Source organism: Dermacentor albipictus, chromosome 3, assembly GCF_038994185.2.
Source record: "Dermacentor albipictus isolate Rhodes 1998 colony chromosome 3, USDA_Dalb.pri_finalv2, whole genome shotgun sequence".
NCBI lineage: Eukaryota > Metazoa > Arthropoda > Arachnida > Ixodida > Ixodidae > Dermacentor > Dermacentor albipictus.
The window spans coordinates 62,783,755-62,844,702 of record NC_091823.1 but is presented as its reverse complement, the minus strand read 5'-3'; the positions used below and the strand labels follow the sequence as shown (position 1 = coordinate 62,844,702).

Sequence of the window (60,948 nt, the reverse complement as noted above, 5' to 3'; positions counted from 1 at the left end):
TACGATGAGCTCGGCGCTGACGATGTCAGTTACGTCTTGCGTACTTCTATCCGTCGTATTCGTCGTTGTGCTGGGCGCCTTTTTCGTCAATGTAGTCTTCACGTCGTCGTTCGTCGATAACGGGGGATGGGAAGCAGTTCGAGCATTGGCAACCTCACCCCCGGCGGTCGCTGCGGCTAGTTTCCCCGTCGAGGGCTAAACGATCTGCCCCTAGTGACGTCGGCAAAACTGCGACGAGTCGGCGAATTGTAGCGTGCCGGAGATGGAGAAGGAAAACGTGGTCGGGTCATCGTCGTATTTTATGGCTGACTGTTCACAGTAGAGTCGTTGTAAGCTCGTCGACCGTCGTACGGAGAATAAGCATAGTTGGCAGGAAAGCTTGGGTGTTGAGCGGCCCGATAGTTGTCTATAGACATGTCTCTATAGATATGTCTCTATATACATGTACAGCTTCACCACAATGGTAGCACACTGGTCGACGGTCGACGGTGCGCCACAAATCGGTTTTCCGACGCTGATAGTTCGGCGGTAACTCTCCATGGAGCCAAGGAGTGGCGTGCGCATGTCGAAGATATGGCGTTGTTTGTGCTGGCATGATCGGCGGGGTCGGTAAAGTCGACGAGGGTGACGATGTCGGCTCTGTTTGTGGCGTAGGTGGTGTTGTAGTTATGGGTGTCAACGGCGTTGAACTTGCGTTGAGTGGACGACGAACAACATCCGCATAAGTGAAGCGCCGCGGAACGTTCCCACAGTCTGGCGCTGAAAAATCTTGCCGGACTTCCTCCCGGACTACATCAGCAACAAAAGATAACGCTGGCGTCGGTTCCGTAGGCGCAACCACAAAGCCGAGCTGCCGAAGCTCTTCTCGCACCACCTCTCGGACAACTTCACGCAGAGACATGTCGTTACTCGCAGCCAGTACGGAAGTGTTCGCCGCCGAGATGCTCATGTCATGCTGGCGGTATCGTTGCTGCAGGGCCCGTTCAATGGCTGTAGCCTTTTTTGTGAACTGTGCCACTGTTGTTGGTGGATTTCTCACAAGGCCGGCAAACAGTTGCTCCTTCACTCCTCGCAAGAGATATCGCAGCTTTCTTTCCTCTGGCATGTCTGGGTCTGCCTTACGGAAAAGACGGGCCATGTCCTCCGAGAACATAGTGACACTCTCATTGGGCTTTTGAACGCTGATTTCAAGGAGACGCTGCGCGTTTTTCGTCCTGTCGATGCTTGAAAAGGTATCCAGCAGCTGTGCGCGGAAGTCGTCCCACGTGGCAAAGCTCCTCTCCCGGTTTACGTACCACGTACGAGCATTGTCCTTCAAATAGAAATAGACACTCGAGAGTTTGTCCGCCGAGCTGGTCTTATGGTTATACTGGGCGACGCGCTCGAACTGGTCTAGCCAATCTTGGACGTCTTCAAAGGCATCACCATGAAATCTCTCCGGGACCATAGGATTCTGTAGTGTTAGTTGCGGTGGAGCTGCGGTGGCCATGTTATTTGTAGGAGGCAAACGATTATTCGAAGTTCCATGCAGGGGACTGGACTCGGGCGCTAAGCCTAGCAGGCGACGACTGAACCGGTGGACCGGTGTTTCGATGCGCGATGGTGACTCCGGGCTCGATCGTCGGCTCCGCGAAGGGGTGCCAAGCATGAAGAATACCCAGCACCTCCACCAGTGTAACGACGTGGGATCGACAAGTATGCGTAGCAGCACCGCCAAGAAACGCACTTTATCAGTCGTCCAAGGGAAAAACAACGTCTTCTTCGTTTTTCCCGCTTCACCTAAAAACCCGCGCCACTTCAGCGTCGTCCCCACTGGCGCATACCCGCTGCATTATGGCTCTGCCAAATATAGTTGTGTCAATATATATATATATATATATATATATATATATATATATATATATATATATATATATATGTGTGTGTGTGTGTGTGTGTGTGTGTGTGTGTGTGTGTGTGTGTGTGTGTGTGTGTGTGTGTGTGTGTGTGTGTGTGTCATCTTTCACCCAATAACATTCAGTTGTGAGCCTGCGCGCGGCCTCTCCGTTTATACTGCTGTTGCCCGTGTGTTTATAGCACAGTAAGCCCCGTATTACAACATTAACTTCCACCAACTAGCCCGACTTGCCGCTTTACCACAGCATTAAATATTCCTCACGAGGCTCTCGAAAATAAAATAAATTGACGTGTTTTACACCAAGCAGTCGATTACCTGACTGGATATATTTATTGATTTATTTGCTACAACAGTAATAGTCATATTGTCGTCCAGTACGGAGTTGCAGTGGCTCACAGATCAAGCGCAAAACATCGACGTCGGTCAACAGATCTCAGGAACATCTTATATTTCGTTTATAATGCGCACATATTAATTCCTTTCCATAAAGAATCGTCGTATATGCAGAAAGCATAGATCCTGACACATTGGCAGGCTACCCTCGCTGTGTGTAGCAAGCAGTCACACGCACCGAACGTGGCACACATTTGCTCATCTACGGCCAGTGAGGGCGATCTGATACGCGCAGACAGATATGGTTCGTTTGCCAATGTTTACCACTTGACTTGCTGTGGACTTCGCAGAAAGCTTAGATGTTTTGCTCCCGCCAGCGACAGTGGGCGGTAAACAACTTTCCGGAGCGCTAATGCTTTGGTGCTTGCATCGGGTAAGTGCAGTGGATGAAGTCAATGTCCGTAAAGATTTTTGCAGGTTTGTTCAATTAATTTGTGTAAGTCAAATGAAAGACGGTGATTTGCACGTGACGTACCCAGGAAAATCTAGACGCGAAAAAGAGCGAAAACTGGGTGAGCGCAGCAATTATTTCGCGGTAGTAATTGCGTAAAATCAGCGCTCTTAGGAGAGCACCAACGTATTTTGCTAATGAGGTGGCGATAGTCTTGCGCGAGATCGTTAGTCGTGTGATGACCTAGAACATGTAAGATTGCTAAATTTCTTATTGTTAAGTTGTTATCGCATTTATGATGTCCTAGCGGCTAACCATAATCTATACCTTCATCTGAAAGCTCTTCTGAAAGCCCTGAAATTCGAAAAAGAAGCCCAGAGGATAACAGCGATTTGCAAAGCAGCATCACAAACATATATCAGATAAAGTGATAAAAAGGCAAAAAAAAAGTGAGGACTTCGTTGAGTGAATTCGCCCGTTGGCTTTGGCAACCCGGTTTGGTTGTTCGCAATAAAATGTTCTGTCGCTGCTGAAACGATGGCGCTGGCGCGCCCGAAGGCCTTTCCCACCGTTGCCTTCTATTTCATCGCAGATACGAGGGTGTAGCCTTTCTGCCCAGCAACCGCCCCCATAGCTGTTAACCCTTCACCGGCCATGGCGTCGCACGGACACAAGAACGGAAACATCGTGCGCAGCTGGAGCAAGCGACCGCTGACCACCCAAGAAAACACGTCGGGTCGTACTGAACCCGACGCCTCCTTCGAAATAATCAGGTCGACACCAACGCCAAAGGAATCGGAGTATCGCTTGGATTTAAGCCATCGGAAAGGACTGAACACTTCGCAAAACGACGCTGGAGGAGGAGTGGTCTGCGAATCGTCGCGTCTGCGTTCTAAAGGTGAGGATTCTAAAGGCCAGTGAGTGATTCGACTTTATAGTGCAGACTGCTGGTCGCAAAGTGCGCTAATATACGCAAGGACAAAACAAGAATCTAGCACCTTGTTGATTCCGTCTGCAGTTCGTCCTTAGATATACAGATTCGTTAACTTCGTTAAGGCGCCGTTTACGCTATCACCGGTCGTGATGCATCGCCATACCGCTGTCCAGATGACTCCGAGTCGGGGCTGTTAGCACAGTGCCATGCATGCCGTTTATAAACTGTTCGAGTAATGGACGCTATATCTGACCGCCTCTCTGGCTCGACCGCTTACAGGTGCATTTAACCTTGGCGCATTTACACCTGCGAATGCAGACATTTGTATTGTATTGCGTATGTGTAGCAACCCTCCAGTATGCTGCTGTTATCACGTTATTTTTTATTGTTTGGCTGTCAGAATTGGCGCAAGCGCCATAGAAAAGCATATAAACGTGTGAGTGATGATCACGTCACCACGGCTATCGCTTGTCCTGAAATATTGTCAGACATCGCAACCTGCTCGTATGCTTGCTCCCCTGCCTGGCCGTCGACACAGGCGGAGCTCTTGGCAATCCGAGACGCAGTATCCATCCTCTGTCCGCTGCTTCCGCCGTCTAGGAGACACATTGATATCTTCACCGATTCCTCAGCTGCCATCCGTTGTCTGCGGCGTGTTCTGAATTCCGGCGTTTTGGCACAGGAGATTCAGGACACAGTGGAGAAATTGTCCGTTACAGTACGTGTACAATGGATACGTCGCAATGCGCATCCCACACAAGCCTTAGTGGATGCAGCGAGCCACAACAAACCTTCGCGTCCACTTCAACTGGCCCCCATCTCTCCGGAGACAAAGCTCCTCGCAGAAAAAGAACACCTTCGGCGCGCCACGCGAGCACTTCTCCCACCGTGTGGCACCGACCTCCCTGGCGGCCTAGCGCACTGGGAAGAGGTCTTGTTACGAAGGTTACGCCTCCGTGTCGCCCTCACCCCTGCGATAACCTGGTCGTGGTCGGCACAGTACCGTGCCTCCATGAGCGATTCCTGCCCCTTCTGTCCCGCTCCTGTCTGCGAGGTGGACACTGGGCACCTCCTCTGGACTTGCCCTTCTCTACATGCCCTCCGCCAGAAACACCTGCTTCGCTGTGGACCACCCCCAGGTCGGCCACCAGACGTAGAAAGTTGGATCTTGGGGCCCCACCACCGGACATTGCTGGACTTCCTCCACGAATCCGGAGTGTATTTACATGTTTAAACATTTCTTTATGCCACAAGGCACGCTGTCGCAATAAAAAAAATATATAAACGTTATATGGCACTTAGAGGTGAAACTGGCGGCGATCGAAGGCACAGGCGTTTTTTTTTTCCTTCCTTTTTGCTGGAATCGCTATACTGCTAGACCTGCGTTTTAACCTAATGAAAAACCACCAAATGCCTATAAATACGTTCATCATGCGGGAGAGGCCATGTAATTTCGCTACGGACCAAGAAGGCATGCATACGCAAGCTAGGCGCTTGGGAAATTGCGTTAGTGGGCATGAAAAGCGATGAAAGAGCATGAAAAGAACATGAAGCCTAGATCACCAAGTTAAGACCACGGACGCTCCAAGTACAGGCTATAAAAAATGCGCACACAGGAAAATACGCGAAGTTGGCGTGAATAACTACTAATTTTATTCCCGCGTCACAGGCCATCGCCAGCTTACTGCGACGTTCACCGGTCCTAACTATAGTCTGAAAGTTGAACAGTGAATCAGCCTGGCAGGCGCAAGGAATCAAACCAGAAAATCTTGAACGATTATTTACATCAAAGTGTCTTAATATCTGCGTCCAAGTGCACCGCCCTGTTAAAATTATAAAATTATAATATAATATTGTCACGCATCCTTTTTTTTTAAGTTTCAAAGTTTCAAAGCTTATTTGTCAATACATTGTCAAATGTATTAACACAATGTAGCGTCTGGAGGATGTTGACTGCAAAAAGAACAAAAGTCCACCGCTGTCGTAGAGTGTGGCAGTGACGTGCAGTGCCGTCATTCTGGAGTTGCTCACAAAAACTGGTAGTGAAACATCTCGTGCCCTCTGTATACTTGCGGCAGAGTGAAAACTTCGTTTTACTGATACGTTTTTTTCTAGGTATCGTCATATGCAATCGTGCCCATACATTTGTAAAAAGAGCAGAGAAAGCCAATCAACACAGGCTCAAAAAAGAAAAGGAACGGGAAAGAAAAACGAGAGCACTGATTGTGCCGATGTGCTGTCTTTTTTTCTTAGTTGATTTTTGTTAGCATTGACCTTTTTTTTCACACTGTATCTAGTGCAGTTTAAGTATTCCACAGGTTCCAAATTTTCATTTAGTTCAGTACATCTCTCTTAAGAACGCTAGAGAGAGAGAAATAAGCTATTATGCCCAGAGGAGCCAAGACCCGAGTCCAGGCCTCCTGGGAGGCGCATGCCTCCTGGCTCAGCACGTTTTCGACGTGCTGCAGCAGAAGCGGCCACCATAGTTTTTCAAGTTTTCGTTGGGGGATTCTTATAGCTAGTATAGTTTTCATGTAGGTCAAATCCCTCTTTTAGTCTACTACGGCCCGCCTTGCAGCCAATCTGGGACGTAAAATACCCCTGTCAGTTAACATGAATTCGCTTTTGGACTGTTCGTGCTGCGCGAAATTTTGAATCTTAAACCCGTGTAAAGTACCTGTAAATACATGGGCAGTTCATGTGCCATGTGAGCGACGGAAAATGGCAATTATCGCGAAACCGTCACAATTATTCTGCCTTCTTTTCCTAATTATTATTATTATTATTATTATTTACCGAGCTCATTTTGAGCAGTATTGTGCAAATACATCCCTCAGTACAGACCAAAACGCTATAAAATATCCCCACTGGTTCTCTTCTGAAATCACAAATGCCCTAAAGCACAAAGATCGCACGCACCGAAAGTATAGAGATCCTGTTGTGCCTAATGTGTGGATAGAAGAATTTCGCTTTTTTCGAACTCTCCGCAAACACCTCTATAAGCGGATTACGTCTCATGTATTGCATTCTTGGAAAGGGCCGCCTCGCTACGATCGACAGAATTTTGGAAGTATATCCGCGAGCGCTCTGGTAAACGTGGAGGGCTCTCACCTGCTCGACTCTAGCGGCGTAGCAGTCCAAACAGTCGCTGCATGTTTCGCTGCCCATTTCTCATCGTTATATAAAGCTTCAGTATTCAGCGCTCGTGTCAGTCAGCCGCACATGACGGTTCTTACATCTAGTTCTGTGTTGTTTGATGAAAAGCTCACCAGCGAATGCTTTAAGTGCTTGAAGCCTTCCCTACCCTGCGGCCCTGATGGCATGCCTTCCGCAATTCTAGAAGCTTACAGCAGTATAATTGCCCCCGTATTGAGATCTATATTTAATAACCCTTTGAATATCCCCGCTTTCTCTCACATGTGGAAAAGGGCTCGTGTTTTTTTTTTTCTGTATTTAAGTCTGGCTGTGAAACCAATGCCCCGAATTATCGGCCGATTTCTCTTGTCTGTGCCACGTCTATGGTTTTTGAGCTTGCTCTTCGAAACAGATTGTATTTAGCTGTGAAGGACTCACAGATTACGGATCAGCCTGGATTTCTCACCGGCTGCTCCATTCTCATAAATTTCGCATGTTTCATGACACGGATGTGCAAATGTACAAATGTGCGTTGGGACTTGCGCCTGGAGTTAGCACCACCAAGCTCTTAGCACTAGGCCTGCACAATACGCTCGAAGAACTCGTGGAGGCGCAACAAGTGTACCAACTTGAACGCCTATCCAAGACCCGCCCGGGCAGACACGTACTTGAAAATCTCGGCATCACATACCACTCGCAACATGGCGTCAAAGTAGACATTCCAAGACCCATACGCGAGCAACTATACGTACCCCCATTGCCTCGCAACATGCACCCCCAACACCACACGGGGAGGCGTAAAGCCAGGGCAAAACACATGAACAAAAGTTACTCTAACGACAAGGAGGCGGTCTTCACCGACGCAGCCCGCTATCGAGACAGGAAGAGTTTTGTGGCGGCAGTTACTAACCACCGAGGCAACCACCTCACGAGCGTCACCGTGAACACGGTACATGCCGAAGCGGCAGAGGAAGCGGCCATAGCGCTGGCCCTCACACAAACCAAAGCTACATACGTGATCTGCGACTCGCAACCGGCAATTCGCAATTTTGCAAATGGGCACATCTCGCAAGAGGCGTTTGAGATACTCTAGCGACATCCCATACACCAGGGAGAGGCCGACGTTGATAACCGAAGGCATTTGCTATGGGTCCCGGCACACACTGGAATGAGCACCCCCAACGAAGCGGCTCACGGTGTTGGTCGAGGCCTGACTCACCGAGCAGCATCGGAGGAAGAGCCCCCGCGGGGTACTGCAAACGTCTGGGCATGGGAGGATCGTATGGCCAGTTTTCACGACATCACGGCACACTACCAATTACAAAGACGCATATACCCATTCCCTCACGCTAGGTTAGACAGGACGCAAGCAATGCACTTCAGACAATTACAAACAGACTCTTACAGAAACCCCAGACTCATGCACGCCATGTATCCAGACATGTACACTACAAACACATGCACATCGTGTGGCGAGGTTGCCACACTAAATCACATGTTATGGGAGTGTCGGGACCTAACAAACAAGTCGGGCAGTGCCGACCCCTCCGTCTCTACCACCGCCAGCCTCCGGTCACGCTGGATGACCGCACTGCTCAGCTCTGACCTGACAGCACAACTCTGGGCCGTCCAGCGAGCCGAGGAAGCCGCTTCGAGACAAGGTCTCGGAACCGCGTCCGCGGCGGGTGCCCAGACCCACCAAAAAGACGCCGGACTCAAATCTTGTTGATTTGAAATAAGTTTACGCTCTCTCTCTCTCATGACACAGATCTCCGCGCCGGAACTTCAGAGGGGGCAAGTTCACATCATTTATTGTGACCTCGGCAAAGCTTGTGTTGAAGTCAGCCACTCAATGCTTCTGATAAAGCTTACGCACTTTGGTGTGGACTCGTCAATCTCTCGCACAAATGTCTTCTTGATCGATCATGTTAAGGTAACGTCAATGACCAAGCATCTTTTTACGTGGCAACTAACGACGTCCTTCAAGGTTCAGTATTAGGACAGCTTCTTTTTTCACTCTTATTAATGACGTTCGTTCCACTATTCGGAATACTTCGTTCTTTCTATATGCTGATGACACCAAGATTTTTAAGGAAATTCATATACTGTTGATGGAAGTCGCATCCTGCAGTCTAACCTGTTTCCTTTTTCTGAGTGGCGCAAAGATAACCTCACCCTGAATGCTTCTGATACCAAAATCATGACTTTCACACGCAGAACACCAAGCATTTTTTTCTTATTCTGTATATTCTGTACCATTGTGCAAGGTCTGTGAGATCAATGGTCTCGGTGTACTTTTTGATACATTCTTACGCTTTACTGCTCACACTAAACCCTTTGCCTTGCTGGGCATGCGCTCCCTTGCCTCTGTTTGTAGACTATCGAGGGAATCCACATTCTACTACACCGTTGCGCAACTTGTACAGAACAATCTGTCCTCTTCACGTCGAATACGCGTCGGTCGTCTGAAACGGCATGCCTGGATCCAACAGTGTCATTAAAGATCGCGTCCAGAAAAAAGTTTATAAGTACTTACAATCACCGCTTTGCAAACACGGAAAGAGGACCTTGTTCTAGCACTGCTGAATTATTGTCATTACCCTTATATTCGCTGTCGACGTAACCGTGCTGTCCTGACTTTTCTTTTCGAACCTTTTCTGTTTCTTTGTGCTGCCAGATGTCGTCGTCGCGTCCGGCGTTGGTCGCGAGCGGGCCGTGCTCGCGCTGCTGGCGTTGGGCAACTTCTGCGTCGGCGCCAGCGTCTCCCTGCAGGCGCCTTTCTTCCCGCACGAGGTGAGTGGAGCGGCCGACATCGCCCATTTCTCTATAGGTACGAAAAAAAGAAGTCATACGCTCTCCCCCTTGAGGCACCACGGTCAACGCGCATTTGTGCGCGCGGCTTGCCTTGGCCAGTTCTTTACAGTGGAGTCAACAAGCAATGCACCGGAAAGTTGTCTACGAGTAAACTGAACCCCTGCACACACACACACACTTTATACATATACACACACACACACAGAGAGAGAGAGAGAGAGAGAGAGAGAGAGAGAGAGAGAGAGCTTATACTAATCCAGGCAAGGAAGGCCCACTAAGCTTCAACAAAGTCGCTCCCTCACGAGGATAGGAATTGGCCTACCTGGCGCAGTATTCGGCCACTACCTCCCTCATGATTCCTACATTTCACCCATGACCCTCAGTCTCCAGCAGCTGCGGAGCACCTGACCAAGGCGCCGGTCATACCTATAACGCAGCACAGGGAATCACTGGCCGCGGACAGGCCGCCAATAGAAACTGGCCCTGTCAACCTTGAACGCCAGAACTCTGTCGAAGGAGGCTAGCTTAGCAAGACTCTTTGAGGAACTATCACACATTGTTTGGGTATTATCGGCCTTAGTGAGATTAGGAGAACCGGTGAGGCTTATGCATTGCTGAATAACAGACATGTCCTCTGCTATAGAGGTCTCCTAGATAAGAAGCAATACGGAGTAGGACTCCTGATCTACAAGGACATAGCGAGCAACATTGACGAATTCTGCTTCGTGTCTCTATTCTCCCTTTTTACGCAAATTAGTTTCCTTTGCCAAGTGACAAGGAGTAGCCGGTGCCACCATAAAGGCGCCAACCTCTCCTAATATACATTTCAATAAAAAAACAATTCTGCAGCATTTATGAGAGGGTAGCAGTAGTCGTAATCAAACTTAATAAGAGGTGCAGCTTAAAGGCACTGCAAGCCTACGCTCCAACATCCAGTCACGTTGATGTAGATAAGTTTTTTGAATATGGTTGAACTAGCGATGAGAAAAGAGCAAGCTCAGTATACTTTAGTCATGGGTGAATTCAATGCAAAAGTAGGGGAAAAGCAGGCTGGTGAGCAAGCAATTGGCAACTACGGCGTCGATTCTAGGAACGCTAGAGGAGAGATGCGGGTAGAATTCGTAGAAAGGAATAAGTTGGAAATAATCAACACCTTCTTCAGGAAGCGTTGGAACAAAACTTAGACTTGGAAAAACCATAATGCCGAAACAAGGAATGAAATAATTTCATAGTTTCTGCCTATCCCAGCATAGAGCAGGATGTAGGAGTGTTAGGTAGGGTAAAGTGCAGTGATCATAGGTTAATAAGGGCTAAGATTCACCTCTATTTGGAGAGAGAGAGTAAAATTGATCAAGAAGAAACAGGCCAACCTGGATGCAGTAAGGGTAAAAGCATACAAATTCCGGCTGGTACTAAACAAATATGCAGTCTTAGAACAGAGATATGTGTTGATGAAGATGGTGGTGAAGATGAGAGGCTGTGTGGCGTAGCGTCAATCGGGACAAGGGACAAGCGCTCACAGCCAACTGAAATTTTTTGTCTGATGCAATATTCTATATATATAAAAAACAAAAGAAAAAGCAAAAAAAGTTCCAACGATTACGATAGCCCCTAACGCGAAATTTGAGCGCTGCTTTATACGTTTTTTTTTTCGTTTCGCCATATAGTGAGGCAAAGAATTTTAGACCGCAATCACCGCACCGACTAGTAGTGGATCAGTGCCCTCAGCGCCATCGCAGAGAGGTGCAGTAGTATGGGAACGCTAGCATGATGAGCGGCCTGGGAGCCAGCTGTGGTAGATGACTACGACGATGAAAGCGCGAGCAGTGCCACGAGCGCGCTGGCGTGGTTAATGCTAATTGTATGCTAATTGTAGGAAATTTATGCTCCATAATAATTTGGAATAATACACCCATTACACCAGCGTCACCGCGTTAAAGAATAAAGCTGACTTGGACAACTTAGCTCTTCGCCGTAAAATTTCTCGCCTAACACTTTTCCATAAGCTTTATCACCATCCATCACTTCACGATGATTTCATTCAGTCACCAACAGTTATTTTTCCACGCCGTGACCATCCATACAAAGTCAAACGCATTAACTGCCAGTCATCCCATTATGCATCTTCGTTCTTACCACGCACAATAACTGAATGGAACGCCTTACCATCAGTCATTGCCACGGAACCAGACTTGACTAAGTTTCAACATTTAATTCGCTCACGACTTGTCGACTAATCGTATTTGTATTCTTTTTTGGGACTTTTACAGTGTTTTTCGATATTTGTTGGTGTTTTTAGTGCAGTTGCCTTATGTTCTCCTAATATGTACTAATGTTTTCTCTGTAATAATTGTGACCTAATTATCTTGTATGTTAACTATGTTTCACTGTATTATTACTTCTGTTAACCTCTCTTGTTTTTAGTATGTACAAACTACAACCAGTGCTTGTGATTGACCCCCCCCCCCCCCATGTAATACCCTCGTAATGAGGGCCTTTGGGGGTATTTTGAATAAATAAATAAATAAATAAATTTCTTGGGCAATCCCCCATCGTAGATAGGAGCCACACGTGTGACAGGCTACAACAACATAAGCCGACGCTCAACCCAGGAACGGGTGCCTAAAAGCGGCGCTCTAATACAAAGATGCCTTCACCGCTCACTATTGGCGCTGGTGTTGTCTAAGAATGCCAACTTCCTTCGTGACAAAGCCAGGGATGGCTTACCTATGCATTGGCATACTTCACATGCCATGCTAGCTAATTCAAGAATGATGCCCGTGCGATCGTCCATGTGTGTAAAGATGACTTTTTTCTCGAAAAATGGGGTACATCCGCATGTGCTGCAATGCAGGACCAGACAGGCAGGTATTTGAACGACCACCTGCGGGAACATGCGAACAATGTTAGGCATGGAAGCCTTCATTGGCATGGAAGGCAAGGCATAGAAGCCTTCATTTTCAGGAGTTTTTTTTTTTTTTTTAGCCCCTCATTGTATCGCATGTGGATTCGCCCAGTTTTTCGAGAAGACAAATGTAATCTTTACACACATGGACGATCGAACGCGCATCATTGTTGAATGAGAAAGTAAGTCGTCCCTGCCCTTATCACGAACGGAGTTCGCATTGTTAGACAACACCATCGCGAACAGAGAGCGGTGACGGCTTCTTTATTTTATGTCGTTTATACTTTGCCGTTTTTTTCTATACAAAACCTTGTATCAGACATTGAAATTTCAATTGGCAGTAAGCGCTTGTATTCGTTTTTCTGTGTCCGTTGTCCCACTTCGCGCTGCAGTACACAGCCTCAGGTTCACTGCAGTGTCCAGTGTATTGCTACGCACGACCACGTTCCTGAATTCACCACCCCGTTTGACAGCATGGTTAGGTGTGCTGCGTTTCGTTAGTAATAACGAGAGAACCGGTCTTCGGTTCTCGTAATGCCTGCCGCCAATATTTAACCTGTGCATGTGCTCTAAACTTTTCGTTGAATTATTTTTATGAAAGAACGCAACGTGTCTGACTGCGCAATACGCCTATATTTAGTTACTCTGCAATTTTGCTTTCTTTGCAATGGCGCTCTTTGGCCATCATTGGCCCTTGCGCCAGAAAACCCCATATATCGTCACCATCATTACTCCGCAATTATTTGTTTTGAAAACATATATGCACTTGACATGAAAGGGAAAGCGAGGAGCAGACCGGCAACTGCCGCCGGAAGTCATAACGCCTGCCTACTCTTCAGAAAGGAAGAGTCAGAAACATAGAAATGGAAAATAAGAAGGGGAGGAAAGAAGAAAGAGCAAGATGACAAATCTCAATTATGGAGACTCAATAGAAAATGCATAAAGCTCCATCTTACCACATTTACTCTTTTTCAATCGAGTCAGCAGAGCCTCATATTCAAGTTATATAATTTTGACACAATTATCGACGATCCATCATAATTCGTGTATGAAGGGGGTATTGGGTAATTCGTGTATTGAAATGAAGCGTACGAAAGCAAAGTTGAGCTATAGTTAGAATCAATGTTGCAGCGCACCTTGTAGGGTCGCGGGACGCTGCAGGAATAAAAAGCGCACTAACAGCATTTACTGCGGACGTCCACTGTGACCACGGCCCTGGTATCTTTTTGCCAGGCAGCTTTTGGCTGTTCAGGCGGTCAATCTCGGCACGCGACATTTACATCTCGGAGCGCTAATCTTGGCCCGTTCGCACATGTACTTGGGCGGAGAAACTAGCGCTTTACAACAGCGCTAAATCCATGGTTGTGAGATGTTGCAGGTATGCCCATTGGTATTACATGTCACATTTAGGCGAAGTTTATGTCCCTGATGCTGTCGCAATGCGTATATCGTGTGCAACTATCAACAGAAACGTGAATTCCACGATTAACGCAATTCGTAATGCAAGCAATAGCATAGCGCCCTGCTTGGCGTATACTCATGGTTGCTTAGATCCGTGCTGCTTATTATCTCATGCACTGCGGCGGATAAGTGCAGAGATCACTGAAAAATCAGCGCCATGCAGTTGGCGAGTCCTTATCACTTCCCAGACACACTGAGCCAGGACGCGAGACTAAGGTGTTGCGCAACAAATATACAGAATACGGAGGCTTTTGATGTGCATGAGAACCGGGTGAAATGAACACTGCGACGAAGCTATACGAGGGAACGGGGAGGTAAACAGAATAAAAATCGCAAGAAGGGGAAAGGAGCACAGCAACACGAGTGATCTAATAAGTATGAAAGTTTAGACAGCGATCTGGACGTCGTCACATTCCTTGCGTTCTTCAGCGTTTTGAGTAAGGTATACCATGTAGATACTGGACTAATCCGGAGCAGTTCTGCAGTAATAGAATACTGCATATCGCGTAATATCCGTAGCGTTTGCTATCCGCATGCAGCCATTCTCCTCATCTCGCTTTACTTGCAGGCGGAGAGGAAAGGATCGAACTCCACCCAGTACGGGTTCGTGTTCAGCGTGTTCGAGCTCACCATATTTTTCATGGGTCCTGTCTTCGCTAAAATTGTAAGTATTGCCGCGCGGTGGTATGTGTGCATGGTGGTAGACAATCTAGGTACGACGTGCACAAATGCATGGCAGTAGAAGTGTGTGACACTTTGTGTTCGTGAAACAATGTGTAACTATAGCCGGTGTTGCACACTCGCGTGTCAACATCTATTTTTTATTGTTGATAGAAAGCTTGAGAGAAGCGAACTGTATTTGGGGCGTTAGTGTGAAAAAAGCAACAAGCCGGTGGCTGTCCATGGTCGACCAGCAAGGTCGTCTAGTCAAATGGTGCTAGTTACGTGCGGCCACTGTTACTATAGAAACGCGAGAGCGCATTCTGGCTGATATGGTTGTTGTCGTGACGTCTACCGAAATGCCTACAGGAACGAACCCTCCAAGAGCCAACCACGGTTTCTATTCTCGACTGGTAATTTTTGAGCCCACCACTTTTAATTCGCGTTGATGGAATGGCAGAGCCAGCTTGCCTGAATGTGAAAAAAATGGTTCGCACACTTCCCGTCAGCGTTGTTCTTACGTCGCGTGCTTCTCGGCTGCACTGATAGGATTCAGGTCGCAACAGTTAGGCGTCACGCTAGACGTTATCACGTAAAAGTGAAAGTATCTCGGTAGATTGCGTACTGCGAATACGTTCCCCTAGATTACACGAGTGTGCGCCCTGCTTGAAGCATCGCACCCCTTCGGCAACTGCGAAATATCGGTGTAGTACGCGTAACAATGTGATAAATGAGAAACCTCTAGAACCGTTATACAAAAGTCTGCAATTGTACTGCCTTCCCTACACGCACGCCTATATGGGCGCAAGAAAAAAAAAAAGGCCGCGGGCATCTTCGTGTTATGCCGTGCGCTAAAGTATAAACCCCATGCAAGCGATCTTGCGCGCGACAGCGACAAGCGATGCGATGAAGATGGCTGTCGCGTTCGCATGTCGCCTACAAGTCGTACCCCATGCGAGCGACGATCTTGAGCGACGTCTCCCCGGTGTTGCCGGTATGAGGGCAGCAATATACGTGCCTAAACTAGCGTGAAGCGTGCTTTATTAACTTAAGTTGATGTATTTTACTCTCGAAAGCATCGTAAGATATTTCGGAACGTTCTTATCCTTGCACGTATAAAAGCTCAATCGTTTGCTCGTTGAGTGCGACAACTGGTAGTATTTGGGTGATGTACAGCCAGTTCCGGCTTCGCGCTATTGCCTAGTCGCTCATAGCACTTCCGGTCGACGAGCGATGAATTCTAGAGAACCGAGCAATCTGCTCAAGCGACGGCCCGTTTTGTCGCTCGAAACCGTCGTTCGTCGCCGTCGTGCACAAAATCGTTCTCATGGGGTTTAGCCTTAACACATTAGACGACATCAGGACGTTGAACGACGAACTCGACAGTGGTGACGTCGGTAAAGGCGTAATTATTGGAAAGATATAGTTGATCATGAGTGGCCTAGAACTCTACATGACGCCTGAATCGGAACAGGACACTTAGTGGAGACGAGGTGCGTAATGGCTATATGTAAATTTGTAAGCCCAGTTACTTTGTCCATCCAGCGGTACACGTACTTAAGGAATTGTTACTACGATAGCTAACTCAGAAAACGCAGCATTATCAGCGCAAAGTGTGACGAGAAAAACTTTGGTCATGGAGGTATAAGTGATATAGGGTTTCCTACACCAGGACTTCGCCTGGAAATCTAGGCAAGCCACTGCTCCCTTTCTTGCATTGTCACGGAGAGGCGTCACCAAAGTTTTAGGGAAACGGTGTCATTTAAACGTCACGTAGAAGTTGTCACTCTTGTTTCGTTTACTTAATCACTGCAGACGAATGGGGAAAATAAATCTAACGCTATTCAACGCTAACATTCGCGTTTTTTTTTCGCAGGTACCCATCGTGAAGCCGAGATTTATGTTGATCGCCGGTCTATTCTACGTGGGAGTAGCGTCCGTGCTTTTTGGGTAAGTTATTTTTTTTTTCAGTTTCCTTTTAACCACCCACAGTGTCTCTGTCGCTATGGCCTTCTGCTCCTGACCACTAGGTATGAGGCCCCTTGTGACGGCCACATTCTGATGAGTGCGCAGTGCAGAAGGTGCGTGGGGCCAAAGTTAATCTATACTCTTCTGTCACGTCCCGATGGTTTGAAGCTTCTAAAGTCGTTAGCTAAACAGGCTATTTTACGTTGAATGTGGTTTACGGCGTAAAAAACAATCAAGTACGGTATGTGACCGCCGCCTTCACCCTTCAACCAATTCCGCTGCTTCTCTATTCGTTTCGATTTGGTGAAATGCACATATAATGCAACTGCTTACATTACTTCGTTATATTTCTGGTTGGTAATGCAAACATATTTTTTGATAGCGAAGCTTTCTTTGCCTTTTCCCCGGGGTTTAACTTTCGTCGTTTCCTCGCAGGATACATTTGTGGATATAATATACGAGGCTGATATGTGCTCGGAGTGCAAGTACCAGCAAACGGGATTATATAATCATTATAACCATATATGATCATCATATGATTGTAAACCATGGATAACCGCAGAATGCCTTAAAATAATAAGAAGTAAACAGTCCTTTATAACCACTTTATCCAAACCAGGTCACCGGATGATCTTGTACAATTTAAAACATGCCGGAACCAAGATACGTCGTTTCTTCGTCATGCGAAACTAAAATTATATGGAAAAACTGTTAAGTCATGATTTATTAAAATGAGCGATCTTGTGTGGCAGAACATCAACCGAGTTTTAAATCGAGATACAACTGCTAATGGTGTGCTTGAACTTTTAGTGGACAATGAATCTGAATGGGAAAAGGCTGGCAGACAATTCCAATAATTATTTTGCGTCTCTGTTTGATGAAAATGACGATCCCATCAATGTGAAATGTCTTGACTTACGGGTTCTTTCCAGTGCATTCGTGTCACCAACCGATGCGAATGAAATCAAAAATTGCCTCTTGGCTTTACGCAACAGTAAGTCGCTTGACATTGATGACCTTAAAATTTTACCAATTAAACGTGTAGCTTATGTAATTAGTCCAGTGCTAGAATATATTTTTAATTGTTGCAACGGACATGCAGTATTCCCCTAAAGAATGCAGATTGCTAAAGTCATGGTTGTTCATAAGGAAGGAGACAAAAATAATCTCTCAAATTAACGCCCATCTCCATTCTACCTGTTTTTTCCAAGTGTTTTCGAAAGATACTATTTAGGCGAATGTCAGGTTTTTGTGAAAAACATAACATGCTAACTCCCAACCAACATGGTTTTCGCCATCATATTTCGACGGAAACCACACATCTGACCAAAAAAAAGCTCATCGTAGAGTCCTTCGAGCAGAAATTTCTCACTCTTGGCATATTCATTGACTTTTCAAAAGCGTTTCATCGCATCAATCACAATGTTAGCTAAGCTCGAGCACTACGGTTTTCCCAGGAAGTTCCTTCAAATAATTCAGTCTTAAGTTCTAGGCAGCAGCAGGTAAAAATAAACTACGATGCCTCAGATTTCAGGCACATCTCCTCAGGCGTTCCGCAAGGTAGTATTTTGGAACCAATACTAATCCTCCTGTATGTCCCAACATTGTCATTTACGCACAGGACGCGTCCTTATTCGTCAGAGCCGCACATTTGTTAGAACTTGAGCAGCAAGCATCACATTGTGTACACTCAGTTCTAGAATGGTCTAGATACAATTTTCTTAATAGACATTGAAAAAACGAAAGTGCTACTTTTCAGGCCTCGCAATAAGCTGCCTCACGTGCCACCCCTTTCTTTATGGAGGGGTTCGTCCCTCATCTAAACAGTTCCAGCAGCCAAAAGTCTAGGTGTCATCTTCAATGAAGATTTGTTATGGAATGATCCCGTCGAAATGGTGGTGAACAAACTTTCAAACGTTGTTGGTACTTTGTGTCGACTGAAATACTTCATGCCAAAGCGTATTGAGCAAGTGTTGTATAATGCACTGTTCTCTTGTGTTGGTAATTATTACTTTCTGGTTTGGGGTACCACATCTTTTATCAATACCAACCGCTTGCATCTCCTTGAAAAGAAAGCCATTCGAAATGTTGTGAATGCGTCACGACTAGAACACACTGAACCGATCTTTAAGACACTTGGTATAACCCCCCTTCCCAGATTGTACGAAACTTTACTCATCCGACAGTATAAAGCGAGTGTTATGAAAAAAAACTGTTTTATGTTGCAGCTGTCCGCATTAAAGTGCAAATAGCCTAAGCACTCAACACTAACTCGTTTGAAATGGTTTGTACCTAAGACCCATACTAATTGTGGTTGTCAGATGTTGTGCTACACTCTCCCGCATTTATTAAACGGAGATTCTCAATCGATGCACGTATAGCTAAACAATGCCAACTTTGTTATCTTGTGTTTGTTATTAGAAAATGTTTTCTTGCTGTTTCATTGTACACTCCCGTGCACCACTGCCAAGCCTCTATGGTGCGTCGGCCTCGTCAAGCCTTCTCATTGGCTTTTTGCAGGCGCCCCCAAAATCCTAATGTTGTTAAATAAACATGCTGTATTGTATTGTGTGCTGATTGACAAAGTAGTGCGAGTAGGCGCTTCTCTCTACTGCTGAAAAAAACAAATGCTACGTAAAATTTGAACGCACAGATCAGCTCATAAGCACCTCTAAAGCACATCAACCCCTTAATGAAAGAGCCCGTTATATACAGCGGCTTCTTTGATTTACTTGACCTTTCTTTAATAATTTAGCCATTCTGCATATGCCACTGGGTTTGTGTACATTCCGGGCTAATCTTTCAGAATGGGTATGCGTCACTTTGACTAAACAGGCATATAAGCCTTCATTTTATTACGTGTTTGTGCCGATGTGACACAATAAATACAGAAGTTGCGACATCTGTGGTGCATAAACATGTAGCATGAGAGCGAGGCGGATAGAGAAATTGAAGAGAGGAAAGACAGGGAGATTAACCAGACGCATGTCCGGTTTACTACCCTGCAATGGTGGAAGGGGGTATATGAATGAAAAGAAAGAGATGCGATCGCACGTTGCATATGATCAAAGTAAACAGTTCTGCGGGTCGCCATTAAACGTATAGCCTTTGTTTAGCCGCTTCGCTTCACTTAAGCTTCACTTCACATGGACTCCACCATGTGCGTTGGATCTGCATAATTCTTTTTTATTTTTTCGCCATTTCAATTTCTACCGCAAGGTTCCTGAACAAGTCTCCACCGGGCGCCACTTTTCTCACTCTGGCTATCGCCACCAGAGTCGCCGAGGGCGTCGGCACCGCCGGATTCCAGACGGCCGTGTTCTCCATAGTTGCCGCCGAGTTCCCCAATTCACTGGCAACATCTTACGTAAGCGCTGAGTGAAGCACACTAAGACGCAAATGTCTGCGCTATCGCTAGCTGTCTGACGCATGGTGAGATATAACGGGGGAAAGCAGCTTTCTTGTATCGCGTTTTTCATTCGTTCGTGCATGCACCTATGCACCTATGCAACATTCTCATTACGCAGTCAATCCGCGTGTGCGTGCGTCTTGCCGTTTATTTTTGCTGACCCTTCCACCCGCCGGAGGTATGTGGACTTTCCGTGTGAACGTACGGACGCGTTCAAAATTGCGTTAACCGATTTGGATGAGGACGTTTGCGCGTATCCCCCTGTGTCGTGCCTTTCTTCTGTCATATTTCTACGTTTACTATTTCCGTCCCCAACTTTGGGGTAGCAAATCAAACGTTATGTTCCGGTTCCTTTCCTGCATTTTCCATTTCTTCTGCCTCCCTCCCTCTCCGCTTTCATGTACTTACTTTCTCTCTCGCAAAAGAGGAAAAGTCATTTTAACCAATACCAGTGGAACCTTTTATAACAGTTTGCCTTTTACACCAGGAGGCGCAATTACGAAATATTGAAACGAAGTTCTGGCTAGGTCACAGGTCCGGGCAGGACGCCTGGGTCTGAACATAAATTCGATGCTCTCATCGCTACCGCGCAATTGCAGTTTGCAGCGTATAATTTTAAAACGTCAGGCAGCTCGCTGAGCAACCGAGCTGGTGCACCACTCTCGAGCGCCTTAAGAAGTTGTGGCCTCAGATTTCGAAATGCGCTCGTTGATCTCTGAGCGCGTCCTTCGGCCACGGCAGAAGTCCCTGGGGTGGGCTTTACGCGGATTACGCGTATTTGGCCGGGGAGCTTGTGTTTCGGCGCAGATAAAGATAAGCCGCAGGCGTACATTCCCGGAGACGAGAGACCTGGAACTGATTGTGCGAAAAGTCAGAATACGCCAGCAACGTTAACTTGAACGCAATGCACGATGCAGCGAGAGCGCGGTCTTTTTCTGCGCTGGAAAATTAATGTTGCATTCTGAGTTCAACATTAATCTTGTCTCTTTCAATGATTGCAGCTGGCTGCCCATATTTCCTTACGCGAGACTTTGGCTACGCGTAGGCGAACGTGGGCCGAGTAACAGCAAGACTTTATCAATAACGTGACCAAACTTTTATTTTGCTTTCGATACTGCCACTCTTAGTTGAGAACATAGCAGGTGAGAATTACAAAGGGATCATTGTGTTTTAAAGAAAAAGAATCGCCATTTTGACCTACAATGGGGGCGATGTTTGTCAAAGCTAGGAACTATCCAGCGCAGTTATAAGGGAAAATTAGACTCAAATGCGAGCTAAACCAGACCCTTCGGCACCGTCTAAGGTTTTTCCGAGCAATGTGTATTCTTGGGGTAGGTTTGATGGTATTTCACTTGGAGATAGGCGAGAAGTAACCTGCCCCCGTCAACAGCTTTACTTGTAGGTGAAAACAAACGCACAAACTACACGACATATACAAAATAGGTCAGGAGTAAGGATAAAATGATGATTAAAAGCGAAACGATAAAAGAAAGCTATTTGAAAGGCTGTATTGGTACACAAGCTGTAGAAAGCGCCTTAGCAAGTTGTCTATGCAAGTACACAAGTTAGTAGTTCGAGGCTATATACATCTGTATAAACACCCCAGTGCAGGGTAGCAAACCGGAGACTCATATCTGGTTAACCTCCCTGCCTTTCCTTTTCATTCTCTCTCTCTCTCTCTCAACAAATAATCCTGGTCCCTTTAGTGATGACTAGTAACATCTCTGCGGAGCAGTGCAACACGCAATGAGAACTTTGACGGCACATATCTGATGCCGCGAACTGTTTCACTGCTGTAAGGATACTCATAATGCTAAGACAATTTCACGTGACCTCATCCTTTCGTTCTTTCAATAATTTATCATTCGGAAACTCGTGGCGACATGTTTATCAGTCCTCTATCTGTTCGCCTAGCAGTGCAAGAGGGGCATTATGGGTAACTATAGCTTTAATGAGAAGTTTGGTCATGTTAAACGTGCAGTCACAGTCGATGGAACAATTACTATGTATATTCTTTAATGAAGCTGGGGAAGTCTCACTTTCTTTGTTATCTTCGCATTGAATGGATATCGCAATACCAAGCTCCTCGGGCAGCGAAAACAGCAACTCCGAAGTGAGCCGTCCGCCTCTCGGCTTGTATATTCAAAGGCCAAGCTGACAGTTTTGCGATGCAAATTATGGCACCATGTAACGACAACGTGCCAAAGCCGCCCAAAGCTATACTAACAGTGTCCTATATCCGCGCAAACCCCGACACCATACAAAAGCCATCGTGCCATGTCCAGTGAAGAGAGCGAGAGAGGGAAAAACGAAGGAAAGGCAGGGTGGTTGACCAGATGCAAGTCCGATTCGCTACCCTATTCAGGGGAGCGAGGGTTGCAGGTGCAACGCTCGCTCCCCTGCGTAGAAGGAAAGTAAACGTAAGAAGTAAAAAGAAACGTACGAAGTAAAAGAAGGAAAGTAAATAAATCATTGATGGTGTCGCATCGTTCGGAGGTGCACATCGATCGAATAGCTGATCAGAGGTCTGTCAACTTTATGAACTGCGTTATAATTCACGTATCGTTTTCTGCGTTTGGGAGCCATGTGGCGACGTTCAAAGTATGCACTTGTGTCTCCGCTACTGGTCCTGAATGCAGGTGTTCTAGCTTGATGCAGACTAGACGGCACTGGTCGTCATACAGCGAGGAATACGCAGAGGAAATGTTTGATAATCTCCCCTCACACCTTTGCCGAGATCCGGAAAAGTAAATCACGTCTTTCTCTACAGATTCACTTCACTATATGGTTACATGCTTTTAGTTCTTGTCTTTACGAGCTCGTTGCTTTCGGAAACGCACGGCGGCTGCAGTGGGACTTATCGCCCTCGTTGAGATAGGCTTTTTTTGCTTTTTACGGCACCGTTGTTTTCAGGGCCCGTTCTTCACTCATTTCGCGAGTCCAGCCTGCTCCCTTCCAACAATCAGTTTCAAAGGCGTCGCGTAAATTCGGGCAACTCTCGAGTCGCCGGAGGCCATTGTGCGCCCATCCCAAGGCGTACAGTGGCGGCAAAGGCGCGCAGTCGCACCCGCAGCGGCCGCCAGCCTGCTGCTGGAAGAATAGCCCGAAATCTGGGACTCCGCTGCCGGCGGCGACTCGCTGACAGCTTGAATATTCAATTTTCCCATCGTCTCGCAGTCAGGGCGCAACCGGGTCAGCGTCGTGAATGAAAAAAAAAGCTCCCACCTTCTCTTCGGCCTGAAGAGATCTATCTGCACGTCGCTCTTCACGCACGATATATCCTTTCTCTTTACCGGCGTTATTCGGCTCGACAAGCGCGGGCATGACAAAAGGTAGCACCTGCACCACCCTTTCTCTCCGTCGCCCCGCCTCCTCCGCATTCTGTTATCCCACGTCTCTGCTTGTTTGTCATTGTGCGTTCTTTGCACATTCTTTGCTTTCGAGTGAGTCGCTTGTTGTGTTCAGAGGGATATAGAAACGTGCGTCTCCAGAAACTGCAACCTTTATTCGGCTTGCAGCGTCTCTCAGCTTTATACCATCCGTTTCCCGGTGTCGCTTTCCTAAACAGTAAGTCGTTGACTGTCGACGGCAAGAAAGCGTAGTTGACAGGATTTTTCCCGGGTGTCCTTTCTTTCTTCTGTCCATTCAGACACCGGGAAAACGTCGAAATTCTTGAGGTGCGCATTGTCACCTGACAAGAGCGCAATGTGTGGGTGCCTGCTACATGACTACGTGCATTGTCGTTTTCGCAGCTGCACACGTGACTCTTTCTCATGTGTGTCCCGAAATCCAATGCTATGCGTGTTGCTCCTCGTACACGCTCTAGTTTTCGGGTTTATCTTCCTTTGCGCTTTCTGTCCCCACATCATCAGCGTTCGTCGGCCTATTGTATACAGATATAAGGCTGACGACCGCAAATGGTGTCGTCTACTGTTATTACAATGTGGACGCGTCGTAACAATAACAAAAAATGGCTGTGGCTTAGGTAAGGTTAAGCCCAGGATGCGAAGCATACTAGCCTTTATTTTAGTTGTTGAACCACTGTTTAGCCTGGTGAACTGCTGTTGCTTGGCTATATTTGGTTCGGCTAGACGAAGAAACAACTCATGCATTACTTCTTCGCCTTCAAGAGTGGAACGCGACAGCGTTCCCGTCGACCCGCCAAGGGGTGTAAGACAATGGGCTACAGGGCAGCGACTACGCGCCCCGCATTGGACGCGGTGAGCGTCGAGCAAAGCAGCGTTCGGCGCGGCAACGAAATGTGCGCCTGAGCAAGAGACGCACGCCTTAGAAACAGCGCGTTTCTAAGGCAACACCGCATTCACTAGAGGCGCTTTTGTACCGCTTTGAAGCGTTGTACTCGAGAGCAAGCGTAAAGTCGTTCTTCTTTAAATTGCATACATCTACCCTTCCGGTCAAAACATGGATAGCCGACAAAGGAATATCTGTACCATGGACGACCAACTGTGCACTATGTAACAAGCCGGAGACCATTGAGCACGCTTTCATTGAGTGCTGGGATGCAATTTTTTATTGGGATGTCTTGCAAAGAACTCTTAAAAAGGAACTGCCGATAACAGCACAGGGTATACGTTTCCTGCCGGTAGATAGCCATCGGGGCTTTCCGTATGACATGATAATGCTCCTGGGCCTCCATAGTCTTTGGAAGACACGGATGGCGGTAACGCACGCCGATGTGAATGCGCGCCCAGCGCGAGAAAATTTTGTTGAAAGCATTATTTTCATACGTGAGATATATCGTGTACAGGCAGATCCGCCTGACTGGTTGGGTAATCTTGATGAATTAGTGAATTTCAAGAAATTTTAGCTTGTCACGTTGGTCCAAGTAGTCCAACGTGTTTTTATGTATGTCATTTTGTGAATAAAGAAAAAAAAAACTCGTGGCTCAGTGGTAGCGTCTCCGTCCCACACTCCGGAGACCCTGGTTCGATTCCCACCCAGCCCGTCTTGCAAGAGTTGAGCCAAAGCCACTTCTCCTCTGTCGTGACGTCACGGTGTCACGTGATTTCATGGTCACTGCCGCGCCTGAGGAGCTGGGTTGAGCCCTCGTAATATGCTTCGCATAAAAAGCGCAATCCGTGGGCTGCTGGTATTCGACTGCCTATTCGCAATGGAGTTCGCACAATAAGTACCACATTTCGAGAGTAATACTGTGCTCTTCATGGTGCATGGTTTATAACACGAACAAATTTAGCTCACCAAGTTCAGTGTTTACGATGTTGTTGCATTGCTATCTTTTGTTTTTGTTTTTTTCACACTGCTGAAGAAGAAAAGAGAGAGAACGTTACTCACTGGTGCTATTTGTGTATTTGTTGCGACAGTCAATCCAGCAAACAGTATTTGGCGTCGGTCTTGTTGTTGGTCCCATGGTCGGTGGTTGCCTCTATCAGGTTAGTATTTATTTATTTATTTCACTGTCACAGTCTCACGCGAGAAATAAACAAATGTTGATGCGGTCCTCTTCCTGCTACCCCAGATTGGAGGCTTCATGGTTCCCTTCGTGAGCATAGGTGTCCTTATGCTCATCTGCTGCGCGCTTGTCTACTTCCTCCTGCCGGCCACTGGTGAGCGTTTGTCCGTCTCGGCAACCTATAAGCGTGGAAATGTACCCACACACATGGGTACAACAAAGCGATAAATGGCGATCTTCGATGGACGCAATTATCTCTTTTTTTTACATACGCGGCGCTCAATCGAAAAGTGATCAATGATCGCCTTTTCAATGTTCATTGCTAAGCACGCAGCAGAGGTAAACTGTATGTGCCGAATAAAGTTCGAATAACTAAAGCACGCGTACGTATACACACGCACCTGCACACTCCGTGCGCACACGTGGCTTTGCGAAGGTTAGAAGTTCCTGTGAAGCACGCGGCACGGGTGTATCTTCATTGTGCATGCGCAGACAAGCTGACCCCAGGGTGTTGTTAACCTTCTGGAAAAAACAATCGGCTACAAGACGTTAAAAATGCCACATTTGTTTCTTTTTGTTCTCGCTAAACGTGAAATACAAACAGCAGACGTTATTCGTACGCTATGTGTGTACTACTACAACACACTTCGGCGTCAGATTCTTTTCAAACAGAAAGGTCGCGATGAAGCATTCGCTAGCAATGTCCATGCATCTTTGTTTTCATATATCGTTCGTCAAACCTGTTTGTTGCTTTCTAATTATTTAGATACTTGCAAAATATTTCGTGCGTGGTAAAACATTACGACAGCTTTCGAATGTATAGGTGTGAATTCGTATAAGCTATAAAACTTGAATGTCAAGACCTTCGACCAACGTTGTCAATACAATGGGGAACTGAGTAGTGACTATGGCCTTCATTCATAGTGTAGGAGCGGACGCTAGGCGATTGCTTGCTCTCAGTATAGAAATTTTTCTCACCCGGTGGAGTAGGAGAATAATGGTATTTTGGTACTGTTATCTTTCACATCCTTTACTGAGGTTAGTTTTTATTAATTTCACCCGACAGGATTAAAAGCACGAGTGATTTGCCAAAATTTACATTATGCTATGAATACTCTTAGTCCTGAAAAGAAAAACGTGTAATGTACTTCTGCTGCTTACAAATTGTGGGTCCCTACAACTCGGAAGTCTTCGTGTCTATGAACAGCACTATCTCAGTATCGATGTACTGCTGACCAAATATTCAGCCTGCTCGAACGATCACCGACTTTCTGTATATATGCCAGCGTCTTATAGGATTGGAACAGCCTAGTATAATGTGGCTCTCCAATCTGCACAAGCGTTGTGAGCGTGAGCACAACCTTGACCCTTCCTCAAGTTCGCTCCATCGTAACGCTCTGGAAAGCAGAAAATGCGGCGCTCGCGTGAGCTAGCTCAGGATTTGGCCGGCTGTACATATGCGATTTCGTGCTTCAGACAAGTCGCCAGCGCGCAGGGTAAGAGTAGATTAAAAGCGGTCAGTGCCTTGAATGTGCATAGTTCATCAACTTATCGGCCATATATCCTATGCAATACAGAGGGGCCCAACGAGATGGGCCAGAAGACGGGAGACATGCTCAAGTTCTGGTGCAACACCAGCGTTCTCCTAGACGCGTACTGCGTATTCTGCACGTTCGTGATCATCGGTTACAACGCGGCCGTCCTTGAGCCTCATCTCAGACCGGTACGTTTCCTCTTCAAAGTATTTTTTCGGGGTAACCTTCATAATCAAATAAGTTTTTCATTCTGGTAAGATACAGAAAGAAGGACTGAGAAAAAAATACTGTTTTAGAACAGCTTGACTGGTTCACAGCCCCGTAGAGATCTCGAAGCGGCGACAGCACTGAATCAAAAAAAGAAAAACAGCACGTTGAAAGATAGCGTAATACAATAAGGTGTATTAGAATTACACACTGGAAAGTAAGAAACATAGAAGTAATACCAAGTTTCAAAAAATATTTGAATCAGTACATTACAATCTGTGTATTAATAATGAAAAAATATTTTTTTAGATTGAAACCTGAATACTAGATAAATGCAACTGGAACACAGGATCTCTGAATCACAGCACTGCATATAGCAAGAAAAACACGATACAGAACAACTAGACACAAGAAAGCTAAGTATACAACTAATCAAACAACCAGATACAAGACTACCAACCTGTCAATGAACCACACTACAGAATAAAAGTATACTATCAGGTATTTGAGGCCTCCAAAGTATACGTCACTGGGGATATCCTCATATGAAAGGTTAAAGAAGTGAAAATTGTTAAGGTCGTAGCAGTTTACACGCGAGGGTAGAGTGTAAGATAGGCGTCCTTTCCAGAGTTTAGACGGGATGTGTCAATTTCCCAAATTTCTCCATGATGCGTAGGATAGCGCGAGCCCGTATGCCTTAGACTACGCCACACATTGGAAAGAAAACTTGTTTTCAAATAAAATAATGCCACTGTCCGCCCTTTCGCGCCTGCGATGAATACGGGTGAAATTTTGTGCTATGCGATCATTACAGTTCAATTTGGAACCGTACATGGTTGGCATGGTGTTCGTGCTCAATGGCACTGTTTACGCCTGCACTGCCTGGATTTGGGGAAAGGTGGCCGACAAAACGGTGAGCTTTCTTTTTGTTCTCTATTATCCGATTATAGTCATCACAACTGGAGGAACCGGTTGCAGGCATTACGTATTTTAAGATCCTTTAATATAGCAATTATTATCGCTAGAAACGTCCATTTTGTAAGTACCCCACCGATCCATGTAGGACAACGTGTCATATCGTTGCGGTTTGCTGACGAGCAGCGAAATAGTTATTTCTGTCTATATTTTTCGCTTGGCGAAGTATTTCCTTTGAACTACTAGTCTGGGGTAACAGACTTTGTAGAGGTCAAAATTTTGATTTTGCCGCAGTTAATAAGCAATAACGAAACTTTACATCTGAGCGCTGTAGGGTATACTACCGAAGACAATGGCGAGAGAATGGTTACATTTCCAAATCAATGCTTTAAAACATGCAGTTATGATCCACAGTTAAACGAGCGGTTATGAGCCCGGTTGACAGAGAACCATGCGTATCCTTGAACCTTTCATTCGCGGTGTCTAAGCGGCGCCTCTGCGTCTTGTGACCTGCTCGAGTCATACGTTTCAAGAACGTAAATTAGTGTAGTAGTTTTAGTAGTTTGTGCAGATTGCTTAGTGCAAGAGTGAAGGGAGGAGTAAAAGGTTGAACGAGGTGTGATCCATGTATGAGACCCCCCAAGTGCTATAGAGGAAGGCTTGTTTCGCTCCAGGCCTAATGTTTGACTTGCTGAGATTTAGATGCCCCTTGAATATATCTGCGTTCTATTTCGAGACATTATGCGAACTTAATCGTGTTAAGTTGTTGCTTATAAAACAATGAGACCATGAGAAAATAAGCAAATGAAGGGAGGGCTATCCCAATCATCGAAAATAAACTCCAGTGACTAAGGAATGTAGGGAAAGAAGGAAACAAAAAAGAGGCACAGCCGAAAAAAAGAATAGCTGTGGAATTGAACATCAATTAACTCAGGCGTAGCCTGCTATACAATATGCATAACCAGAACGCGCTGTATCAGCGACACGCGAATGTCCAGTCTCAGCGTACGTTACCAAAACAATTTCCATCCGTACAGTCCTGGCTTGAAAGAACGAAATGCCAGCGAAGAGTAAAGCACGTTAAAAAATACTGCAAGTTCACATCAACGCCTACGAATTCAAATACTGAACATATTCATAATAAATCGCCTTTCAATGAGAGTGCATAAAGTGTGTTATATCGTCCCTCCTGCTTGGCCCATAGTTGTAACGTTTGTGAAAAAAAAGATGATGTATTTAAATAATGCGTACAGCCAACTGTATACAGAAGCTGCATGTTTTTAAACAAGGGCAGGGTCACGACACCTAAGTGTACGCACGGAGAGCGGAAGAATACAATGATGTGCCGCACTTTCATCGCTTTTCGCCACTCTGAACAGTCGTCTGCGCTAAATTACTTTCAAAGACATTCTACCGAGTATTTTTCATGCCCTTGTATTAGTATAAGGCATTATAGAATGTCAACAATGTGTTTTAGACTTTGCACCCAACGAAAGTAATTTCTCCGCGCATACTGGTCTGCTAACTCGTGCGCTTCCAATTTGCAGGTCCGCACCAAAGAGCTCTGCGTTTTGGCCTGTCTCCTGTTGTGCACGAGCTTGGTACTGATCGGACCTGCCCCTTTCCTTCCGTTCCCCACGTGCGTATCACCTTAAGGATGTCCGTCGTATTATACGGTGCTGCTGTAATACAACTGAAGATATACAGTGGTCATGCCCTTTTTTTTCATGGAGAGAACAAGAGACAGTTAAACAAATATATATGTATATATAATGGTCCAATGTACAGTTGCATCACATCTGAAATCAACTTCGAAGAAAACTATTGGAAATGCTATTGTGAACCACGAGCTTGCAAAGACTAGACTGAACCAGACCTTGCAAAGACTAGCCCTTCCACTGGGTTTGCAAACTTTTTTCCTACTGCACTATTGCCATCCGCTAAAATGACTTGTTAATGGCGATGACTGATGAATTCTGCCAGCACGTTTCCAGTACTCACTTAAATCACAGTAGCACACTGCAGGGTGCCGAAGTCGGTTGTGCACTCTCGCCTGCGTATTGTTAGAGACCTTAATTAGTTTTATTTTGCACTTCTCGACAGAAGCACCTCGTCTCTAAAGTACGGTGCCATTGAGCTTCCGTTATTTCGACCACAATTGGAAGATAAGAACGCGGTTGAATCATATGGTAATTAGTGGGTACTGTCGAAGCTTCAGTCGACAAAAACAAGAAAAAAAACTTGTAAAGGCTAACGAAGCGACAAGGTGAGAACTCGTCGTTTTTCACACGTATTTCTTCTCAGGAGTTGAAAATTGCTGTATTGGTGATAAGGCTTAAATGCGCATGTCATATGTGACATTACAGCAGAGAAGAAAATATGTATTACAGGTTTTGTTCTTAGCATGCTTTCCCGAGTGAAGGGGGCTGTAGTAAAGATTTGGGGATACTTTAAGCAGCAATTTCTGGAACACCCTGCTTGTGTGCGTGCATGTGTGTGTGTCAGTATCACATACGTACGACTGGGGTTAGGTCGAGACGCGTTACAATCATTTGTGTGTCGCACCACTCGGTCATGTTTCAGAGCTATCTGGACCGTGATGCTGGCCCTCGGGTTGTTCGGTCTTGGCTCTGGTGGCACCATTGTTGCCTCTTTTGTCGGATCATTCCGGGACACTTTGTGAGTATGTTACGCAGCAATCGGCGTTTGGTTGTACCCTTACAGTGCTGTGAAAATATTGGCTTATTTTGAATTCCTTAACCAATCTTCCCGTGAAGTTTAGCAAGGCTTGGGAGCGACGTTTGCCTTTGTTTGCCAAAATCCCCTGTTTTCCGGCCACCGTCAAAGAACGCCAGATTAATATATTAGTCAAGCGAAGTTAATAGTTAAGTCTGAGGTATCAAGGGAAAGACTTTCGCTACAACGTGTATTGTTTATGGTTCTGTGGAAAAATACACGTTTCATTATTCGGCTTTCTTTCTTTTCACTGGCTCTAGAAAACGAGGATTTCCGGATGACCTGTCTACGTATGGCCTGGTGTCTTCTGTATTCACTGTGTCTCATTCAATGGGGTACGTGCGAGAACTACGTCATTCGCCGCGATTTAAATGAGTAAAACATTCAGTTATGCAGCTGGCCGATGATGGATGCTTTCCCACAGATTGATCCCTCGTTTTGTCGTTATTCGCATTGAATAGGTTATATAATCTCGTTTTTTTTTTAAATTAACCAGTCTGCCTTCAAATTTCTTGTCTGTGTCATGAAGCTCTGGGGATCCATAGGCACTGATGACACATGGGTCGTCAACCGGTCCTTTCTTGCATTTATGCACGCGTACAGGCACGCGCAGAGAGAGAGAGAGAGGATAAAAAATAATTGTGTGTGCTCCAGTCAGTTCGTGCTTCACTACTAAAATGCAACATAATGCGTAATATGCAATGCAAGAACACAATCAGTGAGAGTCTTAACTACGAAGAAAGTTTGTTACCCTTAACTTGCTATGTTTCGATAAAAGACAAGCCCAGCGGAAACACTTCATATGCCCACTATGCACTAGGGTAGGTTGCATTTGCTTTTGGCTCACTGTATTTGTCGTTTCGTGAAGCTTGGCTGTTAGTCAACATAACCGAACACAATGCTGAGTATATAGACGTAGCGGGCCGAGTGCAATAGGTATCTTCGCTCGACTCGTATCATGCAGAGCATTCGTTGGACCCACGCTGGGAGGATACCTCCTGGACTCCGTGGGATACCGGATGGGCACCATGGTCCTTCTGGGAAACGAACTGTTGCTTGTAAGCATTCATGAAAGCTCGATGTGCGTGTGAGAAGACCTGCGATAGCTGCTAGTTTCCGCTTTCGATTAGCTTTGAGTTGCGTTATAATGGCATCTTGAAGGAAAACTGACATGGAATTTTCGACTTTCTTTCTTTAGCGGAGGCCCTAGACTTTGTTCCTCAGAAGGTGTGTGTGTCATGAGGTCATGAAACAGAAAATGGTCACGTGGGAACAGGACATCGCGACGTTCGGCAGTCGCTCCGACTGGTTTTTCTGTGGTTTGCTATGCTGCTGCATCGGGTCGCACCACGAGTGGTAGCATAGCAGACGACCGAGCGAGCCGGAGCTAGTACCAAAACGTCGCGATCACCGTATACATATATATAGTTGCGATGTACTGCTCCGACGTGACCGCCTCCTGTGTCATGACGTCGACACATAGGCCCTCCGGTAAACGAAACCGAAACTGGGTCATAGAAAAGCTACCATATTAAATTACTCAGCGCGCCCTGAGGCTTGTCAGCCTATCTTCTAGGATATCGAAGTCCGGCACCTTCGCTGAAAGCAAGAAATGAAAAGTCGAAAATGTCATGTTTTTATTGGCTGGTGTGGTGCACACCTTGGTTTCATCTGCAGTGGCAGAGAAACTTTAAACTTGAGGCAATATGAAACTACGCAGGTTCATGTCATGTGTGTGTGCAATACACAATATTACTTTCGTATGCACACGGTGCCAGCGACAAGACGAGCGCGCTATACGGGCACTTCGCTTGCCATTTGCTTGTTTGCTGTTACATCAGAATTTGTGTCGTTTCACTATGGCACTTCAATGCGGATGTTCACTTCAGTCGAAATTCCATAATTAAACTTTTTAACCTTATCACCACAAACAAGAAAATACCGACGTGACGTTTTTGTGGTGCGGCGGGGGCGGTTGTCTGTCAAACAATTGGATCAACGGCACTCGTGGGAACACTTCATAGCTAAAGCTAAACAGGCCTTCCAGAATCATCCGGGGCATGCAGCTGTAATTAAACTGCGCCTCAGAATCGCAATGACCGTTGACAGATTATTAAATATCGGATGTTGTAGTGCCCGCTAGAAACGTTAGTCAAACGGCTTACAACTAGCCGCATATATTCATGCCTAATTTTTTTTCTACTTATTCCATGTTGCAGATAATTGCACTGTGCATCTACATTGCGGTCCATCGCCAGCGTTCCCAAGATCGGGAGCCCCTTCTCAAGGAAGCCACGTGACTTAACAGCTGACCGAGCTTTCTTACTAGATCGAACACTTGTTGAAGGTTATTTAACGGACGTGTTTTCGTCGTTTTTAGAAGGTTGTGTCCTATACCGTTTTACAATATATATTAAAGGAAAATAAGATGCATCCGGGTTAGCCGTGCTCCTTATTTCTCCACCAACATATTATTCAACATTCGCATGTTATCTCGCTCAGAGCGTGCAAAACGTTTTGCAATTTGTTATTATTAAGAGTCGCCTATTTTTACTTATGGCACATTCGCATAGACATTTCAAACGCTTTGGCCGCATTACAGACATCGTCTAAAAAGGTAAATAAGCTTTAGTGGAAGTATAAGCAGGCTCTACTGGCGATAACTAAGATAGATGATTTTTTTTATTTTAATTTAAGCCATCTTATTATTACAGCTATAAAGCTTTAACGACTCTTGTAGCACTGCAAAGCAGAGCGTTTTGACATGAGTCGAATTTACCGTTAGGGTGCATTCAATGAAAAAGTTCCATTTATTTTCTCCTTGCCATTTCTCCGGCGTTGCTAGAGTAGCAGTCAAATCAATATACCCCAAAGCAAGCTCTCTAATCTTAAACTTTATTTCTATATCCAATGCACGAGCTTAATTGTAAGCAATTTCCAAGGAAAAGGTCTACAAAAGAACGCATAATCTAGAATCAAGATTTACACAGCTTGGTTTAAGCTTTTCAATTATAAATATCCTTTCTCTAGGAGCCTCCTCTCTTGGAAAGTGCCGCATGGATATTTGCTCAACCATGGAGGAATTTATAATTACTACAAAGAGATTGTCTTGAATTCTTAAACATTTTATTTTCGTTTATTTCCTCCAGTTAGCTTTACCAAGTTCAGTATTTAATAAAGATTGCCTAATTTCACCCAAACCTTGGCCCATCCCCCACAGTGGGTGTGCGCCATCGCATAAGGAATACCATACCATACCAGTGGCGTATACATAAAGCATGGTGCGCGTTCTATAGAAACTGCAGCAGCCACTACGGAATTGTAAGTAGCAGCGATGTTTCTGCTATAGCCTACAAGGACTACGCATCATACGGTACTGCTCACGACATCGGACATTGAGGCATTGCCAAGAAATTACAAGTGCCCATAATGGCGCGACCGCATTTGAACGCACTTTGTTACGCTGTGCTCACAACGCTATTGCAAGTTTCCTTTATAACATGCGATGTTTCAATGCGTGAGGGCGAATCGAAACAAACTTCCGGATCCGCAACTCTTTCGACAACTTCGTGCAATGTGTTCATTGCGGCCAACGTTAGTGGAGAGTCTACTGCGACTACAATCTAAACTCGGCGTTCTAACACGCGGTGTTGCGTACGTGTTACATATGAGCGGCATGCGCCTTTCTGACACGCAACATGCTCCCGTGCACGCATGCATGAAGGTGTTCAGTACCACTAAGTGCATGACGCCATAGGAGTTCTAAAGCGTCGCTAAGCAGTTTTCCCGGCACCAGCGACAAATTATGGGACACTGTGTGGTGAATTAGCACTGACAAATTGTGCCTCTTTAACCCACGGCGTTCTTCTTGTACGCGCGGTCGAAAATTTGATGCGCTGCTCCGTTGACCATGACGACTGGAGCGGGGACACATTATCCGCACTGCGAGCAGTAAATTTATAGTTGGGAGGTTTGAAGGTGCTGTAACTAAGGTATGACATTTTATACCGAGAATGTGTGCTCACGCGTGCTGCTACAGCACCTGTTACGTGCAGCATGTTGAGCGTTTTATCTTCAGAAACATTTCCCGAGATAAGCACCATGTTGCTCGAAGATCTACTGTAAATATCCTCTGCGAAAATTCTCAAAATGCCAGCAAGAGCCACACGGCTTTGTACTATAAAAAAAAATACCTCTCCGCAGCATGCAGCACGCAACAAAGCGATATGAGGCGGCGATTCAAACGCGACGTGGTACTTTGCCTTGCAGTCAAGTGGTCGCTTGGTTAGTTCGTCCAACCACACAGACTCCTGCGCACCATGCCATTTCCCCATTCTTCATCCGTATGTTGGAAACAAGGCCGGCATTTAGAGCGCACATCTTAAGGTCAGTCATGAGAGGTGGCCGCAAACCAAGTCTTGCGTCTCCATTATTGCCCTTCAGCGTGAGACACCGCGTTTTGTTTCCGGCTCGTTCCTCTTGTCCTAAAAACAAAACAAAAAAAGTTTGCAGCTGACCCGTCAGTCGGCCCCTAACTTCGCCACCACGTGCTATAGCCACGATCAGCCAGCCTTCCCAAGCTTTTAAAGCCACCACTCGTCCCGCGGGCATGGTGAACCGCTTGATCACCGCCATTAGCATTCTTGCTTTCTTTTTTCGTTTCGTTTTATGTACATTTCGGGCACTGTGAGCCTTTCGATCAGGAAAGAACTTTGCGAAGCGCGACCTTCTTAGTGTTCGTGACCCCGAGCCGAGTGGTGATCGATGGGACGCCCTTCCTTATGCCACGTTTAAAGTTACGAGAGCCGCAGCCGAGCTGTAAAGAGACGCGTTGCTGTCCGGTTCCAACACATGCGTTCGACCTTGTACCTGGCACGTCCGGTATGTCATGTTTTGATGAAAGAAAAATGTTTCAACGTTCGTGACTACTCATTATCGATAACAGCATTGCTTCGACATTTAAATGCAGTTCAGCTTACGCTGGCTGTTGTTGATTAGGAACCAACTTTACAATAAGGTAGAACAAGAAGGGCATCGAGGTAGATTGAACAAGAGATATCGAAACGATTACCTGGCTACGCATAGTCGTAAACACACCAAGAATAGTTCTCTCCAGATTGTGGTGTATACTTCATATGAAAACCTACGCGCAGGTCTTTAGCGCATCACGTTGTGTGTGTCGAACAAAAGTATATCGCCTCTCTCCCCCCACAGAATAGTCTGCAAAAAAATTTTCACTCTTTGGGGCATATTTTTGTCACCGCAACAATATTTGTCTTGCTTTCGTTTCTGTTTTCAAGACTCTGCGCTCGTTACTTTCCTGTCATGAACGCTATGTCACGCTAATAACGCGTGTGCCGTTCGTTACCTGGAAGTACCGGGTGCGCAGCGGTAAAAAATTGAATGGAAAGTCGCGCAGCATAATGACGATTATCGTTGTGGGACAAAGATACCCCCAAATTTGCAGCGTAACCTAAAAATAGTGTTAAGGAACCTTGTACATGCTCTCGCACCAAACGCTGACCTGCAATGTCGTGAAAGCGTCATGCTTTAACCAATGTCGAAATGAGAACTGTAGTTAACTTGAAGTTTGCTAAGCATTGATATTTTTTGCTTTCTGCGCTGCTATTCGAACACAAGACATTACCTAACTGTTTTTCGAGAGAGAGAGAGAGAGAGAGCTCTTTAATGAAGTGTCGAGAAGTGCATCCAAAAAAGTGTTCCTGTAGCAAAAGACTCGATGGCTACCTCTGTTTCATTATTTATGCGTTATCGGCAGGTATGTTCGCTGCGAGTAATATAGAAAGAATAACAGGAAACTTCCTTGTTCAGCTACTGAGCAACACCAACCGCTTTTAATGATCGAACGAGTGGAAAATTGCCAGTGCAGTAGGAATGGGGCAGTGCTCACACCGGCGATACATAACTTCGGGGTACGTCTCTTCCTAGCATGATTGTGTGAAGCATCAGCGTTTTATACACGCGAATGTCCATAATTTGAAAAGAAGACAAAATAACTCTAAGCGTGGGCACCAGTTTATTTTCAAGTTTTTCATCAGACACTTTCAGTGCGTGTCGCACATGAGACGAAGCTGGGAAGGACAATTTAAATGTTTTCCACGCGGCGCTTTTTCTTTTTCTTTAAGGGAGAAGGGATTATTGGGGTGTATGGTGGTAGGGGTCCAGGTTAACTTGCAAACACTCGTACGGTGCTACTTCGTTGGGGAAATGGTATTGACAAACTATCGGGTATCGCACGACAAGCAGCGGGTCCAGTGATATCTACATAACGGCTAGGCAGAAAGCTAGCGTGCTAAGCAAAATATGTTACCGGCTGTGCAATCTGTATATAACGGAAGCTAAGAACATGGCGGCACCGAAGTAGCGTTTATGGTTAGAACTTTCTGTTGTAAGGCAGTGCTGCCCCTAAAGCAAACATTTACAGTTGGTAGAAGCACTGAGCGTATACCTGAAGACGTCTGCGCACGCTGCTGCCTTGCGACGTCATCTGACGCTCCACACGGTGCGACTCACAGGCTCTACGTGTGTAGCTTTAATAACTACTAACCGCTCTCCTCGTATGGAATAGTAAACGGAAAAGCCACACTCAGTGTGGTTGCCCACTAACGTAAAGTTAAATTCTGGGGTTTTACGTGCCAGGACCGCATTCTGATCATGAGGCATGCCGTATATATTGGGGGAATCCGGATCGATTTTACCACCACAGTATTTTTAACGTGCACCTAAAAATAGGTATGCAAGCGTTTTTGCATTTTGCCCCCATCGAACTGCGGCCGCCGTTGTCGAGATCTAGTTCGCGGCCTTGAGCTCCACAACGCAACGCCATATCCACTAAGCTATCGCGGCTGATTGCTTAACAGCACAGCGTTCGTAATAACAGACGCATTACTGAGCATCTGCAGAAGGGTCTAGCGAAAGTTGCCTAGAAACATAAATTCTTTTTCCAAATGAGCTTTGAAAGTTTATGCACATTTTCTTCGCCTCCATGCGATGTTCTCTACGCTCTACGAACTATACGTGGAACGGTGTACAAGTTGGGAGCATTTAATGGGCTGTGGAGCCACTGTGTCTAGGGCGCCGAGACTGCTAAGAGTAGTGCAAGCCGCGAGCCTCTATTGCACTATACAGGTGCTATACAGTGCTATACAAGCCTGTGCACGTGTGCCGAGCGTAATCGGCTAACGACAGGTGATGTAGCGAGCGGCGTGCTCCACCGGATCGAACTGGCGCGGCCGCACCGCGCTGAGCGGGCTCGTCCTTCGTCGTCGGATCAGAGCAACCCGCTTCGCCACTGCGCGCGCCTTCTCGCCGGCAGGGTCGTGCGGCGTGCGGGCCGATCCCCGCCGAAGCTGCAGCAGCAACATCGGCGACGGGTGGCGCAGCGGCGGTGGACGGCGACCTCCGCGACGAGCACGGGCAGCGAGGCGCAGGCGCCGGCCACGAGGAGCTGCAGCACGGCCGCCACGTCCTGCAGCTGCAGGGGCGACGCGGTGCTCATCGACTGCGCCGACTGCGACGAGCCGCCGGCGCCGCCCGACGTGCGCTGGCTCCGCTCCACCAGCAGGTTCTTCCAGTGACTCGCCATGCCGGACTCGGCCACCCATCGGCTCCTGCTCGGAACGATCACTATTACATTGATTGATCGACTGAAGGATTAATTAATTAACTCATTCATTCATTCATTCATTCATTCATTCATTCATTCATTCATTCATTCATTCATTGCGTGCCGACCGATCTCTGTGGTTTCACACTCGGCTATTCCCAGAGAGAGGGGTAGGGGGCATAGGGGCGTACCTCACCTTAAAGTGAATGACTGAAGAAAATGAAGGAGTTATTCATGTCTTGGCTAGAGAGCTACCACTGAACAAGCAGCCTCTGCCGTCAGCATGAATTTCATATGAAAAGTCACGTGACAACGCTGTGTTTGGATAATTTGCGAGGAATGACTCGGCACTTGAACTGCGAAGTCTGAGGGCTTGTTTTAAGGTTACGCGCCAGAAAGTAAACTAATTTTGTACCCCCTCGTGAAGAAAAGAACGTTCACAATCGGCGTTCAGCCTTTAGAAGCTGCGAACAAGTACATTTACGCAGGAACAGTATTCACAGGGGCATTTGCAGCATTAGCAAGAAATCTGCTCCGGATTAAAAAAAAAACAGATTTGTGTGGTCTTTCAACAGCACAGCCCAATTTATAACGTAGCTGTTTCTTTCGAGCAGTTGCATTAAGGATTAAAGCTGCCTGTAATTAAACCGTGCACTTTAAACCGTTGCTCGCAACGTTGCCCGTTTACAACGTTGCCCGCATTTTCACGCGCAACAGCGCATGCACATCATGCACTCGGCAACGTTAGGGTATCAGTGACAGGTTAATTAGTCAAAATTTAGTAAAAATATAAATTCGCGACATCGTACCACAACTTGTCTGACTGTAGTAAAACAGTGTTGACTACGACTGAGCAACAATGAGCTCCAAATTTTTCGAATTTATCACGAAGGATCCTCCACTTGTTCGACGTCCTGATGGAAGTAATTCAGCTAACTGGGATCTTGGCGCAATACTTTGAATTAATTTCCCTTTCTTGCGGTCTGTTAATTCGTTTGGCTTCCGAGAATATGCGCTACTTCTTGCTTTAGAAATTAAAAAAACTTGGAATTTAAAATGAAAATGCTTCATGAATTAAAGTGGGGTTGCAGTAATCGCACTGATTTTCTATTAATCACAATTGAATATACCTTTATTTGGAGTATTATGAATTGTTTCATTCTGAGTGGTTATTTAAACAGTGGATTCTTCATTATGCCGTTGTTGGCAGATGTTTCGCCCAGCAAATTATGAAACGCGCAGATACATATTCGACAAGCTAATAACTTTTGCATTGTCGTTTTCTAGAACAAGAAAGAAAACAGAATGAGGCTCGCAAACACGTTGGCACTTGTCCTTTGGTGACACTAGGAACCTATAAACGTACTCACGTATAAGATTCCCTGTCGGAGACAAATCTTTAGAGATATCTCAACGCTTCCCTCAGCCTTCTAAGCGACACCTCGCCTGCTAAGACTGCTAACTATTCGGCACATGGTTATCACGCTTAAATTGTGCTTATTGGTTACGTCAAATGCAATGGCGATTAGACTATACGACCCTTCGCGATAGCCCAGTCGCTGCGGTGTTGGGATGCTGAGGTACAATTTGCCGGTTGGATTTTAACCATGGCAGCCGCATTTTGATGGCGGAAAAATGCAATAACGCTTGTGGTGCTTAGACTTAGGTGCAAATTCGAGCATCTGCAGGCCCGCGTTACGGCGTACGGCGTGCCACATAATCAGATCGTGGTTTTGGCACGTAATACCTCCCTAGAAGTTAATTTTTAAATAATACATATGAAATAACCACAGACACAGGGGTTAGTTTCATTCTCGTAGGGGTTCTTTCTCCGCCACACTCCTCGAATAGACTCTCCCGTTTTAGCGAAGCCAGCCTGCACGTTTCCACGCGCGAACAAACTGGTTCGACAGGGTGCATCGTTAACTTCCATCGGCACTGCGACTTTAAAGGGAGCGTATCCAGCATCGACGAAGCACGCAGCGCCTGACGCCGAGAAGCGCGTGGCGCGCAGCAGACGGGGTAAATAAACGTCGTGTCGAGTTATCTAATCCTCGCGTTATCTCGCTCCGTGTAACACGCGTTACCGCACGCATTGACGGCTGCCTGAATAAAGCCTGGGGGGAGAAAAAGACAAAAGAAAATGAATGCGAAAGAAACCGGTTGAGACGCGTGCGAGGCTTGGACCATCGCGAATATGCGTGCAGAGCCACTCGGCCGATACGCGCTCGGTGGGCACAGCGGCGTGAGAGTTCGTTCGACGAGAAAAAAAGAAAAAAAAATCAAGGCCACCCGCATCTCTCCCAGGTTTCGGAGCCACAAAGCTGTCGGCTCTTGTTTGTTTCTTTTCCTTCCTTCGGCGTTTTTGCATATTGGTATGTGGGTACTTTACTTTAATGTCCACGTTGTTCTCCAAAGATTTGTCGACGCGCAGTAAGCGTCTTTTCACGAGCCGGAAAAGAAAAAAGGAAACAACCCGTGCACAACATTCTTGATCTAAGTCGCGATAAGGGTGTATGGAGGACATTCTAGCCTGTAGCATCTTAGCTCCATTACACGTTGCTTTTCTTTTCGAGATGTTTCTTTAACGGCGTTTCAGTTTTCTTCTTCGGAAACGTGCGTGGCAACGTTGACCCAAAACGTGCAGAAAGCGTAGCAACCTGGTTTTCTTCCAATCCTTTTGCCCCCTACTAGGCTTACGTTGTGTCGAGAGCGTCCGAAACGCTTTCCTCGCTAACCTAATTTTTGCGTGGTTTGGAATGCTCGCAGGAGTGCCAGAAGAGCACGATAATATCACAATGGTTTCCAGTCGCGGTAGGCGACAGCGAGAATTACGTTGTAGAGTTTCGTGTTGATGGCACCGGTATACTCTCTCATGTTTGCCTGACACCAAAGCGCACTAGTGATTATTGCAGCTCCGTGTTTGCATTTTTTTTTAACCTGCGTCCTGATTCGTATTACGGACTTACCCCCAGTTGGTTCGTCTGGCACCTCGAACTTGTGCAGCTTGCTGTTATTTATGCTGGGTAGCGGAGGTTGGCGCACTTCAGTACAATGTGCAGCTACCGAAGTGCGAGTTCGATCCTAATCACTTTTGCTCATAAGTACCTTCACACAAAAGACTGACGCGTGGCATGTCCTTACGCCAACAAACACGCGCACATACAAAATAAAATGAAATAAACTATTTCTAATGCAAATCAGGGATTCGTATTTAAGTTAGACCAACCTGTATCAACAGTACAGTTGTGTTTTGACGACAATGCGTAGCTGGCTCTTCTTTTTCCTTTCTTTTTTTTGTTTTGTTTCTACGGTGAACTTTCAAGTCGTCACGATGATGATGATAATAATGATAATGAACACGACTGTGAGCACGATAACGTAACTTTCAAGGGCGTGTTCTTAAGTGTGTGGTTCACAAGACCAGATGCACGCGTCGCATCCCCACCTGACGTGCAGTGCCCTAGCGATGGCAGGGTCGACGTTTCTGTTGAGCCACATGCACATGGACGGGTACAGGACGGCCTCCTTGGCCAGGTAGAACTCGCCGCGGGGCAGCCCCTGGTAGAAGCGGCCCACCCAGTAGTGGAAGAGCAGCGTGTCCAGGAAGATGACCTTGCGGCCCTCCAACACGTCGTCGAACATGGACTTGACGAAGATGTCGCGTCCCGAAAGCACGGTACGCCGCTGCAGCGCGCGCCGCCACACCAGCTGGTGGTCGCGCCTGGTGGACACCTGCGACAGCGCACCTCTTGCTTGTGAATGCTTTTCGAGCGGCCCGAGCTACCGTGAGCCATTGCTATGAGTGAGCAGTGTCCCCGCATACATAGACACAAAGAAAGAAAGAAAGAAAGAAAGAAAGAAAGAAAGAAAAAAAGAAAGAAAGAAAGAAAGAAAGAAAAGAAAGAAAGAAAGAAAGAAAGAAAGAAAGAAAGAAAGAAAGAAAGAAAGAAAGAAAGAAAGAAAGAAAGAAAGAAAGAAAGAAAGAAAGAAAGAAGGAAAGAAAGAAAGAAAGAAAGAAAGAACCTCCGTCTCACTTCTTGGTGACTCATCTGAAACGACAACGATCCGTCTTTGCCGGCTTGCTGCTGCTGTGGACGCGAGAACGCCCGCTGCCATAGATCAAGTGGCAGATCACCGAACGCATGATGCAAAAGATGTGGGTTCGGCTCCCACCGGCGGCAAGTTCTCTTCCACTTTCATTTCCCTTTTCTTCGTTATTGGGTGACCCAGGCAAGCAACGCACATAAACGTGATATTAAACTGAACCCACTGCAGAACGATGCATAAGCACCTCTTTGTTGAACCTGAGCCCGAACAAGCCAGTGGTTTAGCTGGAAAAGTCATTATATATCTTAGAATTCCTAATTACGCAGAACTCGGTACCAAGCTGGATCAAACCGTGGAACTCGTGTAAGTTGCGCGATAGCAGTGTTTAGCGCGTCTCGCTCCCAGCGTCACAGTGCCGCAATGGCGTGTTCAATCCCCGACGGCAACGTTACGCTAAGTTTTGTTCTACAGAGATTATTTCATTGTGTCGAGGTGCGGTGCAGATTGTGCTTTCCAAATGTCAACGTCATTGTGTCGAGAGAAACCAGTGGGAACCACGCAATAATAGTCAGCGGAGATGCTCGGCAGGTCACCCGAGCATCTTCGAGCCGTCAACCAAATTTCTGAATTGCTGAAAGCGATCGCCTTAAAGTGTCTGCTTGAAGCTTTGCCCCCATACGCTGGATACCATGAAGGCTTATGCTCAACCGTTTAAGGTTTAGAAGCATTAATTTGGAAGCGTTACTGTCAGACCTTCGTCCCTGCGCAGCGCATGATAATAATGAGGGAGGATGCACAAGAGCTGCGAAATATTTCCACTGAAGTCGGAAACGCTTCTGTCTTGGTAAAACGCTTATAGCCCGCAGGGGGGCTGCAGACTTATTGTATCTAACTCTGCTTTTATGAATTCTGTATATTCTCCTCTATATATTACTCACAGCCTAAAAAAGACCCTGATCATGAGAAAGAAATTTCCAGAATAGTAAAAATGGGTCGGATTACATAAGGCGGGCATTACCAAATCATCACCGGCAGCTAACCGCTGTCCTTGATAAGAAATGTGCGCTGTCGTTGCATTCTAACGTTTCTAACATATGGCGTAGAAACTTGGAGGTTAACAAAGAAGCTTGAGAAGAAGTTTAAGGACCGTGCAACGATATATGGAAAAAGAAAGATTATGCGCAACGTTAAGAGACAGGAAAACACAGGTGTGGATTACAGAACAAACAAGAGTAACTGATATTCTAGTTGACATTAAGAGGAAGAAATGAAGCTATAGCCAGGCCATATAATGAGTAGAGTAGGTCATCAGTGGATTATTGGAGTTACAGAATGCGTGCCAAGGGAACGTAAACGCAGTCGAGGACGCCAGAGACTTAGGCGGAGTGACGAAGTTTCGAAATTTTCAGGCATAACTTGGAATCAGCTAGAACAAGAGAGGGGTAACTGGAGATCGCTGGAAGAGGCCGTCGTTTAATTTCACTGACCACTTCCAACTCCAATATTTGCGTTGTATAAGAGTAATTCGTTTTTTGTCCTACCTCCGTGCAGCGTGACGTTGTCACCATGCGATTTTCCGCGTTTCGTTACTCTGCCTAACGAGCTCAGCTGCAAAGCGCTAGCTTCGATCGAGTGAAATGACCGGGTGCCAAGCGGCGAGTCGACACCGACGAGCCCATCGCACCCTGAATATCTCGTCGAATGTGCTGCCCCTTATGACGACGGGAGTGACGCCTCGGTGGTCGACGATGTCCTGGAGGGTGTCGATGCGGGGCAGCTCCTCCTGGACGGTCATGCTGGCCTTCATGTGACCCGTGAAGGTATTCATCAGCACGATCAGCATCATCCACCAGAAGGCCAGCACGGTGCGTACGTGCGGGTCCTCGTGCGACCGCGGGGACGCTGCGCACAAGCGAAACAAGAACGGGGCGTCTATCATTGCTAATGCATGCATCACCTTCCGGAAGAGTTCAGTCTACGCTAACTAGTCTAGTGGCCTTGCTGATCTTACTTTACATCGAAGATATTATTGTGACTAGAAGCACTGGAGAACGCTGGATGCGTGTTTTCACGATTTCTTGCGAGAATGAGATAATTCACGGAATTTGTAACTGCAGGAGATAGGGAGAACATTAGGGGGGGGGGGGGGGGTACAAAAATTCTGAAGTGCGTGGGTTATTTAGGGGCTAATTGAAAATTGCTAACGCGTCACTTCTTTTTGCCAGTTTAGAGATGTCATATGAAACGCTTAGAAACCTACCCTGCTGCCCGGAGAGAACCGAAGGTTGTAGCACTGCTATGTTTGAAGAAAATGCAGGACATGTTATGACCATGTATTAAAATTTTCAAGTGTGTCGGTTAAGTACAGCTTTGTGTAAAATTATAGAAGCGTTTCAGAGCTTTTACAGAGCCTTACAAGAGTATTGTACGAACCACGGAGGATATTGCTTATTGTTCGGAAAAAATACAACGTGCCACAAAGTTTGTATTCTAAATTACTAGATGGCATCCTATGAATGATGTGCGGGCAAAGTCTGAAAAACGTTAGTTAATTACAGCCCTTGCAAAAATTTTTTTAAACAAGCATTTGACAGCGTGATACGGTCGTTATCAGCTATGTTTCCAAATGCCCTGAGATAACTATAGTTTTCAATTTTCATGTTTTATACGAGAAACGTAGTAACCTTTCTCCGGTGACATCAGTGAATTAAATAAATAACCTTGTTTATATTTCGCAAAAATAGGGGGAAGTAATGGGTAATGTGTAGGAGAAGTACAAATGTGTAGGTTCTTAATGACAGTCTTTTCAGTAAATTAAATTACGTATTCAAGCGGTCTGGAGCAGTATATTATACAAAGTAGCCATAGGTTTTCGATTAAGGAACTAACCTTTTTGCAAAGCGGCAATTAATGTGCCCTTTAAAATATGGTGACGTAAGCAATTTTTTCGTTTCTTTTTTTTTAATAATGCTTCAGTTTCTGGCTCTTTCTCGTTACCTTCGATGAGCAAGTTTCCCAGCAGCTCAAATACGTTGCGGTAAAACAAGGCGCTGAACTTCTTCAGTGTTTTTCGTCGCTCGTACAGAGAGAGCCCCACGCTCAGAAAGAGCAGGATTCCAGCTATGATGAGCCATATCTGAAATAGAGCAGCAAAGTTCTTTAACGTACGTTGACCTAACAAAAACGCGAAGATAAATGAACCTGAGCAGATCAAGTAAGAAATTAAATAATAAAAGCGAAAAAAGGAAGTGCCAGTTAACGTGGTATATTCTGCAGATGCATCCTTCATAGGTATTCACACTGTTCAGATGATTTTTTTTACAATACTAGTTTCATAGCTACAATGAAATCGGTAAAATGGCTATCGAGCCTTGGCGTAAATACCTTCTATCATACATAAGGTCCGTGGATCTTCTGTAAGTGAATCGCTGAGTTATTCAACACATCGAGGGGAAAAAATAAGGACATGGAGTTGAATTTTTGAGGCAACGATGATATTTTTCCTTGGTTATTTTATTCGTTCTTTTCTTATTCTGTGCCATACCCCATTTCGAACAATACATCATAAGCCTGGCTAAGCACGAAAGCTTTTGATCAATATGGAACTGCCGTGGTTCAGTCTACATCAGGATAAGAAAGGCCAATTCTCATGTTTACATTTGCCCATCGTGTTCTCACGTTAATTGCTTTTCTTCGTTTGTTGTCTGCGTGAATTTGCTTCTGTCACAGTTTCCCTTCAACTTGCGTTTTTCAAAATTGGAAAATACTTTTATTTGCTGCGTACAACATAGAATTAGCATAACCCGTAAACAAAGAGCGTATGTATGCGTGTTTTCATGAATTTTTCCACTTGATATGTCTTGCAGCAAAATTTCGCTATTCATGACATTGGTTCAAGCATGACAGCATCAGCTAAATGTACCATACTGTGAGCCAGTGGTGCAGTCGGGAAAAAAAATCTCGTGAAAATAAAGCTGCTGCGAAGAAGCTGAATTTTTTCACAGCCTGAAGCTGGGGTGTTTATTTAACAAAGACTGGGAGAACGAGAATAGGTTACGTGTCTCGGTATTGGACAAGGCGGCCAGCTGATAAAGTTGAGCCTCAGTTTACGCGCTGCACCTGTGGTTTGCAAGCTTTCCTGCCCTGTAGTACGCGGCTTCGAAGATGAATTCAGGCATTTATGACAAGGGCACTCTTTCGGAACAATTTACTAGTGCGCGACATGCGAATCGATCGAGACTGGGTGATCTGTCACCTGCGTGTCGAACCCTCCGATGTGGCCAGCCACGTTCGAGACGTGGCTGATGAGTCTGCCAGCCACGTGGCAGGCGACCGTGTCAAAATAGTTGGGCAAAGCGTGGCCAACAGTGAACCTTTCCTCGGTGGGCGTCGCAGGGCCGATGGCAAGGTCAGCCTCCTGGTAAAAAAAGAAGACAGAAAGAAAGAAAATAGGAGAAAAAAAACGTCGAGGTTAGTAATGGAATTACATAAATAGCAACATTCCCCTGTAATGGAGAATGCACTCATCATCGGCGCTCACTGTGCTGCGCAACTATCATATGCCAGCCTCGGAATTGAAAAGGTACAGATTTGATTCTGACTAGCGTGCCTTTTATGTACCTATTTTGTCGCGTCGTCGTCGTCGTCGTCGTCGTCGTCGTCGTCGTCGTCGTCGTCGTCGTCGTCGTCGTCGTCGTCGTCGTCGTCGTCGTCGTCGTCGTCGTCGTCGTCGTTGTTGTTGTTGTTGTTGTTGTTGTTGTTGTTGTTGTTGTTGTTGTTGTTGTTGTTGTTTATGACGCAAGTTTATCTTCGCCTCGGTAGTGTTAATGGTTACACATATACAATCACATGCTAGCGCGTATTGAATACCAGAGTGCTGGCTATATGCAGAATATCCAACTGACAAACGAAGGGTACCATCAAGCTGGTTTCTCCACGCAAACACTCTTCATGCGGCGAAGCCCACAATAACGAACGAAAGGGCCTTGCATTTACGCATGTGTTAGAGTTAGTTTTCGGGGAGCTTCACTGGTCATAAAGACGAAACCGCGTGTGATATGACGAGGCAGGAAGGCATTTCGCGCAAGGCCAAATCGAGGTCAAAGTTATCCAACCAGCCTCCTCCACTCGCTCACGATTTGGTCGACCCAATGCATCCTTTGCAAAACCCACAATATATAATTATTATCCCTGTGCCACAACTAATTGAATCGGCGTCGCGTCAAGGGTCATACCAGTGACACAAGATACAAGCACAGCTGCACTTTCTAACGCACGAATTCCTCCCGGTAGATACCCGCACCGCTCCAGAAAAACGTACGCGAACTCACCAGCGCCGTTTAGGCGGAGATCGCAAACCAGTATGTAGCACGTACACGTGACGGCCAAACGCTCATTTCTGTCTGGCTAGAGACAGCCAGTGTTGTCCCATTATTCCTAGACGCCAAGGCATACTTCGCTGGCCCTAGCCGTCGAAAGCAATAGTGTGAACGATGCAGAAGACAGAACTCAATAATATTTGTGTATGCCGATATGTCGCCGATTCCTGTGTGCGCTGTAAAGAACTCCAGAAGGTCGTACCTAATTCGTCATTATAACTTGAGGTTATAGCGTGAAAGGGCACGCAGGACGACATAGGAGACGAAAACACAGCGCCGCGTCTCCGTCTTCTCTGCGCTACAACGTCAAATTATGCACTACCAACTAGCCCACCAGTCTGTTCCGTCCACTATAGATCATTTCCTAGCGCAGGCGTGCTTTGGGGTATTAAAATTAATAAGCAAATTATGTCCTCTCTAACACACTTCAAGCAGCGAAACTCATCTGGCGATGCAGTCTCCATCGAAAACAGAAAGGGACGAGACATTCTTTTCCTATGCCATTGAGCGCACACGACTGAAATAGGGTGCACTTCCCGCGGCAATTTTCTATGCGAATGGTCAAGCCAGTGTGCGCCAGGAGACCTTGCTTTAAGCTATTCAGCGCTCTTTGCTTAATAACATATTGAACTGCGCCCTATAATTAGGCCCAGTGGTTATTTAGTTCTATTCTATGAGATTCGCATCACCCGCGACATGTAACTAGTCCTGCTAGTGACAAATAAACATGGTGCCACTCGATATTGCAAGAAGAGGCAAAAAAATAGTTGATCTGTAACAAAGTAGGTGTAAGACCACTGTTTCATTTTGACCATATACGCATAAATTCAAGCGCGTGTTAGCGCATCATTTACTCTGTCTAAAAGAACTGCAAGATAGCGGAACGCGCCATCTTTCTGCGGCGCCGCAATCATGTAAACAAAGGTTATGAGCCAGGTAGAAGTACCGTATCGATGCAATAGACGGGAGAGAGAGAGAGAGAGAGAGAGAGAGAGAGAGAGGCCTTAGGTGAACGTGTCGTCGCGTCGTGTGGAACAGAAGTATTGTAAGGCGGCTGGAGAGTACAGTTGTGGTTTGTACTCAGCCACTCACCACTGGAAGCCACTCGCCGGACCGTAAATTAACGCTGTTGGAACCGGCGGTCCGAAGATGCGCGAACTTCATGCAACGTGGAGCAGTAAAGAACGTGGAGCTGGGCCTAACATCCAGCATGTTTTTGAACGCTCGTTTACATTTACACTTTGTACAAGAACGATTCAGAAAAGGAATCCAAGCCGCTGTACCCTGGCCTCCAAGCATCCATCCGTCTCACCTTTTAACCCCTACTTCGTCATGGTCCCGTCACCTCCCATCAATCCGGCGTCAGGAGATGGATCACATAATCCCCCGCTAACCTGGAGGCAACCCTTTTCCTCCGAGGAGCTGGGTGTTGGCTTGGCCGCGCGCGCATATAACTGGGCTTAAACAGGGGAAGAGTAAAGGTAAGTGACCCCGTCTCCAACATGGACGTGGCAGTTGGGGCCCGAGGTTATGTGAAGGAATGCCTCCTTGCAAGTTGGCCAAAACCGTCCTCGCGGTGTCCAACTGTTTGTAATCAACACAGTTGGCCATGGCTCTGACGAGGGCGTTGGCTCGTTCTCCATTTTCGCGTTCTCCGTGAGCCAATGGTTTCATGGGGTAAACGCCCGATCACAACAACGCCGTGCGCATATGCTGTCGCGCGAGACGAGTAAAATTAAGAACTAAAAAAATAGGATGCGGACAAGACTGAACAACACTAGCTCTTGTGTTGTTCACTCTTGTCCGTGTCCTTTCTTGCGCTATCTTTATTATGTTCCGTGAAACAACTATTCCGGAAGCAAGCCTTGAAAGTTGAGCAAACGCGGTTAGAAAGAGAAACGGCCAGCCCCTCACGTTTCGGTAGACCATTCCCAGCTGGCCAGCCCAGACGCCCTGCGCGTTGCGACCTGCCCACACCGTGTCTGGGGGAATCCGTGGGATTATCCTGCGCACAGCCGCGCATGCGCGAAGTCACAATTATGAGAAGGGTGCAGCTTTTTGTTCATTGGGTACGAGTGACAGCCATGGATTTGAACAGATCAGCCAGGCCATTTCGAATTTCATGGTGCACCTTTTTAGAGGTAGTGCCAATCCACATGCGGGAAGGGTTGGTGGCAAAGGCAATAAGGCAAGGAAGTTCTGCAGACAATCAGTGAAATCCGTCCTCTAATCTCCTATTTAAGCGACCATTCAGTGATGCTGCCGGTCTTTCTTATCCCTACTCTTGGCGATTTGGCTGTTGGCACGTGTGCTGCGCGTGACCGACACGTTATGCTGTTGTTGTGCCCAAGGTGTTAACTCGCCTAATTAGGAGAGACTCTCTATAAAAAAAAAATTGCTATTGGCCGGCCTATAAACAGTTTATAGACTTTTAGCCTTATACTTTATATCGATCGTCGTTTATAAACAAGAACGAATTTTAATTTTTCAGGAAAGTCCGATTGTACTTGTTCTCGCTTATGCCAAAGAAGCGCCAGCCGCTACGCCAGCTTCAACAACACCGCGCATGAATCGTGAAGCATATGACTACGCCTGGTTGCGGTAGTTCCGTTATTTTTTTATTTATTTTTTTAACTGTAACAACGAAGCACTGTTGCGCTTGAGTATACAGCGCAACGCCGGCTCTGTGCCCTGTTCCCTCCTCTTCGTTGCATTTATACCTACCCTCTATTTCTCGTATTATTTTTAACATCTAGGTCATGTTTAGCTGTTTCTTTATTTTACAGCCAGGAGCATCAGTGCGCATAAAACAGACAATATTCGCACGCGTGCATAGATACGTATGTGGGCAATTTATTCTTTAATTTTTCATATCATATTCGAAATCATATCTTTTATGGCTGCTCTGAGTCCACAAAAAAACAAGACAACAAGAATGCAAAGACATATAATGCGCAAGTGTACTCAATGTTACCCAACTCAAAGCCCATGGACTGTTGCAGAAGCGAGAGCATGTAGCCAGCCAGTCCATCGAAAGTGACCGCTCCGTTCTCCTCCACTTTGACTCTCGCGAACGGGTACATCTGCAAGAGAAAAGGGCAAGCCACAGTTGCCGTGACTCTTCTTCCGCACAACAGCCCTTCCAAGACGCCGCTGCGACCCACTGTAAGCCATCCAAAATATATAAAGTCGCATGGTGACAACAATGCTCGTTTAGCGGCGCAGTAAGAAGTTTATTTCAGTTGATGTTTCAATATGTTTGTTAGCTGATTCTTTTTCTTAAGAATGTCATACCGAGGATGTTTTCACAGCGAAGCTGTATATGGCTACCCCATCAAATCTTCTGCGTCCGTGCGTGTACACCATCGTGTCGACAAAGAAATATTTTCGTCTCCAGAGCTAGTGTAGAATCCAGTCTTGTAGGTTAATTAGCATAAGTGTAAAAACCTATAGTGGATTGCCTATAGTTCATCCTAGTGTGTTCGTCGCAAGTGTCAAGCCGAGTGATTGATGTCCCATTGTTCTCGTTACGGTGCTTGTTCGCCGCCGATATAGCAACCATGTCCGTGCAAAGGCCGTAATTAACACACAGGTATACATCTTACAACGTGTGTTCGTCTGTGCAGTGACATTAGTGTCACCTAGCGACCTTATCGGCAGTTCTCCATGGGCGGAAAACACCCGTCTACTTAGATTCAGGTGCACGCTAAAGATCCCCAAGTGGTCGAAATTTCCGCAGTCCTCCACTACCATCAGAAAGTGGTTTTGGCGTGTCAAACCCCCATAATTATTATAACTTCTTTTTCTCTTTTTTTCTTACAGCGAAGCTGTTAAGGACTACTTTACCCATTATCGTGTCCGTGCGTAGAAAAAAATACCGAAAGTAGTACAATGCCGGGTGCAGTCTGCCATTTTTTTTTCAATTCTATTCAACTTATTTCCCAGAATCATCTGGACGGCTTCCTGGCTAAAAGCTGCTAGAGCAGCTTGGCAAAAGGCGCAGGAAGCCGTTACAAGGCATAGCGGACAAGACACATAAAAAAAAAATCGGGTATAATCGCAACCAATGGAATCAAACACGATTTCAGTTTAAGAAATCAGTTTTACAAGATACGCCAAAAGCCCCACGTACACAGCTTCGCTGGTCATCCTTCTTAACAGTGACGAAGGGCACTGAGTTTTTTTTCTTTTAGACTCACGCTCAGAAAGGTCGACTTCTGCGTTTATGCTTGCTTCCTGTCTTCGTGTGCTCTCTTCTTTTTGTTGTCTTAAAAAACTTTACTGCGATAGCAATGAAACTGGCACTCGAGGCGCATTCACGCCATCGCCGTTGGCACTAGCGCGGTTCTCGCGCGTAGGGTTAGAACGATTCCAGAGACGTGCAGTGTGTTTGGCTGAAAAAGCGGCGAAGGCAAGAGGACGCACCGTCCTGCTATGCCGAAACTACTTTATACCGGAGCCAGAGCCGCTTTCGGCTTCCGCTGCTGGCAGGAGCCTTGAATTAGCCTTCCTCCTGAGGAGCTATTTGCGTACCCCACTTTTCTGCATAAACGCTGCCCTGATCGGAATGCATAGTAAGCGTCACGAACAGTTCACTGGGTGCTGACAAACGCCGACTGTTTTCCGTCCGCCTCATCTCGAGCATCTTGAGATTGAGCTGCAACGTCGGTGCGACGCCGCTGCCGACGACGTTCCTGATCGCGCCAGCGTTTTGAGACGCCTGGTTTCGGTCAGGACGCTGTTCCTGCAGCAGCCGCAGTTTTTACCGCGTGGTCAGGCTTGTAGCGCAGGAAAGGGCGAAAACATAGGACGCCGTGGTAAACACAGCGCCTGTGTGGCTGACTAAAAATGTGCCTCGTGCGTGCGTCATTGCGCACGTCACGCCGCAGCCATCTGGCTGACTAAACACGTGGCCTATAGTCCATGCGTCATTGGGCACGTGATGGCGCAGCCAAAGGGGAGGAGGTGGCGCAACGTCATGAGTGTACAAAATGAGCGCGTTCATGACGTTCCGAGGTCAACAAACGGTACAATGTTTTCGCATTCCCACTCGTAAGCAGTCGTAAGTGTCTCTGTCGAATTCTGCTTTATTGCGATAGAAATTATATGAACACTCCAAGCGAATTTTCGCCTTCGGCGTCGGCATCGCCCTGCGGCTCCGCATATATTTAGGTATATACATGCCATATGCGTATGCATGCCGTATATGCGGGTAATATTGCTACATTATTCAATCGCTGAAGTTGTTCACACTAGTTCTTACGTCATTAATTAAAGTGTTCGTCAGAATTTTGAGAATGGCAGACCACAAACAAATGCCGTGAAGCATAAAATTCACTGCGCGCGTCTTCTATCTTAAATCTTCTCAGCCTATTAAATAATTAGTGTACAAAGCAGTATCAGTGCTCAAATTGGAAAGTGATGTAGTTTTACTGGCGCGACTCTATGGGCAACATAGTGGCGCCCGTGCGATGTCATTACAGGCTCTACAAGGGGTAAAGATTGCCAGAAATTTTGGCGCACCCGCTTATGTCGTGTTCGCGTTAGTCGATCCTGCATATAGTTAGAACACCGTCCAAGAAGTTCAAGCCCAACGCTAAACCTTTATATAGCAGCCAGTGCTTCGCCGTTCGAGCGAAACCCAATTTTTTTAAGACCTCGTTGTTAATTAGCCACTTTAGGTGCCAAATAATTATGCCCATTGCAAATTTAGTATCGGGATATTTTTTGGTATATTCAGTATCATAAAAAAACGTACTGCTGCGGAATTATTAAGAATTTTCAATTCTTCTGCGAGTTTTGTCAAGCTCGCAGAGTGTGTTCTGTGGTTGATGAGTCTTTACAGAAACGTTGGATATTAAAAATATCAGCAATTTCATGTCTAGCATACTGAATAGAAGGTATACAACGAGTTGAACAATGTGCCTGATGCAAAACATTCTCAAAAACAACCAAAGAAGTGAGCCTGCTATCTGACGACATATTGACGCCGAGAAAAAATAGCCAGCCGTCTTCCAACTCGTTTTACTGAAACACTTTACAGATATATTTCTAACTTGCAGCACAAGTCCAATCGCGAGTGTCTCAAGACGCATGAGAAACAGTCTAAATATAATTATTTTCAGCGGTGCTTTTGCTTTTGATTCGCTAACTTCGCGTGCACATTTGTGCACACAGCACATAAAGAGTTGGAACGCCGTGTGAGAAGCTCGAAGGCCACGCTAATACTTGCTATCGTTTTCAATGTTTCCATTTTTGTAAGCAAACTGCCATTTTTGTTATCGCAGTATTTCAGTGTTTTCTGTATTCATTCAGAGGCGCATAAGGAAAGGGCCTCATGTGTTAGTGCGGTGAAGTGTCACGTCACTCTTTTTTCTCAAGGTCTTGCTTGTGTCAGCGATATGGGTAACAAATCACCGGAGGGACGGCCGTAAATTCCTATACGCTGTTTCCGCTTCTACGTGCGCCGTAAAAACGATGCTGCCGCTATTGCAAGGAGGCTGCAAGTTGATCTCAGTTCGCAGAAGCCTCTTCCCTCATCTGCGTCTGAGCATTCAAGCACCGAACACCCTGTTAAGGCAGAGTCATTCATCTTCCTTTTCTGACACGACAGCTTGCGGCAGCGGTCAAGTCGACGTCACCTGACATCGCCGTAACTACGGGGAAACAAAGCGCAGATCGCAACTAGTTCAGAGGTGTGACGGCGCAGAAAATTCTCAATTCCCTTCACCTTAGTCCGATTTAGTTAACAACTGACACACGAACGTAAATGTGTATAGAGAGACTTCAAGTTTTAACCAAGAAACCTATGATGTCGCAGCGCGCGCACGCATGAGCAAACTACAAAAATTTATTTGCAATTTCTGGTCGAGCCACTTCAATTCGTGGCCGCCGTAATCTGCGGCTTAGTAGGCTTTGTTTGTTTCTCTTTTTTTCTCTGCGACGATAACGTGTTCAGGAGCAATAGAATCACACCTGCCTTCCAGCAACACGTTGTTCACCCAGGCTGGGTAGGTTAGCGGTAGGCAACGGTAGGTGGCTGCTACATATATGTCGTCATGGCCTGGATAAGGCCTATACTTTTCTGCATCGTAACCACGGAGATGCAAAAACGAGTTCGCTACGTGTAATGCAGAGGTCTCCCGCGCTGCTTATTTTACGCTGTATATATTATTTTTTACCCGGTGACATCGTGTAAGCAACTATTCCAGCTTTCTGCTTGAACGAAGATGCATAGTTTGCTCCTTTTTTTGTCCGCATGTTATTCCCCAAGACTTAACAGTATCACACGGCGTTAAAGTAGCGGACAAAGCATTTCGTTTCTTTCTTTTTACACCTATCAATTATCGAAGCGAAGTAGTACGATTGAAAGAGAAGCGAAAAAAACAATTTGATGAGTAGCTTTACTCACGGTGAGCCCCGTCACTCTGAGTGAAACGTTCGAGTAACGGGACATGCTTACACTCGAACGACCAGCCTTGTTTTGTGGTCAGTCTAGTTCACGAGCCGTTCGGAGCTGCAAACATCGACTTCTTTCTTCATTGTGTTACTCCTACATTTTCTATGTTTTCTTCCTGCGTTTTTAACATTTTTGAACACCCTATAAAGTCCCGAAACGTACAATTGAAATTAGCTACAAGTAGCACCGCTATCTCTGTCGGCCGGCTGAGCACGCGAATTTTTCCCACTAGCGAGCGGTAAATAACTGCCGCTGTGGCCCATGGTCCATTAGTTCAAAACGAAGCATCGTTAAACGGTGTGATAGCGCAGTTATCGGGTTCCCTGAGCAACTGCTGCTGCGAGCACGCTTCGTGTGCGTCAATCTAGGAATTTAATTTTCTTTGTTTGTATTCTTTCCCACAGTTTCAAGGGAAAAGTGGTGGGTTGCTCGTGGTGCCTCACATACGCAGCCTGTGGTTTCCAGATTGTAGAGCGCCCTTGGCACAGTGTGTCGCTCAACCGGCCTAAGGAACATTAAAAAATCATGAAGAATGCCATAGCTTTCTCGTGTGATAAGTTCACAGCTGCTGAGCATTGATAACAAGAGACAAACGCGGAGTGCGAGCGCAATCTGTTTTTGGAGAGCGCTCTTGGGAGAGACCTGACAGGACTAATCGCACTTGTAGAAAAGTCGAAGTTGATTAGTTGTTCTTTAGTGGTTTAAAAAATCGCTATGGTGACATAGTTTCTGTTTACCTTTATGTGTATCGGGAGGATAATTTCGTTTAAGAACAAGAAAAACTGCAGATGGCGACAAAAAAAGGACAGCCCATATTAATTACGAAACACATATATGTGCCACTGAAAAAGAACGGCAGTTAGCCCACCCACTGCAATGCTTCTTTTTTGCGTGCCAAAAGATTGTAATGAACATGATGATGGTATAATTGACCGATGCCTATAAATCTGCATGGAGTACCGCTAGAGCCATTGCTGTGAAGGAAAACATCCGCGATAGCTTGAATTGAAGCACTCTACTGCAGGTTGAAGTTTTTTTTACTGTAGAGCAGTATTGTATTGAGGCAAAGCCAACACTCGTGTAGCCACCATTCGTTTTTTTTTTTGCGTCTTTCCTGTGTTTTTGTTCGTTCACGCTCTGTTATGGGCAGATATGCACATGCTCACGAGGGCCTTCCTCCCCCTCATCTGCCCTCACACTCACGAGGTGTGGTGTCGCGGACGTTGTGAGGCGAGGGTGACGGTGCGTACGGGACGATGTGATGAGGAAAAGGCGATTCATTTGTTGAAGTACAGAAGAGTCACTAAGATCATACGCATGGTGGGTTTAAACTATAAAGGCTTAAAGTGCGCTGGCAGGAAGTCTCTCTAGCACAGATCTACGGCGCAGCCCTCTTTCAACTGACTGAAGTCGTCAATGGCTGTTGATGTTACTGTAACTATACCTATTGAAAGCGGCAACGTGAGCGGGAGGAGTGAGGGCGACTTTTTAGCGCCACTCTGACATTATTTTTTTTTCCTCTGATCATGACTAGTCAGCGCACTCCTTTATCCCAAGTAAATACCCTGGAATTTACCTTTTCTTGCTCGACCTAAATGGACAAAAATTTGAGGATTTTCGGGCAATGACAGCATTTTTGACATATGAACTAAAGGAAACATCAAGATGAATAAAAAACATGTTGGTAATATAGGCAGAGCTCGTCTACAGTACAACCAAAACTAGCTTCCTTTTTTTATTATTATTCTTCAGCTCACGCACGGCAGTGGCCGTCGGGCGACCTTATTTAGAGCAAACATTCAGTTTCAGTGCTCAACTTCCACAACGTCGAGCTATTGCCCTGATTCTCAAGAACAAGCACAGCAGAATATTAGAATAGGGTATCACGTAGTTCCTTAGTACAGTGAAACCTCGTTATAACGAACAGTTAAAAAGTCGGAAATTAGTTCGCTATATCCATAATTCGTAATATAAAATTTCGTAAAAAATACATGCAAGAGCAGCAAAATTCAATCAGAGAAGGCACAGCAACTCGAACGATGCTTACTTGGGTCACGTTCATTTATTTACGCACAAAGAACTGCGTTATCGCGGCCTGCTTCTTGGTGTTGATCGCATTCCGTATCACGCCCTGTTCCACAGTTTGCAAACACTCAACATGGGCAAACCCCCTGCCCTCAATAGCACTGCAGTGGCGGCGCAGTAAATCCAACGCAGCAAGTGCTTCTTGTGAAGTCGGAATGTTCGGAATGTTCGGAAACGGCGCTGTCAGCGGTTGTGAGATGCGGACGATTTCTTTGGATGTCAACTCACGATGACGACGTGGCATCTGTGGCGCTGTCAGCGCCTGCGAGGTAGTCCTGAACGTTTGCTGCGCAGCACAACAAACTTGTAGTGCAACGAAGCCTGCCGCCTGCTATTAAAGTGAGGTAGGGCTTGACGTCGTGAAGTTCGTTATATCCATTTTATGCCAAACCGCGTTCGCTATAGGAAGTTAAAAATACATGTGTTTGACAAAAATATTTCGGAAGACTTCGATATACTCAATAATTCGTTATATGCGTGTTCGTTATATCGAGGTTTGACTGTATAACTATTGAATTCCGACAAATTCTATGTTTTCAAATCCACGTAACCTGCCTGAAACATTAGGCATGAAAAACACCGCTAGCGCGATTTATTACCAACAAGAAGTACTTAGCACATACACTTCAAGTTCCGTCTCGTTTGCCATCTATAAGCATGAATTGTAAAAAAGAATGGTCAGCTTCATGCTGGTAAAAAACATACTTATTGCTGGAAAAGTAGTCGCTTCGGCTTTTCAGTGCATTAAGGTAGGCTTATTTAATAACTACCAGCGAAGTGTAGTACTTACTACAATCTTTTTTTTCATTTACCCACTGTCGATATGCAACCGCTGTGGCATAAATGGAAGACGTGACTGCATGATTGACAAAAGCACCATTAGTTTCCGAGCCACCAGGGCAGACATGCTCTCAGGAAAATTCAGCTTTGATAACACGTTCGCATTTTAAGCCGCATTTCGTATTTCTACAAATTTAACAGCGCCGTTGGACGAGCTACCGCCACGAAAACAAGAACGAAACCTCTTAATATTGTTACGCAGCGCTTGCGCATGAACACGACAACCATGCAGCTGAGTTGCAGTTCGGTTAGTCTAAATGCGAGTGAGCCCGGCTGAGTCGAATTTCAGGGAGTCTGAGTCCAAGTGAGCCCGACTGAGTAAACGCTTGTTGAGTCTGAGTCCGAGTGAGCTTTTCCGAGTATTATTTTGGTGAGTCTGAGTCCGAGTAAGGCTCTGAGCAAAAAAAAAATTTTTTTTGTGAGTGGGTCTAAGTGACTTCTGTTTAATTTGCCGACATAAACACAAAGAAAAAGTTTGAGGGACGCTTAAGCTTCGCCTTTGAGCGTGGAATTCAATAGTATTCAAAGGTCCTTGACCGCTTCTCACGCTTCCAGGCAACTGCAGCTTATGTAACCGTAATGTTTACCGGGAGACGCTGGCGGTGAACGCTATGCACGAAGGAGGGCTTTCTGGTAGAAACGCGGCCTCCTGCGTGGGCCGTGAATGCGCGGAGGCGAGCGCCATCTGGATGGTGTTGTTGCAAGGAACCGAGCTCGGCGCGCCACTCTATAAATAGTAGAAACGCTGGAAAATGTGTTTATGTTTGAGTATCCGCCTAACAAAATTATGTTTTCTTGTATATTCAAATTACAACCCGGTGCTATCATGTCTATAGGCTGTGTGCAAGTCGTGCTTTACTTTTTTGACGCATTTTACTTTCAAAAATTCAATTAGTTTAGTAACGTATTTGCGCTACACGGAGGGCCTGCGTGGTTCGGAACGATTATTTTCTTTAATTTTTGCTCAAGTATGGTCGATGCTGGATGTAGGACGTGGGACGCCGGAATTACTGCGGCATGGGGCCCTCAACGCTAGCGCGTTAAAGCAGCTAAATTCGCATCGGGGATGGCAATAGCATACTAAATGCATGTCACGAGTGCATAATAAATAGATCAAGCACGAGAATAAACGGCTTCGCACCGTCACTGCGATTTCCTCTTCCACTTCACGAATGCGCGCCTCCACTTTTAGCCACGTCTTTCGCGGAACACCGGTAGCGAAAGTCAGTGCCGCCCTCCCCCCTCCTCTCCATGCATTTTCTCTGCTTGGCATTAAGCAGGCTTGGAAGGGACGTGGGGGGAGGATCGCTGCAAAGCGCGAAACATCCTGGCACTTGCATGCCGTGTAAGCATACCCTTTCTCTCTTGCTGCCAAGGTCAAACAAGGCACGCTGTGGGCTGCGTTGTTGCGACAAGCGAGCAAGTTCGACGCTGTCAGAGTTCCTCCAGCTCAGTAAGTTTCGTCAACGCAGTTACCATTGCCGTTCAAAGTTCGTTCCAAGCCTCCCCTGTTTTGCTTGGGCGCTCTAGCCTTCTTGCGGAAGCAGTAGTGACTGCCGTTCAGCGTAACTTGACATCATTAGCTCGTCGTACTGTGGCATTTCCTATGGTGAATGATACTAATGTTGTCTCCGTAGAGCGACTGGTCATTCCAAATGCTCAGTGTCCAGCGCAACCTTCGAGAAGAACGAAGTATGGCGGAGTATTAGCATTGCTCTCGTGAATTGCTGTTCGATCGAACGTCACTGATGTAGCTTTCACGCGCGCACTTGATGCCTTGACGGACGGAAAATAACAGCATGATGCCGAGCAGCTTGCCTCGGCAATCCAGCCTCCTATGATGTCACCCCACGATATTCTCTCCAGAGCTAACCTGTGCAATGAGCCTTCAGGAGTAGGTCCTGCATGGTTATTTGGATTTTGTTCAAACACTGTATGGCAAGCAGTAGGATTTAGTGGCGACATCGTCGCGCGCTCTCCTTTACGCGTGCTCGGTGGACAAAAATTATTTCCTTTGCATCACCTGGTGAGGGCCTATTTCCCGTGAGCCTACGTTTCTTGTATTTATGCCTATGCTTCAAGATGATGACGTGATGCTCTCTCTTAGATCTTTTCCATCCTCCGTTTTTGATGCTCGCTTTCAGCGAGATTCACAGCTAATATGGTTGTCGGCAGTGTCACTGCTGGGACTGCGCATCTGCGCTTACGCTACATATAGAGTGGCATAGACTAAACTGCGGTTGAGTTCGCAGACCAAACAAGAACTTAAGAAATTCTCAACGCCTAGCATTATGTCCGACACCTCAAAAAACATTACAGAGAGCTGCGGCTCCTGCGATTCTATAGTAAATCCTGGATAAGTGACATTACGTACGGTCAAGCTTCCTTGCTCATAATTGCAGCAGCGAAAACTTTTGTTTACGAAGGAAGCCTTCATTTGGTACGATGCTAGAAGCACAGGACTGTGATCTATCCCGAACTGCCAAAAATGCATATGCGCCACAGAAGCAAAAGCATGTGTGCCCGCACGCACGCACGCACTCAATATCAAACAAAAAAGAATTAGCACATTCTTTAAGGATCCCTTCTGCACATTTTATCTTTAGGTAAAACAAACCCAGCACTGACAAGGTCGAGAGTGGTGCTTATCTTGTTCTTACGAGACATCGTGAAGAATAAAAAATAAGGAAATTTCTTGTATATTAACGACACTTGTGT

The 60,948-nt window shown here is 46.1% G+C and overlaps 2 protein-coding genes across 2 annotated transcripts; one reads left to right on the top strand and one right to left on the bottom strand.

Moving 5' to 3' along the window:
• The first annotated feature begins 3,160 nt into the window (after positions 1-3,160).
• On the top strand, positions 3,161-33,224 carry LOC135898790 (MFS-type transporter SLC18B1-like). The gene is made up of 14 exons (XM_065427954.1): positions 3,161-3,579; positions 9,428-9,543; positions 14,499-14,594; positions 16,467-16,540; positions 19,778-19,925; positions 25,310-25,378; positions 25,465-25,552; positions 26,976-27,121; positions 27,955-28,053; positions 29,603-29,694; positions 30,639-30,734; positions 31,052-31,126; positions 31,756-31,849; positions 33,011-33,224. Exons 1-14 carry the CDS (start codon positions 3,336-3,338, stop codon positions 33,089-33,091), a joined length of 1,518 nt encoding a protein of 505 aa, XP_065284026.1. The 5' UTR covers positions 3,161-3,335; the 3' UTR covers positions 33,092-33,224.
• A 4,858-nt stretch (positions 33,225-38,082) lies between these two features.
• Positions 38,083-55,302, bottom strand: LOC135898817 (ionotropic receptor 93a-like). The gene is made up of 8 exons (XM_065427986.2): positions 55,258-55,302; positions 50,811-50,929; positions 49,761-49,851; positions 46,724-46,885; positions 45,466-45,604; positions 44,153-44,370; positions 41,867-42,153; positions 38,083-38,422 (listed from the first exon to the last, which is right to left on the bottom strand). The coding sequence occupies exons 1-8, from the start codon at positions 55,300-55,302 to the stop codon at positions 38,083-38,085; spliced, it is 1,401 nt and encodes a 466-aa protein (XP_065284058.1).
• Between the last annotated feature and the right edge of the window lie 5,646 nt (positions 55,303-60,948).

Coding starts and splice junctions, on each gene's coding strand:
- LOC135898790 (XM_065427954.1), top strand. CDS start 3,336: ATGGCGTCGCACGGACACAAGAACGGAAACATCGTGCGCAGCTGGAGC. Junction 14,595..16,466: donor GTCCTGTCTTCGCTAAAATT/GTAAGTATTGCC, acceptor TTTTTTTCGCAG/GTACCCATCGTGAAGCCGAG. Junction 25,553..26,975: donor CTTCCTCCTGCCGGCCACTG/GTGAGCGTTTGT, acceptor TATGCAATACAG/AGGGGCCCAACGAGATGGGC.
- LOC135898817 (XM_065427986.2), bottom strand. CDS start 55,302: ATGTCCCGTTACTCGAACGTTTCACTCAGAGTGACGGGGCTCACC. Junction 46,886..49,760: donor TGGGAATGGTCTACCGAAAC/GTGAGGGGCTGG, acceptor TTTTTTTACCAG/GAGGCTGACCTTGCCATCGG. Junction 42,154..44,152: donor CATTCGACGAGATATTCAGG/GTGCGATGGGCT, acceptor GCGCTGTCGCAG/GTGTCCACCAGGCGCGACCA.